The sequence below is a fragment of the Chanodichthys erythropterus genome, chromosome 11 (assembly GCF_024489055.1).
Source record: "Chanodichthys erythropterus isolate Z2021 chromosome 11, ASM2448905v1, whole genome shotgun sequence".
In the NCBI taxonomy this organism is placed as follows: Eukaryota; Metazoa; Chordata; class Actinopteri; order Cypriniformes; family Xenocyprididae; genus Chanodichthys; species Chanodichthys erythropterus.
In genome coordinates this window covers 30,481,656-30,553,744 of record NC_090231.1, presented here as the reverse complement: position 1 = coordinate 30,553,744, position 72,089 = coordinate 30,481,656, and the positions used below count along the sequence as shown (strand labels likewise).

The 72,089-nt window shown below is 39.1% G+C and overlaps 2 protein-coding genes across 5 annotated transcripts; both read left to right on the top strand.

Annotated features, from left to right (window-relative positions):
- Positions 1-39,510: 39,510 nt before the first annotated feature.
- Positions 39,511-54,854, top strand: zdhhc1 (zinc finger DHHC-type containing 1). 2 transcript variants are annotated; one of them, XM_067402314.1, is made up of 11 exons: positions 39,511-40,087; positions 41,779-42,023; positions 42,195-42,370; positions 42,849-42,950; positions 43,554-43,681; positions 43,825-43,980; positions 45,422-45,543; positions 47,780-47,868; positions 50,107-50,221; positions 50,373-50,472; positions 52,269-54,854. In XM_067402314.1, exons 2-11 carry the CDS (start codon positions 41,805-41,807, stop codon positions 52,817-52,819), a joined length of 1,758 nt encoding a protein of 585 aa, XP_067258415.1. In that variant the 5' UTR covers positions 39,511-40,087; positions 41,779-41,804; the 3' UTR covers positions 52,820-54,854. The 2 variants fall into 2 exon arrangements, with proteins under 2 accessions (XP_067258415.1, XP_067258414.1); XM_067402313.1 differs by having other exon boundaries at positions 47,777-47,868.
- Positions 54,855-63,217: 8,363 nt separating this feature from the next.
- On the top strand, positions 63,218-68,803 carry tppp3 (tubulin polymerization-promoting protein family member 3). Of its 3 annotated transcripts, none has more exons than XM_067400748.1 (4): positions 63,218-63,314; positions 66,084-66,281; positions 66,530-66,683; positions 67,676-68,803. In XM_067400748.1, the coding sequence occupies exons 2-4, from the start codon at positions 66,094-66,096 to the stop codon at positions 67,865-67,867; spliced, it is 534 nt and encodes a 177-aa protein (XP_067256849.1). In that variant the 5' UTR covers positions 63,218-63,314; positions 66,084-66,093; the 3' UTR covers positions 67,868-68,803. The 3 variants fall into 3 exon arrangements, with proteins under 3 accessions (XP_067256849.1, XP_067256848.1, XP_067256847.1); XM_067400747.1 differs by having other exon boundaries at positions 63,222-63,314; positions 66,081-66,281; XM_067400746.1 differs by lacking the exon at positions 63,218-63,314 and adding an exon at positions 64,140-64,279 and having other exon boundaries at positions 66,081-66,281.
- Positions 68,804-72,089: the final 3,286 nt, after the last annotated feature.

Sequence of the window (72,089 nt, the reverse complement as noted above, 5' to 3'; positions counted from 1 at the left end):
GTCTGTGGGAACTGCCACCATCAAAGCAGAGTCAAGCTCAACCCCAAATCTACCACCCGAATACACAGACCTCATCGAAGCCTTCAGCAAATCCAAAGCCACACAGTTACCCCCTCATCGAACCTACGACTGCGCCATCAACCTTTTACCAAACACAACCCCACCACGAGGAATAATTTTTCTATTATCAGAAGCAGAAACCAAAGTTATGGAAGCATACAAGAGCTGGCCAAGGGTTTTATCAGACCATCCAGCCCCGGCAGGCTTTTTTTTTTTTGTGGGTAAGAAAGATGCCGGCCTACGCCCCTGCATTGACTATCAGGCTCTCAATGACATAACTGTAAAATTCAAATATCTACTACCCTTAGTCCTTGCAACACTCAAACAATGGAGGACAGCTAAAATGTACACAACTTGACCTCTGCTGCGCATACAACCTCATCTGCTTTCTCCACTACAAATATCTTATCATGCCTTTTGGGCTGGCCAATAGTCCCTCTGTGTCCCAGTCATTCATCAATGATGTGTTCAGAGACATGTTGAACCGATGTTTGATTGTTTACAATGATGATATTTTGATTTACTCAGATTCCTCGGAAGAACATGTTAACCAGTGGCCCTGAGACATCTAATTAAGCACCAACTGTATGCCAAGGCTGAGAAGTGTGAATTCCATCAGACATCCATCTCTTTCCTCAGTTACATCATCAGTTCTGAAGGAGTGGGTAAGGTGGATGATACCCCATCTTACATCATCTTGACCCCAATACCCCATTCGTGGTTGAAGTGGATGCTTCAGACACCAGAATTGGAGCTGTCCTCTCCCAGCGCCAAGGTAACCCTCCCAAGTTATAACCCTATGCTTTTTACTCTCGCAAATTCTATCCTTCCGAACAGAATTATGATGTGGGAAACCGGGAATTTCTGGCCATGAAGGCTGCCTTTGAAGATTGGCGTCATTGGCTCGAGGGGGCAAGACATCCGTTTCTTGGGTTTAACTGATCACAGAAACCTGGGCTCAGCCAAAAGATTAGGTCCCAGGCAGGCCAGGTGGGCACTATTTTTTTTTTACTCAATTTGACTTTACTATTTACTACCCGCCGGGCACTAAGAACATGATGGCCAAATCATTATCTCCCCAGCACGACCGCAGCCCTCAGAATCTCTCACCAGAAACAATCATTCCCACTTCACTAATCTTAGCCCTGATTCAGTGGGATGTTATGACTGAAATCACTCAGGCCCATTCACAACACCCACCCCCCTCCAGTGTGCCCTCCTAACTTTACATATGTACCGCCAGGACTTTGTGAAAAGGTCATTCACTGCTTCCACTCATCCCTAAGCTCTGGTCTCCCTGGCATTACTGTTACAGTACAATTATTACGTAACCGCTTTTGGTGGGAGTCCTTGCAAGCTGATACTATTACTTACGTAAATAACTGTCATGTCTGTGCCACTACCAAGCCTTCCAGACAATTTCTGGCTGGCCTGCTACAATCTTTACCCATCCCCTGTCGACCCTGGTCTCACATTGCCCTTGACTTTGTATCTGATCTCCCGGTCTCTCAAGGCAATACCACTATTCTAACAGCAAGCTCTCAATGGCTTTTTAACAGCACTATTCTAACCCAAGCTCCCAAAAGCTTGGGTTAGAATAGTGTGTATGTATGTATGTATGTATGTCTGGTGTTTAAGTTAGAGCCTGTCATAACTTGTCTCTTTTGTTATTCGGCGTGAATTCAACATTTGCCTTTGTACTATGTGAAATGTTGAGGGTTAAGAGTAACTTACTACCTTTTGGGGAAACAGAACAGGTAAGCAGGTCGTGCGACATACTGTCATGATCACCAGTTGGAGTGCCCTAGTTAGCCACCAGAGGGCACTCCAACCCCGACTGTTCCTCACCACACCCGTGAACTCCATTTCCCCGGACTCATTATCTTGGTTCATTGCACCCAGCTGTTTTTGTGTTTCCTTGTGCCTTGTGCTCACTTGTCTATTGTCCGGACCCCGCCCATCTTGTTATCTGTTCATTGATTAATTTGCCCCACCTGTTCCACATCATTACCTGCCTTGTTTGTTCCCTACTTATTCTCCTTGTGGTTGCAGTCCTGTGTTGGTTCGTTGTTGTATATTCGGTCGTTGTGTTTTTCCATGTGTGTTCCCTCTTTGTCAATTCCTAGTCTAGTCCTAGTCAAGTTAGTTGAAGTGTATTCTAGTCTGTTTTCCCCCTCGGGGTAGTTTTTGTTGTGTTTTGTTTTATTTTTATTGTTTAATAAAGACCCATCCTCATCCTGCATTTGAGTCCTCGTTCCTTCCAAAACCCTGACAGAACGAACCAACCAACAAGAGGACTCAGCAGAGATGGGTATCTTCCTCTTTCCATCTCCTAATTTCAGGGGCATAGAGGATCAAAAAGAGCCAACAAGGGTACTCAGCAGAGAAGGGACTCACACCATCTGCCAAGTTCTACTGCCTGCAACCCCATCTACCAGCGCATGCTCCAGGTGACTGCATTAAGATCCCTCCGTCAGCAGGGGACTGTTCTGAAGGAGTTTGCCCAGAAGTTCAGGAGGGTAGCTGAGGGGCTGGAGTACAACGACTCTGCTCTTTTTAATAATGCTCTTGATGAGCCCATATGCGGGTGGAGAATGTTCGGCAAGGAACATCTGTCTTTTGAGGGGTGGGTGGATTTCCTTGTAGAGCACGCTGCAGGCCCGGAGGCCTTCCCAGAGCACGCTGCAGGCCCGGAGGCCTTCCCAGAGCGCGCTGCAGGCCCGGAGGCCTTCCCAGAGCGCGCTGCAGGCCAGGAGGCCTTCCCAGAGCGCGCTGCAGGCCAGGAGGCCTTTCCAGAGCGCGCTGCAGGCCCGGAGGCCATCCAAGAGTGCGCTGCAGGCCCGGAGGCCTTCCCAGAGCACTCTGCAGGCCCGGAGGCCTTCCCAGAGCACACTGTTGGTCCGGAGGCCACCCCAGAGGTTTTAGAGTCGAATGCCTCCCTGGTGAGTCCTGACATGGCCAAGAAGACTGTCTTTGTCTTTTATGTCTTGACAGTTTTGCGGGCTTGGAGAACGCACGTAGGGTCTGGCAACCATGGCCCGGAGCAGTCCAGGCCCGCTGCAGTCCCAGAGCAGCCTGCCGTCGTTCCAGAGCAGCCCGAGCCCGCTGGCGTCCCGGAGCAGCCCGAGCCCGCTGGCGTCCCGGAGCAGCCCGAGCCCGCTGGCGTCCCGGAGCAGCCCGAGCCCGCTGGCGTCCCGGAGCAGCCCGAGCCCGCTGGCGTCCCGGAGCAGCCCGAGCCCGCTGGTGTCCCGGAGCAGCCCGAGCCCCCTGATATGGCCACGGAGGCTGTCACCGAGCTGCCCGCTCTCCCTGATACGGCCACGGAAGCCGTCACCGAGATGCCCGCTCTCCCTGATACGGCCACGGAAGCCGTCACCGAGCTGCCCGCTCTCCCTGATACGGCCACGGAGGCCGTCACCGAGCTGCCCGCTCGCCCTGATATGGCCACGAAGCACCCTTGGCTAGTCCTGCCGCCGCTGTCCAAGCCTTCTGCCCTGCCGCCGCTGTCCAAGCCTTCTGCCCTGCCGCCACTGCCCAGGCTACCTGAACCGTTGAGACTCCCCTGGTCTGTTCCTCCAGCGCCACCCTGGCAGTCAACCAGGACTCCAGACCTGCCGGAACCCGCCTGGTCAGTTCCTCCAGCACCACCCTGGCTCTCAGCCATGACTCCGACCTTCATGGAGTCCCCATGGTCTGTTCCTCCAGCTCCCCCCTGGCCTTCAGTCAGGGACTCTGGACCTGACCCACCATCCCTCCCCCTGATCCTCCTCCAGTCCACCTCCCTCCTGAGATTGTTTTATTTTTTGTTTTGTTGTCTGGTGGAGCGTCTGGTAGCCGCTCCGTAGGGAGGGGGTTATGTCATGATCACCAGTTGGAGTGCCCTAGTTAGCCACCAGAGGGCACTCCAACCCGGACTGTTCCTCACCACACCCGTGAACTCCATTTCCCCGGACTCATTATCTTGGTTCATTGCACCCAGCTGTTTTTGTGTTTCCTTGTGCCTTGTGCTCACTTGTCTATTGTCCGGACCCCGCCCATCTTGTTATCTGTTCATTGATTAATTTGCCCCACCTGTTCCACATCATTACCTGCCTTGTTTGTTCCATACTTATTCTCCTTGTGGTTGCAGTCCTGTGTTGGTTCATTGTTGTATATTCGGTCGTCGTGTTTTTCCATGTGTGTTCCCTCTTTGTCAATTCCTAGTCTAGTCCTAGTCAAGTTAGTTCAAGTGTATTCTAGTCTGTTTTCCCCCTCGGGGTAGTTTTTGTTGTGTTTTGTTTTATTTTTATTGTTTAATAAAGACCCATCCTCATCCTGCATTTGAGTCCTCGCTCCTTCCAAAACCCTGACACATACAATACATACTGTCCGTAGAGATTTAATGTTATATACAACAGGTAAGAGGTGAGCGCCCTTTCTGTATTTCTGTTCTTTATTTAGAGTAGTTTCAGTTAAGGTGTCGGATGCGCCGAAGATTTCGGTTTTGCTTTCTGTATTTTTCTTTGGTTAGCCAGTTTAGAGGATTTTGGGGACTTAGTTTATGAATTATTTTGTTTTATTTTTTTTTCTTTAATTTGGCACCACCATAGTTCTTTTCCCCATTAGTTTATTGTATTTTCCTTTCTTTATATTTCCTTCCAAACTACATAGCGCACTCACATGTTGTCTATTGGCTTCGGCTTTTTGAAATAATAAATCCATTGATCATAAATGCTTTTGGTGTCTGGTCTTTTCTGCTGCCCGCTCCGTTACAGTAATATAATATCTAAATGTTACGTTCTAACCCAAGACCTTTTTTAAAGGTTCGTAACATTTAATAGGGGCTCGTCCGGGATCATATTTCCTGTGATTAAATATTGCTGGAGTGGGAAGTAGAATGGCCAAGGCTCTTTCGTAATTTGTTTGTAGTGCGTGACTGGTTAACCGGGTTTGTTTCGGCGTGGCAATGGCCGATTTTGACTTAGAGAATTTCGTTAAAACGCTGTCTGTTGAACAGCTTAACAAGTGCAGAAAAGATGATTTGCTATGTATCGTTGCCCATTATAAAATTGCGGTTATGAAGCAACAGCTTAAGAGAGATATAAAGAGCATTATCATACAAAGGTTGGTGGAACTGTGTGTTTTGGTTTTGCCTGCTGGAACAGAGGATTCTCTTGGCACCGACGTTCACTCACATGTGTCTGGTGATGAGGAGCAGGGTGGAATGGCTGAGGTGGAGGGGTCTGAGACCAAGGCTGTTCTGCTGCCCTTTGAACCTTTTTCTCCAATCTCTGTTGGGTCTGGAGGTGATGCCCAGTTGAAAGTTCGCTTGGCGCGTGTTCAAATGGAAGCGCAGGAACAGGCAGAGAGTCGTCGGGCTGAGATGAATTTACGTCTTGAAGTTCACAGGTTAGAAATTGAAGCGGATAAGCAGATTAAACTGCGTGAACTTGAGCTGAACGCAGCTAAAAATTCACCTGACATTCACCATTGACATGACTTCCAAGTTGCTCTTTGTAGAAATGAAGTTTTATTTACGGCCGGGAGATCACTGGTCACAACAACCAAGTGAGTCTCAATGAATAGAAAGATACATGCACATTTTAGTCTTACAGTTGAGTAAAAATCAATGTCTTCATCACTGTGATTTGTTCTGGTGATTGGTTTGTAATGATCTAAGTAGGGCTGCAACAACGAATCGATAAAATCAATAAAATTCGATTATTAAAAGAGTTGGCAACGAATTTCATTATCGATTCGTTGTGTCGCGCGACTATTACGCCTCTCAATCAGACGCGGAGATGTTTGAGTATAAAAAAGCGCGGTTGGGCGCGAAGCAGAGCGGAGCAAAAATAAATAAATAAATAAATAGCAGAGCGGAGGTAGAGGAAAGACCATCGGAGAGACCCGTAACGTTGTTCTGAACAGGCGCGCGGTTGGCACGGGGGACGGGGGAGTCAGGACCCCCGCAGTTTTGAAAAGACAGAAATCGACCCCCGCACTTTTGATACGGGCTGCTTCAATCAGTCACACTATCTCTTGGCTTTGGATATTTTCTTTCAAATGAGACCATTTTCACGTTTCTGTGAGCTTTCGTTCATAAATAATCAACTGTTTTGTCGCGGATGTGAACAGGAAATGCACTCGCAAACGAGAAACACGCGATCTCCAAACAATCGATCAAAGCGTGCTAACGTTTTAGGACAGGTCGATGGTATACAACTCATGCCCGAACGTTAGCGTTTGTCAATCAAGCCAAACCGTCCATTCAGAAACCGAGAATTTGACCACTTGACAAGGTAAGGAGGCTGATCTCTCAGGTTGACGCGCGAGCTTGACTGAAGTTTTCGTGAGGATTTAAGGTTTATGGACTGTTTTGATTTTGGTAATTACATCTAGAAAGATAAAAGCATTGATGGCATCTGAAAGCGAAACGAAACAACTTGTCCAGTGAGGAGGACGCACGAGACGAGACCTGCGCATTTAATTGGTATGTACTGTAATACTGCATTTACAATGCTTGATCGCGAAAGTGAAAATCCAAAAGACTATGACTAAAACTAAATCAAAATTTGCTGTCAAAATTAACACTGATCTGTTGTCATGTATTTATTCTGTGCTTTGTCCATATCGGTTATTGTTGACAAATATATTTTTGTTTGTACTTAAAATTAAATTTTAAAGTTTTTTTATAGCACTTGGTCATCTTAAGCTAAACAAAAATATACATCTTTTTTGCACTTTATTTAAAAAAAAAACTATATATCTGGCAGATGTAAAGCATACATGTGTATGTTATTTGTGTTAGTCCATTTGTTTTTTTGGTTTTTATTGCTTTAACAACTCAGGGATGTTAAAAGAGCAACCTGTTTTTGCACGTTCTGAGGATTTTTTGCACTGTGAATTTGCAGTCATTTCTGTTTTTCAATAAAAGGTTGGAAATTAACCTTTACCCCCCCACCCGATTCATCGATTAATCGTAAAAATAATCGACAGATTAATCGATTATTGAAATAATCGTTAGTTGCAGCCCTAGATCGAAGCTAATCATGTGACTGGTCTTTGACCTGAGCATAGTCTGCATTTTCTATACATTTCATGTTGACATAAAATATTTCCATCACATTCCCCCCTATGATCATTTTTACACGATCACATTCTCAAATCCGGTTGCATTATCTCATAAAATGACCTGCTTTTTACCTTCATCTTCCCATACAGTTTCTTTCTAAAATCCTCTGATTTACAGCTCTCTCTATTCTCCAAGTATCAAAAACATTTCCCTCCAATTTAATAATTTGTACATACAGTCCTTCCCGCTCTCCTAATACTTCTTGAATTAACTTTTTCATTAATGCATTAATACATTTAGCAGTACATAAAATTGCAAGTGCTATGATAAGCAGAATAAGTAATAAAAGCATGAAACAAACTTTGTAATTGATCCTAAAAATTGAGATAACATTATTAATGGAATTGTTATTGCACAAAATCAGAACTATTTGCTGGCCCAAAGTTGATCCCAGACTCCATGCTTGTCTGGTTGGCCCCACAGATTTTCAACATTTTCATTTCAGAGATGTTGCGACATCTTTTCAGCAGATGTAGTTCCTCAGCTCTGTTTACGTGTTGTCAGGTTAGTGAGGTTTGCAGTCCGACACGTGAATCCAGGTACTGGCAAAGCAGCTTTCACCTGCGAGTAGATAGATTTGATAGCTTTAGTTAAAGACATCATACTTTCTCAATTGTTCATCAGTCGCCGCAAGTCCCTCCTGGGAGGAGGATTTCCACTCGCATAGGCCAACCTGTAAGAATTTAATGTGGGCTGAGGGCTGTCCTGGTCCCTTTTCAAGCTCTCATGGCCATCAAGACTTTTGGAAAGGCTTGAACCCATGTCATACATGTTTCTGCCATAATTTTACACAATTTAGGTTTTTACAGTCTGATTTGTCCTTTCCAGTGTGCCACCATTTTGGAGTTTGTCAAATTTATTCTCAATTAGTTTGCCAATTCTGTGATCTCAATATCACTGATCAATCTTTCTGGTACTCCCCACCTTGGGATAACTTCTCTTATTTAGAGCTTTTGCTACAGTTGTAGCATCAGCTTTTCTACTTGGAAAACACTAAACCCACTTTGAAAACATATCAACAATGTCAGCTCAAAGAAGTCCATCATGAGGTGCTGAAAAGGAAGTTCTGGTGTGGGGTGGGTGGAGTAAGTTTGTGGCTTACTTCGTCTTCCCACATTATTCGCTGCACAGATATAACAGTTCTGACAGAATTTTTCTGCCACAACTGTAAATCCTGGGTCCTCCCAGGAAGTTCCAATTAGAATATTCATTGCCAATTTTGAGGTGTGGTCTGTCCCGTTAGACCACTTTGCAAAATTTAGATACAATTGTTTTGGTAGGAAAGGTTTTTTTTTTTTTTTTTCCATCTTTCCCCATCTTTGCATTTTGCACCCCCCTCCGACCAACATTTTCTCTCCTTGTTGCCACATTTTGAATTTCGATCAATGTTATTTGGAACTGAATATTTTTTAAACTGAGTCATTTATGACTGCATCAGCAGAGTGTGCATTGCATGTGGAATAAACACAGTTAAAAGGTGGAATGCCACCATATCTGAGCACGCTAAAACAACTTCAGTAGCGGCGGCTACCAAACGAAGGCGCTGTGGTATTCCACGTACGACAGTGTCTAATCGTTTGAGGTAATATGCAATCGGTCGACGGCGATCACGGTGGGGTTGTGTTAAAACAATGGACATGAACCCCATTGTTTTTGGAAACAAAGAGCTCTTTTTTTTTTTTTTTTTTGAATAGTCAGACATGGTGCATTTGAGAGAGCCAATTTCAATTTTTCAAATGCAACCTGTCATTCCTCTGTCCATACCAATTTATCAGTTAGAACTTTATGCTCATGAGCTGCTGTTAGTAAAGGATTTGAAATTTCTGCTTTATCTTGGATCCATGGCCTACAATATCCCATAACTCCCAGAAATTATGTAATTTGTTATTTTGTGACAGGTTCCGGAATTTTCTGAACTGTCTCAATTCGTTCAAATCCTAGCGCGCAACCTTTTGCTAAAATGAGGTGACCAAGGTAACTAACTTCCTGCTGTAATAACTGTATTTTTGATTTTGACACTTTGTGTCCATTCTCTGCTAAAACTCCAGTAATGCACGCATATTGATCTCACAGGTGTTTCGGTTGGGAGAACACAGCATCAAATCATCTATATTCTCAATTAGGGTACTTCCCCTCGGGGGAAAGAATCTTTCCAGATTTCTAGAAAATTCCCCAGAAAACACACTTGGTGATTCTTTTGAGATCAAATTTGGGTTTGTTCTCCTTGCTACACAGCCTGTGAACCTCGATTGCCTGCATTACGGATCTGCTTTTACCCCTTTTTGGTTGATGTAGTGTTTCCTACAACTATCCCAAGTCCAGTTCCCAGTTTTTAACTGGGTAGTGAGCCAAACTATCATATTTGCCCATGAACCTTCTTTCTTTTCCACAGAGATGTGGGCTGAACCGGTGTCTGATAGAAAAAGAGCAGATTGAGCAGGTATTAGTATAATAGGGAATGCAGAGTACTGCTGGGATACCAATAAAAAGCAAGATACATTTTTTTTTTAATGCATTCCACCTCATATACATTGTTCCTATCTTGGCCTATAATCCATGAGGTACAATGTAGATGAGGTGTTTTTTGCTAAATCTGGCAGCATTTGTTGATAAGCCGAGTATGGATTAAAGGAAGGCATTATAAAGCCCGATTATAATACCAGTTTGGTGTAATTTTCATAAAAGCACCCCTTTAATTGAACACTTCCATAGCATTGCTTGAAATGAAAATGATCAATTCCAATTTGGACAATAAATCTCTAGCCAATTAATTTACAGGGCATGTAGCAGAAACCAGGAAAGAATGGGTCACCTGTTTCAGCTTGTTTGTTACCCTCAAAGTCAACTTATCAACCAATGGTATGCCAGATAATATGTCCCCATTATTTGAGTTTTGCCAGAATAAGCTAAATTTGGAATTTTTAGAGCGGTCTCTGCAGTGATCATAGAAAATGTGGCACCTATGTCCACCAAAAAAAATAATGAATGTCCTTCATTTTGAATAGTCATTATTGGATTTGGACTTGGGTTGTCAGTTTTTTGTTTTTTGTTTTGCAATAGTTGTTCCCTTTCAAAGGCTACACTCTAAGCTGCGCTTTATTTAGCGCTATGGGAACGTCTTTAGTCGTGACCAGCTGTGAATATATGTGTAAAACAACGTCAATGACATTGACCTATATTTATAGCCTTGCGTGACGTCATTGGAATGCGTCGTAGCGAGGCTATAATTAGATGATCCACCTGTGCATCAGCAGGTCTTTTGTCTTCAGAGACCATACTGTGAAGTGCGTGTGTGAAGCAGCTCTGCTCAAACTCTTTCTTTCCTTCATTACCTTGTTAGGAGTTAGATTTGGCAGGCAGTGCGCAGAACTTTCTCTCCCTTTGTTCCTTTTCAACTCTGTCTGACAAGTGAAAGTGAACACACATATATGATATATTATATATTTGAGAGAAATTCATCGCTGAACAAAGCAAACGGCGTGTGTCTCCGTGTTCGCGGTCCATCTCCGAATCGGACACACGGCAATATTGTTTTGTTTGTTTGGGGAGAGCACGCTGCCGTTGCGTTGTAACGGGGCGAGTGCGAGCATTGTGAATGTTCACAGTTAAAGTGCTTCGCGTTCGCTTTGCTTATTTAAGGGGCAGCACCCACAATGTGATCGTGGGGCTCGCGCGATCTGGCTGAGGAGCGAGAGACGGGGTTATACTTATTGCTCTCACTTTCTCTTCGGATCGCAATGTCTTTTACCGAGACCGAAGCGTGCTCCGGCGCTTCTTCGGCTCGGGCAGAGGACGATTAAGTGTTTTCCATTGGAATGGAATATGAGTTTGTCCGTCTCTGAGCGTTCCTCCTGTGATAAAGTGAACTGCTCTGGACTGTCATTCAAGCAGTGACACAAGCAGACCCCAAACATTTCTAATATAAATGTGTTTTGTACCCGTGACGTCGACCCGATCGACTATCGCGGGTGCAAAGGCACGCGTTTATACGATGCTGCCTCAGATCGGAGAGACGCTTGCATGCTATCTCTCCCCTGGGGGCGCATCATCAGAGGCGTTTCACAACGAGTCAGGCTGTTACTGCGCTGTACACAATGGCTGTGTTTCAGGCATATCAGACTGATCTATGGAAGTTTGAAGCACAGCCTTTTATTCAGACCGTGTTTACTTGTCTGGTAATTGGCTGCATTTAATTCTGAGGAATTTATTAAGTGAAATGGCCTTTATAATATATGTTTATATTTATATATTTAATTATATGATATATATATGCATATATAAGCAAAATAAATAGGTTCTCCATGACGTTAACTCGTTATGGGGAAACCTTATTTTTCTTGTGCCTTCAATGTCAACTTATTTGACTATCGTGGGTGCAAGGGCGTGTGATTTAAACAATGATGCTCCAGTTTGAGCAGACGCTTGCGAGCTATCTCTTCTCTGGAGCTCGTAGTCACTTAAAGAGACAGCACTCCCCACCAAGCTATGCATATTAACATCCATACTGGTGGGAAGGTGATGGTTTTGATCCGTGTATCAGACTGGTACTGCTGCACACTATGGCAGTGTTGCAGGTGGACCAGGCTGACCTGCTAAGAAGGCGATTTGTGCTTCCCCTTATAAATCTAGGGACCAGCTCGTCATGTTCAGCAGCCTCATATATCTAACACCCGCCCCTTCTCAATATCTTCACATAAACCCTCCTTCCCCGCCACCTCTGGAGCAGCGGGGGGCAGCGTTTTTCAGTGACATGTTAGGTGTTCCATTGATTTCTGTAACATATCAGGACGTGGAACATCTAACATCCCCTCAACGGAAGTATCAAAATTAGTGCCCATTTCAGAGAACCTGGCAGCGTGGAAACTACTGCCAGGGGTGTCTGTGTGGGTTCTAAAGACAGTAGAATTAGGATACAGAATCCAATTTATTTGTCGTCCTCCGCGTTTCAACGGTGTGGTCTCCACTACCGTGAAGCCGGAGCAAGCGACTTTACTGTCATAAGACTGCAATCTCTGCTGGAGAAAGGGGCCATAGAGCATGTTCCCCCTCTAGAGAAAGAGTCAAGTTACTACAGCAGATACTTCTTAGTTCCCAAGAAGGACGGGGTGCTGCGTCCAATCTTAGATCTTCGAGGCTTAACCTTTCAGTCAAAGCTCTCGAGTTCAAGATGTTAACCAGAAAAATGATCGTGTCGTAAATCCAACATGACGATTGGTTTGTCACGATCGATCACAAGGACGCATATTTTCACATAGAAATATTGCCACAACACAGGAGGTTCCTGAGGTTCGCTTTCGGGGCAAAGCTTACCAATATCGGGTTCTTCCATTTGGCCTAGCCTTTGAACTACATAGACGACTGACTAATACTAGCACAGTCACAAGAGATGGTGTTACAACACAGGTGTTGTACTAGCCCATCTAGTTTCTCTAGGGTTGAGATTAATGAGAGGAAGTGTCTCTGTCCTACCCAGAGAACGACATATTTAGGGGTCATATGGGATTCGACCATGATGCGGGCACGATTGTCTCCCGCTCGAGTCGAGACCATTCTAACCACCCTGAACAATGTCAGGCTAGGCCAAGATTGCACTGTTCTGCAGTATCAAGAAATGTTAAGTCTCACGGCATCAGCGTCCTCGGTGATTCCTATGGGCCTCTTGCACATGAGACGTTTCAGTTGTGGCTCAGAGCCGAGAGGTATTGTCTAGGCAATGCTCTACGGTAAATAAGGGCAAGGGCACGAGCTGAGTTCTTCGTGCCCTTTCTAAAATCCATGTTTATGGTAAGTCACGCGCTAATGCTTCGTGCACTTTCTAAAATCCACGTTTATGGTAAGGGTTACGCGCTGCGGCTTCGTTCCCTTTCTATGTGGCTCAGACCTCGGTTCTTCACCCTGGGTCCCACTCTAGGTGCGTTGATGTTGCAAGATGCCAACAACAGACGCTCCCTGTACGGGCTGGGGAGCGGTCTTAGGTGGCTGTGGGGGTGGACATTACTGCGGTAGCCTCTAATATGAATCACCAGGGTGTCCTGCGTTGCAACGTCTAGACAGGCTGGTGCAGCGCATTCTGCTCTGGGCTCAGGACAAGTTCCTGTCCCTCATGGCGATTTATATCCCCAGATATCTGTCCAGACAGAGCATACCGACGGGGGAGTAGAAACTCCACCCGAGGTAGTCAAATCTGGTAAAGATTTTATGAAACAGATGGACCTCTTCGCCCCAATAGGCAGCGCAATGTCCACTCTATTTCTTTTGGAGTCACCCAGCTTCCCCTGGGTCTGGATGTGATGAGCAAATGTGGCCTAGAATGTGCCTGTATGCGTTTACTCCAGTTTCTGTGCTCCCAGGAGTTCTAGCTAAATTTCGCCAACAAGTGACTTGCCTCTTTCTGATAGCACCACGTTGGCTGAATTGAATATGGTTCTCAGAGATAATACCTCTCCTCGACGGCTCGCCTTGGGCGATTCCGAGCAGGAGGGACCTTCTGTCTCAGGCGCAGGGGACAATATTTCATCCCCGGCCAGAGATGTGGAATCTTCATGTTTGGCCCTGAGGGGAACCAACTGAGGGACACAGGGCTTTCACCTGAAGTTATCGAGACTATTTTAAATGCTAGAGCTCCCTCTACTAGAGCAAGTTATGCCAACAAATGGGGTGTCTTTGAAAGATGGTGTATTGCACACAATGCAGATCCAGTAAACTGCCAAGTTGCTACAGTTCTGGACTTCCTGCAGGAAAAGTTATCGACAGGTACATGCCCCGCCACTCTCAGGGTTTATGTGGCCGCTCTCTCGGCTTGCCACGCTCTGATCGACGGGGTGCCTTTGGGCAAGCATGTCCTGCTCTCTCTCGCTTCGTTCGAGGAGCTAGGCGGCTTAAGCCCCCTTCTAGAACCAGGATCCCTTCATGGGACCTAGCAGTAGTCCTAGAGGGCCTGGTTGAGACCCCCTTTGAACCATTAGAGTCAGTTTCTGACAAACTGTTAACTCTGAAAATGGTCTTTCTTATGGCTATAACTTCTTTGAAAAGAATTGGGGATCTGCAGGCTCTGTCCATTGTGCCATCCTGCTTAGACTTTGCCCCAGGTATGGTGAAAGCTATTTTGCATCCTCATCCTGACTATCTACCTGAAGTTCCTTTCTCGAACTTGCATCCGGTCACCCTTGAAGCCTTCTGCCCTCCGCCGTTCACAACGCCGGATCAGGAGAGATTTCACAGACTGTGTCCAGTCCTTGCTCTTCAGACTTATGTCCACCGCACCAGCCAGTGGCGTAAGTCAGAGCAACTGTTTGTTTGTCATGGCGGCCATAACAGGGGTGCGGCCGCCACGAAACAGACCATGTCACATTGGGTGAGAGATGCTATTGCCCTTGCCTATGAGGCGCGTGGTCATACTTCGCCAACGGGCATCAGGGCTCATTCCACCAGGGGGGTTGCCTCTTCTAGAGCTTTGGCGGGGGGCGCCCCTTACAAAATGTTTGTGATGCAGCAGGTTGGTCCTCTCCGCACACATTCATAAGGTTTTATAGTTTGGATGTTCATGTCACTCCGGGCTCTCATGTCCTTGAGTCTACATCACAAGCTAGTGTCTGAGACTCTCTGTGCTTGTGACACACTTCACAGCCAGGGGGTCCGGACACACAGTGCGGCGGCGTGGGTATTCTCGTTCCCATAGTGCTAAATAAAGCGCAGCTTAGAGTGTAGCCTTTGAAAGGGAACGCCCCGGGTTACTTCACTGTAACCCTGTTCCCTGAAAAGGCGGGAACGAGAAGCTGCGCTTCTTTGCCGCACTGAGATGTCCCTGGACTGCTCTTCAGACAAAATATCTGCTGATGCACAGGTGGATCATCTAATTATAGCCTCGCTACGACGCATTCCAATGACGTCACGCAAGGCTATAAATATAGGTCAATGTCATTGACGTTGTTTTACACATATATTCATAGCTGGTCACGACTAAAGACGTTCCCATAGCGCTAAATAAAGCGCAGCTTCTCGTTCCCGCCTTTTCAGGGAACAGGGTTACAGTGAAGTAACCCGGGGCGTTTTGGTTGAGTGTTTCCCACCTTATCCGCTTCATTGTCTCTCACATTTGATGATGGAAACCAAGGGGAGGGAGGAGATGGTTCATGTGTGAGATGTTGTTTGCTCTTTGGCAATCCTTGGCCCAATGTCCTCTTTCATCACAGACTCAGCAGCAGCAGCAGTTTTCCACTGAAATGATGGACCTTGGTGGTTTCTTGGAGATGGCATATTCTTGTGGTCTTCTTGACTCCCTTCAGCTGCTTTGTGATTGCACCCCAGTCAAGACGTGTGGGGTATGCCAACCTCATTCTGGCAGTCATCCTGTTCCAAGCAGTCTGCTTCCTCTGCACCTGCACCAGCATCATTCTTACAGTGCTTGCATGGGTTAAAAGCATCTTCACCAGTTCCACATACTTCAGTCCATTTCAAAGCCAACTTGTTGCTGAAGATAGCTGCCCAGTCTCAGCCTGTGGGTCTGTACGTGGCATCAATGTTCTCCTCTGCTCTGATAAACTGCTCCACACCCTTTTCTAGGTGCAGCAGCCACATTTGAAAGTTACTCTAAGTTCCAAGAGTTCTAAGTTCGCTCCACCCATTTAGGCTCTCCTTCTCCAGGAAAGGACAAGGCCTTCTCCACGCTTCTCGACTCCCCAGTCTGGCCTTGGATCTTGTTGTTATGTTTCTCATCAATTTTTTTTTTTTGAAAGGAAGTTATGAAGCAAAAGTTCCTTTGAATATTCTCTCTTGCAATTTTTTTTTTTTTTTTTTACCACCTCCTGTAGCAATGCCAGTGGCTCTGTGTCACTGTCATCAGTTTTAATCTTTTCCTTATCATTGATTGGGGCAGAAGGGACCTTTGCTTCCTCTGTTGCAGCTGCCTGGACACTTTGATCAGTCAAGAGTCTGTAGAGAGGGGGACAATGGCTTACGCATTCCACATCCATATCTTCCTTTTCCGGATTCTGCTTTTTGGTTTGCAATGCGTTAAGGGCTGCTGGTTCTGTGGCAGATTTTCTTTGCTGTTTCTGTTGCTCCGCCTCTCTCTCCAACTTGTTGAACAGCATCCAGTCTTCCCGCTTCTGCTTCTTCTAGAATTGAAACACTCAGAGTACCGCATGAGTCAAAATACCCTTTTATTAATTTTGGCCACCATTGTATCTGTTAAATTATTTCCATTACTCAAATTTCATTTTTTTTGTTTTTTTTTGTTTGAAGGGTCCCTTCAATTCAGGGACCACATCTGGTTTACCACAGCAATTCCCCATTCTATTTAAGCAATTCTTCTTTTCAGAAAGAAAAAATAGAAAAATATCACTTTTTTTTCAAGTGTGAAGACAAGTAAATTCTGTTTTTGCTAGAAAATCTAGAAAAAGTCGTGCTGACATGCTAATCTAGAAAAACAGTAGCAATAGCGATATTGCTACTTTTTTAGATCATGAAAACAAGCAAGTTATGCTTTGCAAAACTGATATGAAAAGCAAGCAAGTTCTTCTTTGCAAGATGCAGAAAAACAGTAGTGATAGTGATATTATTATTTTTTTAGTGCCTCAATGTATTTCTACAATTCTCCTGATTCCTGTTTGAGTAAGAATATAGTTTCTGTACAAAAGTGTCATATTTCAAAAACATTTTGTCAAAATGTCTTTTTTTTTTCTTTTTTTTTTTTTTTTTTTTATCTTGGTCACCCAACTTCAGACATTCAATGCAGTATCATACTTGGTGATGCATCAATATCAAACTATAATTTTTATAATATTTTCTTAGGATATGGGATATTTCTCAATCTATTTCATTCATATAATTCTATACCTGAGATCTCAGTTCTGATATTTCAGAATTGTTGTTAGTGTTATTATTATTATTATTATTTTTATTATAATTATTATTTAATTCAAACAAAGAGCAAGTTGTAGTCTGTCTTACCTTACAAGTTCTTTGAGGCCGTGAAAGGATTTGTTCCCCTCCTCCGACGGGTTTTGGTCAATTTGAAATATGAGGAAAATGTCTCCTCTTGTGCTTTCCTTTTCCCGCCGGTGAAGGGAGAAGATCCTTAGGCCTCCTGGCTGGCTCGCCAAAACTGTCGTGGAAATTCTTAATACAAATCTGACTTCACCACTGACAATTTAAACAACTCCTAGTTGTTAATAAAATTCTACAGTATCTCATGGTAATTCCCTGAATTCCTGAATACTTACAATACAATCCAATACTTCCCTGAAGTATGGTGACGGCGTCCCGTCAAGAAGCTACTATCACTACCTCAATCACACTTGGCTGTTACATTTGTTGTCTTTTGAGCATAGAATCTTTAGTACTTCTATTCCTCACTACCTCAATCACACTTAAGCTGTTACTTTTGTTGTCTTTTGAACGTAGGATCTTCTATTTCTCAGCTGCGCAGCATATACCTGACATGACTTCCAAGTTGCTCTTTGTAGAAATGAAGTTTTATTTACGGCTGGGAGATCATTGGTCACAACAACCAAGTGAATCTCAATGAATAGAAAGATACATGCACATTTAAGTCTTACAGTTGAGTAAAAATCAATGTCTTCATCACTGTGATTTGTTCCGGCTAATCATGTGACTGGTCTTTGACCTGAGCATCCTTAGTCTGCATTTTCTGTACATTTCATGTTGACAAAAAATATTTCCTTCACAGCAGCAACCACCTTTGACGTGAGTAAGCATATCTCTCTCGTACCGCAATTTCGAGAAGCAGAAGTCGACTCATATTTTGGTGTGTTTGAGCGTATTGCTTCTGCACTAAATTGGTCTAGGGAAGTGTGGCCTTTACTGTTGCAGTGCAAATTAACTGGTAAGGCTCAGGAGGTGTGTGCAACTCTATCTTTAGAAGACAGTTTAAATTACGACATGATGAAAGCTGCAATCCTGCGTACTTATGAGTTGATACCAGAAGCTTATAGGCAGCGGTTCAGAGGCCACAAAAAAAATTCCAGTCAATCGTTTGTTGAATTCACCAGAGAGAAAGGTGTTTTATTTGACAAGTGGTGTGTGTCAAGTAAAGTCACAGATTTTAAGACACTACTAGAACTTATACTTTTAGAAGAATTAAAGAACTGTATTCCTGAACGTGTCATTGTTTACTTAAATGAACAAAAGGTGACCGCCTCATCTCAAGCTTCTGTCTTTGCAGATGAAGTCGTGCTGACATATAAGAACGTATTTACCACAGTCCATTCTGATAAACCCACGTCCGTTCCTCCGAATAACCAGTCACGACCGAAAACAAGTGCTCCGAAGCCAAAGGAAGATCGAGAATGTTTTTATTGACATAAGTCTGGTCATTTAGTTGCTGACTCGAATGGAAGTTTCCGCTGCAGCTGACGTTCCAGCTTCTGTTCCAGCTCCTGTAGCTATAGCCTGTGGTGGAATGACTGCTGCTCGTGATGTTGATGTTGAGGATGATGGCATAGGGTCCCGTCATACATATCAACAATGTGCCAGACTCAAAAATTCTGAGGTATTAGGTGAATTACCATCTCACTTGCATCATTTATCTGAAGAACAACGAAGTGATATTATGCATCTGATTAACGATTTCCCTTTTCTGTTTGACGATGTTCCTTCTTGCACTACAGTTCTGCAGCATGATATTAATGTGGGCGATGCTACTCCGTTAAAGCAGCATGCGTACCGTGTGATGCTACGAAGAGAGCTGTCATGCGACATAAGGTTGACTACTTGTTGAAGCATGGACTTGCTAAGTTCAGTTGTAGCCCTTGGAGATCACCATGCCTGTTAGTCCCGAAGAGTGATGGCACCGCACGATTTTGTACTGACTATCGGAAGGTAAATGCAGTTACCATTCCAGACTGTTTTCCCAGCCTGTCAGTTTCGGTGGTCTGACGAATGTCAGCATGCTTTTACGTCGATTAAATCTCTTTTGTGTAGCGCTCCTGTTTTGATGGCTCCTAATCTTGCTTCTGAGTTTAAATTGGAGGTGGATGCCAGTGCGGTTGGTGCCGGAGCCGTGCTGTTGCAGGAGGATGCGGATGGGATTGACCATCCTGTCTGCTACTTCTCGTGTAAGTTTAACAAACACCAACTTAACTATTCGACGATCGAGAAGGAGATGTTAGCACTGCTCATGGCCCTTCAACATTTCGACGTGTACGTTGGATCTAACTGTCCAGTTATTGTATTTACGGATCATAACCCTCTGGTATTTTTGTCGCGTATGTACAATCAGAATCAACGCTTAATGCGTTGGTCCCTAATTGTACAGAGTTACAATTTGGTCATAAAGCACAAGAGAGATACGGAGAACGTGTTCGCTGATGCCCTCTCTAGGGTGTAATTGTGCTACCTGTTTATTGCTGAAATAACAAATATATGCAATTTCATATAGTTTGTTCTTGTGGGCGGGAGTGTTACGTGCTGCGCGTGTTTTGGATGTTTTTTTTCCCTGCCTCTGCTTTCTGTCCTCTGTGCTGTCTTGCTCTCAGGTCTCCGCTGATTGGAGTAGGCGACTGTCACTCTCTATCAAGAGGTCGTAGCTGCAGCCAATCAAGTGCCGCCTTGGTGTTTAAAAGTCTTCCGGCATGTACTGATCAGGAGTGCATTGTGTGTGTGTATGTATGTATGTATGTATGTCAGGCGTCAGGCGTTTAAGTTAGAGCCTGTCATAACTTGTCTCTTTCGTTATTCGGCGTGAATTCAACATTTGCCTTTGTACTATGTGAAATGTTGAGGGTTAAGAGTAACTTACTACCTTTTGGGGAAACAGAACAGGTAAGCAGGTCGCGTGACATACATACTGTCCGTAGAGATTTAATGTTATATACAACAGGTAAGAGGTGAACGCCCTTTCTGTATTTCTGTTCTTTATTTAGAGTAGTTTCAGTTAAGGCGTCGGATGCGCCGAAGATTTCGGTTTTGCTTTCTGTATTTTTCTTTGGTTAGCCAGTTTAGAGGATTTTGGGGACTTAGTTTATGAATTATTTTGTTTTCTTTTTTTTCTTTAATTTGGCGCCACCATAGTTCTTTTCCTCATTAGTTAATTGTATTTTCCTTTCTTTATATTTCCTTCCAAACTACATTGTAAAATAGCGCACTCACATGTTGTCTATTGGCTTCGGCTTTTTGAAATAATAAATCCATTGATCATAAATGCTTTTGGTGTCTGGTCTTTTCTGCTGCCCGCTCCATTACAGCAATATAATATCTAAATGTTGCGTTCTAACCTTATGTTTTTTCATTTTATGGTTTACCTGAAGACATTGTTTCTGACAGGGGTCCCCAGTTTACGTCCTGCTTGTGGTCAGCTTTCTTCCGTCAGCTCAGTGTGAATGTGAGCCTCACCTCGGGCTATCACCCTCAATCTAATGGCCAAATTGAATGCTTAAAATAAGAGCTCACAAGGTTTCTAAGAACGTACTGTCAACAAAGCCAATCAGACTGGAGCTGCTTCTTCCCCTGGGCGGAATATGCTCGAAAATCTCTTCAAAAGCCCGCCAAAGGTATGACCGACCCACTTCCAGTGTGTTTTAGGATTCTAACTTCCTTTGTTTCCATGGTCTGGGCAACCCTCTGATGTACCGGCTGTTGATGACTGGATCCATTTGCAGCAAGCAGTAAACAGCAAAAGAGGCAAGCAGATCGTCACCATCGTCCCAACCCTAATAATGCTGCAGGACATTGGGTCTGGCTTTTAACTCCTGATCTTCATCTCCGGCTCCCCAGCAAAAAGTTATTGGACAGCAAAAAAAAGTTATTGGGGTTGGACAGCAAAAAGACCCAGATATGTGGGTCCTTTTAAGATTCTAAGGCAAATAACTCCTGTATCTTTCCGTCTCCAACTACCTACTAATTTTCGCATTTCTCCCACTTTTCTTGTTTTTCTCCTGAAACCTGCCAGTGGTCAAATATCGCAGCGTCTGTGACTACTTAAGACTAGTCTCAGGCTCAGCCTTAGACATCACACCCATGGGCCGTTGGTTGAATGTCTGATGCATATGGCATACTTAACTGGAAACACTTCAGGATTTTCATAGTCGTCATCTGGTTGGTCGGATGTCTGGGAGATGTGTGTGTCGCATTTTTTAATGGTCCACCTGGAAACAAATGCCGTGACGCAAAACACCCTTGTGGAAGAAGAACGTCATCGTGTTTACAACCAGGATCATCTAAATGATGGATTTTCAAAAGTGTGTGAAGTTTGTGGCTCCATTCTTGCAGTAAATTTACACAACGTTCTTGAATGAATCATTTATTAGATGCACACCGGTCTGTTATTGTAGGGACATCGACTTTACATTTTCACACCCCTAAACATGACGTGGAACAAAATAAACTGTGCTTGGTTGTGTTACATGTCAGTCTAACGTCTGTTTAGGCGGTCCTTGGCCAATGAAACTGTAATAGAGTCTAGAGTCAGACCTTCTGTCGTCAGTCTGAAAGTCTGGCGATGTAAGACTAAACTCAAGACCTGCTCAGATCACGTCGCTGGCATGCTCATATTTGATGAGCATCAGCGACTGCAACAAGAACGGATTTGACGCTGATTTGGGGGTTTTGCCACAGACCTCGGAAAGCTGTGACAGCAAAAAAAGTCATGTAATGTGAGAATGCCTTTAGTGGTCGCGAGATTGAGGCCGTTTTCTATATATGAATGCCCACTGCTATGATTAGTCAACATCTTTGCATATGAAATAAGCATTACATGTAGAACTCTCTCTAAAATATTTTTACTATTACAGCTGTTGAGATTAACTAGCGATGAGCATTGTAGTCTATGACAGATATCTCGTCATTGCAACTTTTCTGCACACTCACGAATGCTTTCATCAAGTAACACTGTGTAAATAAGAGATTCATTGTGCAGTATAGACAGCGTCATTATAACTGGAGTTTTGGTGAGACTCCAGAACAGAAAAATCGTGCTGTGTGATTTACAGCTCCAGCTATTATAAAGGGAGGGTTCTTTGATAATTTTCTGTATATAATTTAATCACACTATTTAATCATGCTACTAAGGGAAACAATGTGAAATTAATTAATTAATTAAGTCACTGACTTGATTTACAAATGCATAAACAGCAATAAACAATTTTGAGACAAAGAACATGATCAGAAATCTGTATTTTCTAGAAGCTTTTTTCAAGGTAAATTAAAAACACCTTTTCTTTTTCATAATTCACAATACAGATTTGACTCACTTTTGGAGCCTGTCTCTAGTAGCCAGTCGATGATTTGCCGTTTAAGTCACTTCCGTGTTGGCTTCAAGAGGAGGTTGCTGCTTGGTTTAGCTTCAAAGAGCGTATTCAACGACGGTATTGTATGAAAATGAAGACTATTTTTTTTGCATTCCGATTCTGACATCCAAGGCACAACAAAACATTTTTCTGTTATTCTGTGGATTTTGACCATTTTCTTCCAATTGTTACCACTATTTTTCTGCCAACACTATGCACACACAGCTGCAAGTGACGTAACTGTGATATCTGCTCCAAATTTGTCTATTGCATTTTGGGGGCGGAGCCATGAAAGGAGGGGTGTGTTTGTTTGGACTGATTTCACATATCAACTTGTTCAACAACGGTTTTGAGAAATCGCATACTGCACCTTTAAGTCTGCTTCCGTTGGTTAAGTATGTTTCTGTTATTAAAAAGAGAAGTGTACAAATCTGAGAAAACAAAAAGCACATAGTTGCTGAATGGAACTTTCTGTGAGACAATACAATGTGTTTTCTTAACTTTCTGAATCTTGCCAAGTGGTAAAAAAAAAAAAAAAAAAAAAAAACACTATTCAATTTGAATGAAACATTGAAATTTATTTTACAACAGGGAACAGTGTAACATAACATGTAAATATATTTTTCACACACATGGGGAAAACTGTGAATCATATTTTCCTAGGCATTCATTTATTGCCATGAAAATGTGATAGACAAACCAGTGACTGAAATTCCGTGACTGTCTCTGTTTTGCTTGCACAGGGACAAGCAGCCTATCCTTCCTTCCGTGTCGTATTTTTTTCAGCTCAAACATATTGCAGAGTGCATTTTAGAATGGGACTGCAATATGAATGGCTGATTTTTACATAATTATCACATGAACTTCAAGGACACTGATCTGGGATCAGCTTTGCACAGTGTAGCTATTTGTAACTCCAGCACCTGCCTCTGTAGTTCAAAGAGATGTGTTTAATTTTGGTTGTTCTGGTTTTTGGCTATGACTTTGAAGACGTTCTATCAAAGATATGATGATTTATGTCATTTGAGATTTCATTTGTTGTATTAACCGTCAAATTTTGTGTCCTTGGCATGTTTAAAGTGTTAGTTCATCTAAAAATGAAATTTCTGTCATTAATTACTCACCCTTATGTTGTTCCTAATCCGCAAGACCTTTGTTCATCTTCAGAACACAAATTAAGATGTTTTTGATGAAATCCCAGAGGTTTTTATCTCCCATAGAAAGCAACGAAATTACCACATTCAAGGTCCAGAGTAGTAAAAAAATCTTTAAAATAGTCAACATGACTACAGTGTTATGAATAAGTGACGAGAATACTTCTTCTGCACAAAAACAAAACAAAAATAACAACTTTATTCAAAATTTTTTCCTCCTTCCTGTCATTGTCCTACACAGTTGCACAATGCAGAGCTCTGCGTTTATGTACGAACGCCGGCTCAGTATTGGTCGACGCTGTTCACGTGAGCACCATGACGTATGCATGTGATGCTGATGCAGGAGCCGGCCAATACTGAGCCGGTGTTCGAATGTAAACACGGGAGCGCTGAACTGCATTCACTGTGTCAGCTGTGTATGAGACTGTCAGGGTAGAGAAGAAATTGTTAAATAAAGTCATTGTTTTTGTTTTGTTTGCACAAAAAGTATTCTCGTCGCTTCACAAAATTATGGTTGAACCTCTACAGTCACGTTGACTATTTGAACTATGTCTTTAAAGGTGCCCTCGAATGAAAAAATTGAATTTGTCTTGGCATAGTCAAATAACAAGAGTTCAGTACATGGAAATGACATACAGTGAGTCTCAAACTCCATTGTTTCCTCCTTCTTATATAAATCTCATTTGATTAAAAGACCTCCGAAGAACAGGCGAATCTCAACATAACACCGACTGTTACGTAACAGTCGGGGTGTGCGCCCCAATATTTGCATATGCCAGCCCATGTTCCCAACATTATGAAAGGCATTAGACAAGGGCAGCCAGTAACGTCTGGATCTGCACAGGTGAATCAACAGACTAGGTAAGTAAGCAAGAACAATAGCAAAAAATGGCAGATGGACCAATAATAACTGACATGATCCATGATATCATGATATTTTTAGTGATATTTGTAAATTGTCTTTCTAAATGTTTCATTATCATGTTGCAAATGTACTGTTAAATGTGGTTAAAGTTACCATCATTTCTTACTGTATTCATGGAGACAAGAACCGTCGCTATTTTCATTATTAAACACTTGCAGTCTGTATAATTCATAAACACAAATTCATTCTTTATAAATCTCTCCAACAGTGTAGCATTAGCCGTTAGCCACGGAGCATAGCCTCAAACTATTTCAGAATCAAATGTAAACAATATATATTAGTATAAGTATACAATACTCACATAATCCGACACATGCATACTGCATGCATGAAGTACACTTTGTAAAGATCCATTTGAGGGTTATATTAGCTGTGTGAACTTTGTTTATGCACTGCTTAAGGCAAGCGCGAGCTCCCTGGGCGGGGAGCACGAGAATTAAAGGGCCAGTAGCCCTGAATCGGCTCATTTATAATGATGCCCCAAAATAGGCAGTTAAAAAAATGAATTAAAAAAAATCTATGGGGTATTTTGAGCTGAAACTTCACAGACACATTCAGGGGACACCTTAGACTTATATTACATCTTTTTAAAAAAAGTTCTAGGGCACCTTTAATACCTTTCTGGACCTTGAATGACGGTAATTATGAGATAAAAAAACTTAGATTTCATCAAAAACATCTTAATTTGTGTTCTGAAGATGAACAAAGGTCTTACGTGTTTTTAATGACATGAGGGTTAGTACTTGACATAAATTTCATTTCTGGGAGAACTAACCTTTTAATGTTACTGCAATCAGAACTAGTGCTTTACCCTTGCACCTTCGCTTTTTTGTGTTCATGAACTGATGAAGAACGATATTTGGGAAAAAAAGAGAAGGTTTTCCATGGCTATGAATAAGATGCATCTCTATTCACCGATCATCTTTCTGTTCTGCTCATATTCAGCTGAAACTGTGAGACCACTGCTGGCAGCTTGTGCTAGGGCTCATTTCCCTGTCACACTGCCATAAAATGTATTTCCAAGTATTGTGTGTGTCCTCTGTTTCAGAGAAGACAGCAACAAAGCTAGATAGCCTCTAATGTGATGACTGCCCAGACTCATGGTTCTGAAAGCTGCAACCACTTAGACATTTCTCAATCCTTGCAGCTTTCCCCAGACACATACTCTAATTTCTATACTTTTATTCTCTGATATCACCCATAAACTGTGCTTTATCTGTACATATATTTGTTATTAAATAACCTCTTTTATTTAGCCATGCAAATGTAAAGTACAGTTCAGTCATGACAACTCTCAGAGTGAATAGATTTCAACCAGCATTTAGGGGCATGGAATGTACATAGGCTTGATTTTGGCAGACGAGATCTGCTAAGCAAATACATACTTTGTTGAGCTTAGTCAAAAAAACAACAAAGAAAAGACTGCTGCAAGATGGTAGAACCCCCCATTGCAGATCTCTTCAGGTGGCGCTGGGGAGGAGGTGGGATGATAGAAGTTCTCATATCACGCAGCGTGCTGATTGCAGCTAGGATACAATATAAATAAAGCTACGTGGATTAGGAAAGACCTCTGATTGGTCAGCAATTCTTAGAGTTTCCTGCCTAAACTATATATGGACCCACTTTATATTAAGTGGCCTTAACTACTGTGTACTTACATTTAAATTAACAATTTGATACAATGCACTTATTGTGTACATACATGTTTTTACATTGTACTTATATTTTAAAAACACCTGCATGTAATTACATCTGTAATTAATTTCTGTAATTACATTTATAATTACACTGTTGACCCATCCCTTACACCTTACCTACCCATACCACCAAAGCTTCCCCTAACCTTACCCGTATCCCACCTCAATAGCAGCACAAGTGTTTTGCAATTCAATATGAACCCAATAAGTACATTGTACTGTTTTTGATGTAAGTACATAGTAGTTAAGGCCACTTAATATAAAGTGGGACCCTATATATTAATTCTAACTTCAAAATTAGGTGAAAATCAGGTGTCTCTTAGATTAAGAGTTTTCAAACTTTTTAATGCCGCTATGATGACCCTTAAATATAAATGATGTTGTATTTATTATCTAGAAAATAATTACTTTTAGTTAAAAGTAAAGAGTGTAGCTTTTTTCCACAAAAAAAAAAAAAAATGCATCTACCCAAAATAAAAATATTAGAGAACCTTTTAATTTCAAAGCAGAAATAATGACATACAACCAGCAGGAAAGCTAAAATTGACAGTATTGATGAAAAACTTGACCAAAAAAAATATTAATAATAATGATTTTATAATAAATAATGCAGTTGTACAGTTTTTTGTATCATTTTTTATAGCATATCCTGTCTATATTTCTGTCATGACAACTCTCTATTTTTTTTTAGCATTTTAGCATAAATGTATTGTCAAGCAACAAAATGAGATGCCAGCTGTTCATCTGAATTTGTCTCTGGCCAGGGCACAGTTCTTATACAGTTTTCTTATCTGTTATTTTGCAACAAAGTGATATAATTCTCTAGTAAGATTCACCCCTCCGGTTTTCCCACAACTAAGTTCTACATCTTTTGCCTTACTCCCTAATTGTGGAATTCTGCCAATTGATGGTGCACCCTTTTTTCTCATAGGAAAAGTGTAACATTGTAACAAGAACAATCAACACTCCCCAGAGGCAAGAAGCCTCCAAGTGACATTTTTATTTCACACCTCTAAATAATGGTCTTGGTCTTTCACAGCCATCTGTTGTTTAGTGGAAAACCCCTGACTTAGCAAAAAACTGCTCAATAGGCCACAAGACTTCCTCAGATGCATCTGACTTTTGTAATCACAGTCACGTAGGCCATGGCCTCAAAACACCTCTGGCTTTTATAGTAAAAAAACTGATTCTGCAATTGTTTTTTATAGGATAAATAAAATATTTCATCATAACTAGTTGGCATGTCTGACATGTTCTTCCTATGTGGAGTAGTGTATCAAATTAATGAAAGTGTAAATCTTTTGGTTTAAACATACTTATATAAATAGCCTTGCACAGTATTTCTGTTGTGTGTGCTTAATTTTTTTAGAAAATACATGACTTTCTTTTCATCACTGGAATTCCTCCACAAACAATCAAAAGGCTGCAACTCAATTTGAAGGCCGATTGTCAGCGGCGTGATGAAAGCTGTCTCAGTTCATCCCAATTCATTTAACAACGCTCGTTCCAACCTTTGTGGCCTTTAATGGTGTGTCCTTTGAAGTCAGCATCCTTCGAAGGATGCAGCCTCTGAATTCGGACGCAGCTAATGTGTTGCCATGTTTTCTACGGCAGTAAAAGCAGAAACTGAGGATAATGTGGACATGATGCCATTGACAGGCAACAATGAGGAGGGATGTTACACTGGTTACAATTGTGAATTTCTCTGGATTTAAACATTGTTGGAAACATTTGAGATAATGTAAGTACACAAGTGAAAAAAAAAATATCACACTGTGCAAGTGTTTTTTGGATATTTTAATGCAAAAATCGTACATAATATTGTGCCTTCAATATTCAATAAAAAAAAAACATTTTTCTTTGAAGATAAGTATTGCACACTTGTTGGCTTCAGATAAAAAATGCTGCCGCGTCTGTTATGTTGTTCTATTCTCCCAGTATGTCAACCAATGTCATAGTCCTGGGTGGGCAGGCATACACAATGCTGCAAATGCCTGAGGGGTGGGGGGTTGGTGGGTTGCAAGGAGCTTTCTGCAAACATTAAAAGGCTATGACTGTTCTTTTTTGTGACGCTATTGTTTCTTTGCTCTAGATTCCCTTATCTGGTGCGCCACCTCCCTCTGAGTCCACTTCCCTAGACACAGCAAGGGCTAAATCTCCCTTTGTGGTGGAGAGGAAGAGCGTGCTACACCAAGAGCAATCCCAGGAGACTCCTGTTGAGGGCCTGGCAACAGAAGTAAAGGATCCCCCTGACTGTCCCCATGTACCCCAAAAAAACATCCACTACACTCAACCCCTGCTGCCATAATCATTGTTTCTGTCATGCGAGGTACAGAGAGAGCTGGGAAGTGGCAAGAGGTGGAATGAAGAGGCACAATCACCCTTTCTGTATGGAAACCTTTGTTACAGAGAGAGTGAAGGGGGGTCAGGGAGGTATGCCCCAACATCAATTATCAAGAGAAAGTGATAAGAATTGCTTGTCAAAGCACAGACAGAGATGATTCCAAGGTCAGATTCCCAGAGAGCATGCCTCTCACCTTTTTTATTCATTCCTTTGAAATGGCAAAGCTGTTGATTCTGTACGTTCAGTTTTCAAATTGAGTCCAGTGCAGACGTTGCCAAGAACAGGGTTCTCTCTCTGTACAGCCATAATTGGAGAATTTAGAACAAATGACTCATTCTGTCTGATGATTGCAGAATAGGCTTCAGCTAAAGTAACAGCAGTTACCCTTACAAAAAATAAATGTATTCAAGTGTGCTATTAGTATACTTCTTTTAAACTAAAAATAACAAAGTTTCAGTCTACTTTTTGTGTACTTCTCAGAAATATACATAAAATTGCATGTAAGTATACTTGACATACTGAATGAAAAGTCTAAGTATATTTGACCTATTGCAAGTCTCAACACTAAGGATTTTTTCTACTGGCCCGGTTGGGCCAGTGGTTCAAATTTGTACTTGCCCCACCAAAATTTTTACTTGCCCCACAGCAAAAAATTTAAAAAAAGTAACAGAAAAGAAAATTGGCCTATAAAATAAGCCAAGTTACTGTTTTCGTTGTTTTTGATACATCTAACCTTAGTAAATAAGGTTATGAAACCAAAAGCTACTAGATTAATTCACTAAAATTTTAAATATATTTTTTTAGATAAACAGCAAGTAATAAAATAGTAATAAATAATCAAATTACGAGTACTAGCACAAGTGAATACAACAGAACAAACATATAAATTAAATAAACAATGCTCTTCAAGTTTTTCATGTAGGTTTAAACTGGATTTTCAGGTACAGAAACAGTAATATGTAACTATATATAGATATATAATATAACTATAGATTAAACTTTATTAATCGGTCAAGAGCAGTTACAGATGCATAAATAATGTTTTGAAATGTTGAAAATATAAAACGTTAAATACTGTTATTTGAAATTATTTTAAAAATGAAAAGACACTTTAAACCTGAAATTAAACCCGCCAGTAAGTGGCAGCAAGTCCCTGCTAATGAGCGAGCCATTGGGATTCAACCGGATTCAACCGATTCATTCAAATGGCTGATTCATTCAGGAAGTGTTGCTCAGAGACGCAAAACAATTCTGTGGACTTTGTTTGGAATAATTTTCGTTGGCGAACGCACACCCTACAGCACTGGCCCGATTAGGCAAGTGAACGTTCCGTCTACTGTCCCGAGCGTCGTTCACACTGGCCCCGGGCCATCGGGCAGTCCTTATTGTCGAGCCCTGCCTATTGTATTCTTGTACTTTTGATCAAGCTATACTTAAAAGTACAAACCCGATTCCAAAAAAGTTGGGACACTATACTAATTGTGAATAAAAAAGGAATGCAATAATTTACAAATCTCATAAACTTATATTTTATTTACAATAGATAACATATTAAATGTTGAAAGTGAGACATTTTGAAATGTCATGCCAAATATTGGCTCATTTTGGATTTCATGAGAGCTACACATTCCAATAAAGTTAGGACAGGTAGCAATAAGAGGCTGGAAAATAAATGTACATATAAGGAACAGCTGGAGGACCAATTTGCAACATCATCTACAGTGCATAATATCATCCAAAGATTCAGAGAATCTGGAACAATCTCTGTGCGTAAGGGTCAAGGCCGGAAAACCATACTGGATGCCCGTGATCTACACTGCATCACATACAGGAATGCTACTGTAATGGAAATCACAACATGGGCTCAGGAATACTTCCAGAAAACATTGTCGGTGAACACAATCCACCGTGCCATTCGCCATTGCCGGCTGAAACTCTATAGGTCAAAAAAGAAGCCATATCTAAACATGATCCAGAAGCACAGGTGTTTTCTCTGGGCCAAGGCTCATTTAAAATGGACTGTGGCAAAGTGGAAAACTGTTCTGTGGTCAGACGAATCAAAATTTGAAGTTCTTTTTGGAAAAATGGGACGCCATGTCATCCGTACTAAAGAGGACAAGGACAACCCAAGTTGTTATCAGTGCTCAGTTCAGAAGCCTGCATCTCTGATGGTATGGGGTTGCATGAGTGCGTGTGGCATGGGCAGTTTACACATCTGGAAAGGCACCATCAATGCTGAAAGATATATCCAAGTTCTAGAACAACATATGCTCCCATCCAGACGTCGTCTCTTTCAGGGAAGACCTTGCATTTACCAACATGACAATGCCAGACCACATACTGCATCAATTACAACATCATGGCTGCGTAGAAGAAGGATCCGGGTACTGAAATGGTCAGCCTGCAGGCCAGATCTTTCACCCATAGAAAACATTTGGCGCATCATAAAGAGGAAGATGCAACAAAGAAGACCTAAGACAGTTGAGCAACTAGAAGCCTGTATTAGACAAGAATGGGACAACATTCCTATTCCTAAACTTGAGCAACTTGTCTCCTCAGTCCCCAGACATTTGCAGACTGTTATAAAAAGAAGAGGGGATGCCACACAGTGATAAACATGGCCTTGTCCCAACTTTTTTGAGATGTGTTGATGCCATGAAATTTAAAATCAACTTATTTTTCCCTTAAAATGATACATTTTCTCAGTTTAAACATTTGATATGTCATCTATGTTGTATTTTGAATAAAATATTGAAATTTGAAACGTCCACATCACTGCATTCTTTTTTTATTCACAATTTGTACAGTGTCCCAACTTTTTTGGAATCGGGTTTGTATATTTAAGTATTCTAAGTATAAAGGATATGTGATTCCTGGGAACCAAACCCATGAGCTTGGTGTTCAGCACCATGCTCAACTAGCTTAGCTACAGGAGCCAGTGATAGGGATTGGACAACTAAACTGGGATACTCTAGCATTAACCTCTCACTCAGAGGAAGATTAGCACAGATGCTACAGACAGCAAAAGTCAGACTCTTCACACTAACCCCTGAAAACCATGCTCCAGGTGAGGCTCAAACTCAGGACCTTGGCATTGCGTGCTGCTTTATAAGTACCACACACAAACCGACTGCACCACTGGAGCTACTTAATGAAAATAATATTAGCATAATGGAGCATCACACTTCTACAACTATATCAAGTCTTCTAAATACATTTAAAATGTTGATTCAGGGATTCTTTTCTACACATTATTAAAATATAAGATGCTCTATATTGCCAAAAGTATTGGGACACCCCTCCAAATCATTGAATTCAGGTGTTCCAATCACTTCCATGGCCACAGGTGTATAAAATCAAGCACCTAGGCATGCAGACTGCTTCTACAAACATTTGTGAAAGAATGGGTCGCTCTCAGGAGCTCAGTGAATTCAAGCGTGGTACTGTCCCACCTGTGCAATAAGTCCATTCGTGAAATTTCCTCACTACTAAATATTCCATGATCAACTGTTAGTGGTAACAAAATTGAAGCAATTGGGAACAACAGCAACTCAGCCACAAAGTGGTAGGCCACGTAAAATCACAGAGCGGGGTCAGCTCATGCTGAGGCGCACAGTGCGCAGAAGTCGCAGAGTCAATAGCTACTGACCTCCAAACTTCATGTGGCCTTCAGATTAGCTCAAGAACAGTGCGTAGAGAGCTTCATGGAATGGGTTTCCATGGCCGAGCAGCTGCATCCAAGCCTTACATCTCCAAGTGCAATGTAAAGCGTCAGATGGTGTGGTGTAAAGCAGTGGTTCCCAACCACATTCCTGGAGTACCCCCAACACTGCACATTTTGCATGTCTCCTTGATCAAGCACACCTGAATCAAGTCATCAATTCATTAGCAGAGACTCCAAGACCAGAAATGGGTGTGTCAGACAAAGGAGACATGGAAAATGTGCAGTGTTGGGGGTACTCCAGGAATGTGGTTGGGAACCACTGGTGTGAGCCTTTCCTGTAGCTCAGTGGTTAGAGCGTGGCACTAGCAATGCCAAGGTCATGGGTTCGATCCCAGGGATTGCACATACTCGGATACAAATGTATAGTATAATGCAATGTAAGTCGCTTTGGATAAAAGCGTCTGCCAAATGCATAAATGTAAATGTAAATGTAAATGTAAAGCACGCCGCCACTGGAGACGTGTTCTCTGGAGTGAACGAATCATGCTTCTCTGTCTGGCAATCTGATGGACGAATCTGGGTTTGGCTGTTGCCAGGAGAACGGTACTTGCCTGACTGCATTGTGCCAAGTGTAAAGTTTAGTGGAGGGGGAATTATGGTGTTGGGTTGTTTTTCAGGGGTTGGGCTTGGCCCCTTATTTCCAGTGAAAGGAACTCTTAATGCTTCAGCATACCAAGACATTTTGGACAATTTCATGCTCCCAACTTTGTGGGAACAGTTTGGGGATGTCCCCTTTCTGTTCCAACATGACTGTGCACCAGTGCACAAAGCAAGGTCCATAAAGACACAGATGAGCGAGTTTGGTGTGGAGGAACTTGACTGGCCTACACAGAGTCCTGACCTCTACCCGATAGAACACCTTTGGGATGAATTAGAGCGGAGACTGCAAGCCAGGCCTTCTCATCCAACATCACTGCCTGATCTCACAAATATGTTTCTAGAAGAATGGTAAAAAATTCCCATAAACACACTCCTAAACCTTGTGGAAAGCTTTCCCAGAAGAGTTGAAGCTGTAATAGCAGCAAAGGGTGGGCCAACTTCATATTAAACCCTACAGATTAAGAATGGGATGTCATTAAAGTTCATGTGCGCGTAAAGGCAGGCATCCCAAAACTTTTGGCAATATAGTGTATATAGAGATATAAGGTGCTTCAGAACTGAGTAAGGCAAATAGACCAAAAATCATGTGTAATTAGATTAAACCAGGGATTTTAGTGCCCATCTCTATTAACCTTTTGCGCAGTACGGCCCCGCATATGAAATTTAGAATGTTTAGTGACGTCACATAACAGTCAGATTCAAACTCTGCTTTTGTGCTTTGGCTGGTGCTGAGCCAGAGACAGACGTGCTCAGTAGAACTTGTCATTTATCACAACTATGCAGTGTTTTCAACAACATAATGGTTTTTTTTTAGGTTTCAGACATTTAAATATACATAAGTACTAATAAAACAATAAATTTAGAGTTTGTAAAATACACACTGATGCACTTTAGTTGTCCAGAAGTAGTGCTGAGGTCAAGCTAAAGATATACGCAAGTATATTTGATTGTGCTAAAATGGAACTATTGCAAGTATACTTTAGGTAAACTTTAAATATCTTGCATTTAAATACTGATGCTATACAGTGATCATACTATCCTTATTAATAGTGGTATTAAAACATATTGGGCCCTATTGTAATGATTTAAGTTTATGGTCTTGTGCACGGCACAAGTGTGCTTAGGGCTTGTCCGAATCCACTTTTGCTAGTTTAAGGATGGGAAAAATGGTTGAAGCGCCCAGCACATGGTCCAAAAAGGTTGTCCCTATTCTCTTAATGAGTAATAGGTGTGTTTTGGAGCATAATGTTCAATGAACCAATCAGAGTCTCATCTCCCATTCCCTTTAAAAGCCAGTTGCACTCACGCCACGACAGATTCGCTATATTACATAGCAGAATTTGCAAGTGGAAGAACTGAATGCTTCTCTAGCGAAGAAACAGATCTGCTTGTGCATGAGGTTAAAGCATTGTATGGGTCAAAATGATTGATTTTTAAATTTTTTTTAATGCCAAAAATCATTAGGATATTAAGTAAAGATCATGTTCCATGAAGATATTTTATAAATTTCCTACTGTCAAAAATGTATTTGTGTGAGTGGATATGCTTTGCTAAGGACTTCATTTGGACAACTTTAAAGCGATTTTCTCAATATTTTAATTCTTTTGCACCCCCAATTCCAGATTTTCAAGTAGATGTATCTCAGCCAAACATTCCTAACAAATCATACATCAATGGAAAGCTTATTTATTCAAAATCTTATTTATATTATGATGTATAAATGACCTTTATGACTGGTGGATTTGTAGTATACTTAGTATGAATTAATGCATTTTAATTACATTTTGGTATAGATTAGTTTTTCACTAGGGTTTCAAAAAAATGTTCTGGTATGTACCTTTATTTCATTCTCTTGTTTTGTATTATGATGATATAATTTACACTCCCTAAAAACAGCACTGCACAGAGAAGAAAATGCAATTACGTAAACCATCATGTGAATTGAAAAAGACCATGTGTCATGAGCAGTGAGGCAGACTAAATGCTTAAAAAGACGGCCCTCAAGCCACTCTGTCAATGAGCTGAGTAAATTTGCATGGTGTGTGGTTACAGGCCAAATGCAGTCAATCAGAATTCAGGGGTCCCCTTTTCTTTTGATTAACAAGACCATAAACCTGTCTGTCAAATTCAATTTCTGAGAAACTTGTGCAGAGCACTTCACGTTTTGTTCTGCTTCCTGATTCTAATTTTATATCAGGCAAGGGATGTAGTGTGCCAAAGCCAGAGCACAGGGTTCATGTGTGTGTGTGTTTGTTGTTACTGCCAGATTCTCTTTCCACTCTTCACTCTCTTCCACTTGGCCTGGGCCTCTCAAAGACTACAGTGCTTTCTTCGGTCTGTACAGTTCTTGTCAGGTCAAATCTCAACCTAAGCCAAGAAATGTATGTGCCAGGGCATAATGAATTAATTCTTAACAGTGTTACCTTATTTGAAAAGGGCAATGATACCAGACATTCAAGTGAACAAATGGTCTTTGTTGCTGTTTAACACAGGTGCAAGTCTTTGCACAGTGTGTAAAGGGGCGTTCACCCCAAGGACGATAACTATAAAGTTTTAATACTCGTTCTGATTCTACTCTGCTGAAAAATCCAGCATTGCTGAAAAACCTTGGGAGAAACCAGGCTTATAGTCGGGGGGGCCAGTTCTCCTCTGGCGAACAGTGCTTTGTTACGAGTCAGGTTGCTACCATAAGTCCGATTGGATCGCAACATTCAAAGTATTTATTTCAGTTCCATCCAGATGAGGATCGTATTCATCATGCCGGTATGGACGGTTTGTTGAGGATCTGTGCCACTGGTTGTTGTGTTGATGAGGCCATCACAGTGGATGAGTTGACTCAATATCTTCTGATACTTCAGGGCTGCATTGTGGTCATGTCAAGGTGCAGGTCCTTGGTCTCACCTGGATATGGCCTGGATAAACAGAAAGACTAATATTAGCATAGATGCCATTCTTCTTCTGATGTAACGAGTACATCTGGTGTTATAGGAAGTGTTCCCGGTTCCGGCTGACCTAATTTATGCAGCCTAATAATCCTTTAACGGATTTGAAAATATAAATTGATAATGTGTTATGTGTATGCCAGGTTAAAGAGATGCGTTTTTAGTCTAGATTTAAACTGACAGAGTGTGTCTGCTTCCCGAACAATGCTAGGAAGATTGTTCCAGAGTTTAGGTGCCAAATAGGATAAGGATCTACCACCTGTTGATTTTGATATTCTAGGTATTATCAGCTGGCCTGAATTCTGAGATCGCAATAGACGTGAAGGACTATAATACTTTAATAGCTTGCTCAGGTACTGGGGAACTAAACCCATTTAGTGCTTTGTAGGTGATTAGCAAGATTTTAAAATCTGTTTGATGTTTAATGTGAGTCAATGCAGTGTTGACAGAACTCGGCTAATATGGTCATACTTCCTAGTTCTAGTAAGAACTCTAACTGCTGCATTTTGTACAAGCTGTAGTTTATTTATCAGGCGAGCAGAACAACCACCCAGTAGAGCGTTACAGTAATCTAGCCTTGAGGTCATGAACGCATGAACTAACTGTTCTGCATTTTTCATTGAGAGCATATGTCGTAGTTTAGATATATTTTTAAGATGGAAGAATGTGGTTTTACAGATGCTAGTAACATGGCCTTCAAATGAAAGATTGGTATAAGGTATATTTTGCATGCTGGGACCAGGTATGCTGGTTGCTGGTCACCGGCAAGTGAAGCGGGAGTGCTGTGGTGGACCAGCTACACCAGCTCAGTTTTGCTTAAGAACAGCATGACTATGCTGGTCCACCAGTTAGAGCACTATACCTATACACTATATTTAACCAGGATAAACCAGCATGTCCAGGCGCAGAAAACGCCCATCACAAGATATTGTTGAAAAGTCGTTATTTTGGGGTTTTTTTTGGCACACAAAAAGTATTCTTGTCACTATATTATATTAAGATTGAACCACTGAACTCACATGAACTGTTTCAAATATGTTTTTAGTACCTTTTTGTACCTTGAGAGTTTGAATGGCTTTGCTCTCAATGGAGGCCTCACTGAGCCAACGGATTTCATCAACAATATCTTAATTTGTGTTCCGAAGATGAACGAAGGTCTTACGGGTGGAACGACTTGAGGCTGAGTAATAAATGAAATTATTTTCATTTTTGGGTAAACTAACCCTTTAAATGGATACAACAAACAGAATGTTATCATCTTAAGGGTATCGCTATCTTAGTTATTGTTTTTATAGTTATCGTTTTTTATTGTGAATGAGACTTAAGGCTTGTTAGTTGGACTACAGAAGTTTAAGGGATCCCTTTCTCCAAAGGACTACTGATGGAAGTCAAAGCTCAGATATTTAAGTTTTATATGTGGGAGAGTGTGTGTGTGGGTCATCCCCACCCCAGCTAAACTCAGTGACCTCTGCTTTATTCTCTATTACGGACTCACATTATTGCCAAGAAAGAGACCGCCCAAACATTGTTTAGCTTTTACTGCCTGGGCCACATCAGCTCCATGCTCAGCCAAAACTAAAGCTAAACCTTGTGACGTGCACGTCCTCTTGAATGGTGAACTGGGATAGAAATAGAGCTCATTGTTCAGCAGATCCTGCAGAGGAAGTTCAAATTATTATGGAGCATGATCCTTGCAGCATTCCAATATTACGTAATATATCATAGCTAGTTTATAGACATTCTCAGAATGGCATTACCCCTTCAGTCTCACCTCATTTGACACCCTCTGGGGGACCATCGGGGTTAGAACAGGTGCATCACTAAATAATGCAGTAGACTCATTGCATTGAATGCAGACACACCAAAAATGTTCCTTGAGGAATTTAATTGGTTAGCTAGAATGTTCCAGAGCTCCAGATGTGCTCATTCCCTTACAGGAGCCATCCCACCACAGGTCAAGCTGGACATCATTGGTATATCCAATTTGGTGTCGCATTCCCCGCACCCTCCCTACCAAAGCAGAGAACAGACAGCACTTGAGTTCTTTTCTGAGTTACAACCCTTGTGGGGCCCGCGCAGATGCTGGGAGGGGGGGTTTATTGGTCAGTCTTTGCACACAGTATGGTATTTCACACAAAGGAGAAATAAGACTTTTGGATACTGGGGATCCATAGCGGGCTAGTTATGAATGATGGGTTTCTAATGGATTGTTTCCACTCATCCACTGAATAATTCTGAGCCACTTGAGAATATGAGTGGTCTTCATCAGGCCTCATCACTTAAAGCACAGCCTGCCCTGGAGTGCAGAGAAATAATGGTGACTGAAAACACATGCCACCAGAGATTACTGGAAAATTACATTCTATTACTGTTTTCTGTCTATCTATGTACTGTAAAATCAACTGTTAAGGAAATTTAAATCAAACCGTCTAATTCAGATTCAATGCTGGAAAGCCAGCTGGCATGCAGATGTTAAAATATGTTATGCTTTGTGGCAGCTAAGACACAAAAAAACATACCTCTTTGGTTCAGTTCACACATTCAAAGAAGAACAAACTTTATCACCACAAACCATGCATACAAACAATAACATGTTCTCAATCTGTGGCCTTACTATAGAGATAATCTTGATTCTTACTCAAGAATCATATCTGTTAAGTAACCATAGTGATTTTTGTTAGGATATTGTTTAGGACAAAAGACTTAAGAGATGAGATTTTCTCTGTCTCTGTGTTCTGGAAGGAGATGTTCATATGCCACACAGGAATGTTTTTTTTTTTTTTTTTTTTTTTAAATAATGCTTATATAACGACTAAAACAAATACTAAGTGCACCTACAAGACGCTTCAGTTCATATAGCAGATAAAATGGTAATGAATCCTTTATAATATCTTTAAAGCATCAATGAACAGAATTGTTTGATTTTCTTGACATGTGGCAACAATAAGGTTGTCAGACTAACTTCTGGGTGTTAGAACAAGCCTAGAAACATTTTTATGTGGAATATCTTTGGACATTTGTCATGAATGTAACTGTTATGAATGAAATGGCAGACACTTATTTTTTTCATACAACAATTTGGAGTGAAAATTTGATGTCCAGTAGGCTATATCTAGATGTTTGTGTGAGTGGCACTAACAATTACAGTGTGTAGCTTCTCCAGGAAATAATAATATTTAAATAAATAAATAAATCATGCAAAAACTGCGTGATGTTCTTTCTTCTGTGGAACACTTCTTTTTAAAGATAATAATAATATTAGACACAAGAAAGAATAGCCTACATGTTTGGAATGCCACGAGGGTAAATGACGAAAGAATTTTCAGTTTGCATAAACTAGCCATAAGATAATAATGGTAACAAAAAATACTTGTGAAAATATACAAAAAATTGCATGTGCTTAACGGTTTTCATATAGTTTTAAAATATTTTATGCTGCCATCTAGTGTAAAACTGCCTATAGCGCAACACTGAAAAGCTTGTGATGCTGTAAAACAGAAACAAATATATCAGCACAAAGTATCTGCATTCAACGAAATAACTAAAAAAAAATAAGCTTAGTATTTGCCTCTCTCTTAGAGTTCATTTTATAAATAAAAATATCAATTTATAATCATAAGAGTATTTTACAAGTAAATTATATTTACATTCGTATTTATTGGTAAAGACTTTTAATTTGAAATAGAAGTATAGCTGTTTTCCCGGATGTAACGTTAGGTGCGTCGGGCAGCTATTAGTACACAAATTGTCATTATATGCCGACAATATTGGATTCAGTGTCTCTGCTCTATTATAAAACCTTTACTTGTTGGTATGTGTGTAGTCTTTTAAGCAGCCTGGATAGATTAGTTTGATGAAACGCTTTGGATATTGATCGAGATGTGCGCGTTACTGTAAAATGTGATTTGTTTGCAAAATGATTAGTTAACGGTACAGTTAGTCGTGTTCTCCACGCACAACAAGCGGTTAATATTAGGTCAGTTTCAAGTATCTTATTGGTTTGGTGCACTATTGCAAGTTAATTACTATCTAGACGGGATTAGTTTACCCATAGCATGAGAACGTGGTGAGAGATTTGGGTTACTGAGATGCCCGCTCCGCTTTCAGGCTATAGATACGGTAAATGAGTAAAGCTAGAGCTAGCCGACGGTGCTGTGGATGAGTAAAGCTCAAAGATGTGTCACGTTAGTGGTAGTTTTCGTGTAAAGAAAAAACAGTGCAGGTAATGTTGGCTGATTCAGATATGGCGGAGCAGCCCAGAGTCCTGTCATCAGTAACTGAGCAGGTGAGTTTCATGGTTTATAGTGCATTGTTTCATGATCTATAATAGGTCAATGACCTATAAGAATATCAGAGTTAATAAAAAGGAAACTAGTTTAAAACACACTTCTAGAAATATAATTTTTGCACTCATGTGGTGTCAAACATTTTGAAGAAAAAAAAAAAAATACAATTGTTTAAACAAATTTCTACAAAAACTTTGTTTGAATGTCTCTAAAATGACAAGTGGTGTAGCTATCAAATTTTTATTTCATTCTGGATGAAATAATTTAGAAATACAAAATTGTGATTAGTGTCTTAAACATTGTTCACTTTTTTTTCACATTTATTTGTATAGCGCTTTACACAATACATATGGTATCAAAGCAGCTTTCCAGAAAATGCATGTCAACATTACAATTTAGAGTAATCTGTTATCAGAGGTGACTGTGTCTACATTATGTAATTTCAGAAATGTACATACAAATCACACAGTTAGCTAACAATGTATTAACTTAAGCAATGTATTAATTTAAGGCAGAAACAATGAACACTGAAGTAATGAATACATGTTAACAATGATAAGGATATATAGCAAAATTTGGAATGGTGCATGATGATCCAGAGTTTTTGATATAATTTTAAAGGGATAGTTCATCCCCAAAAATGAAAATTCTGTCATCATGTTCTCACCCTCATGTTGTTTAAAATCTGTATGACTTACTTTCTTCTGTGCAACATAAAAGAAGATATTTTGAAGAATGTTGGTAACCAAACAGTTTTGATTATCTTTGACTTAGTTGTATGGACAAAAAAACCCCCACTTCACCATTTCTCAAAATATCCTCTTATGTTTAAAAAAAAGGGAGCAATACAGGCTTGGTATGACTTTAGGATGTAAATGATGAAAGAATTTTCATTTTTGGGCGAACCATCCCTTTTAAAGGTGCAATGTGTAAATTTTAGGAGGCTCTATTGACAGAAATTATGCAATATAATATACATATATTTTCAGTGTTGTATAAAGACCTTACATAGTGAACCGTTATATTTTTATTACTTTGGAATGAGCTATATCTATCTACATAACACCACGGGTCCCCCTACATGTTAAGTCGCCATTTAACATGTAGCACTAAATGGACAAACTGCTCTACAGAGCACGTTTGCTTGACTGGCTTCTCTCTGCTGTCTCAGAAGATGACATCTTTGTCCTGTGTTGGCCACCGTAACTTCTCTAAATTGCAATTTGCAACCTCACCACTAGATGCCACTAAAATGTACACACTGCACCTTTAAAGGAACACTCCACTAAACTCAAGTTGTGGTAATCTTTTCCTCCCTATTGTGACGATAAGCCAAATTAAATGGCTTCTTGAACGAGAAAAAATGTAAGGTGGGATTTGATTTTGTCCATTGCAAATTTGCATGGTTGTGGTTTGCTATTGCTGCAATCTCATCTGAGTGACAGGTTTTCCCGCTCTCACGCCAGTAAACGCGTCATCAGATAAGAGAAGAAATGTTGCTTCAAGTAGGAGGGGAAGTTATTTTGATTAAAGATTACTAGGGCACATAAATTAAAAAAAAAGAAAAAAGATGATGATGTGCATGGAAAATCATAATAAATGCTGCAATATTCAATAAAAATTAAGAATTGTCCATTTTGATTTCATGGTGACTTTAAACGTAAAACCTACTGCAATATTTTAATGGCAGGAGTGACAGAAGGAGGATCCCCTCTCATGGATGTCTGCAGTAAGAACTCCAACCGCACAGCCCCAGTGAGCGAGGGGGGACCCAGGAGAGCTGATGTGCCCCTATGCTCTCGGACCAATGGTTGGAGCTGGCCCCCGCACCCTTTCCAGCTCCTGGCCTGGCTGCTTTATCTCTACTTTGCTGTTACTGGCTTTGGCGTATTTGTGCCTCTGCTCCCCACACACTGGATCCCAGCCGGATATATTGTATCCTTGTTTTAGAGTTTGTCATGTGGCCTGCAAAGAAGCTGCATGTTGTTATTATTGTACAGGTCCGTTTATCTGTACCCTCCCTTGGAAGTTGGAACCTTGTACAGCTCTGTGTGAATTACATACAGCCAGTCTGCTCAAGTTATCAGTCTTTAACTCAGAGCTCAGTGTACAGCAATTACATTTGTCTGTCACCTTTTCATGCACCTGATGGCCGTCTCCATCGACCCTGCAGATTATAATGTCCGAGCTAAAAGTTATAAGGGACCCATGCCGGTGTTTGACCGCACCAAACACGCACACGTCATCGAGAACTGTCACTGCTACCTCTGTGAAGTAGATGTGTAAGTACAGACATGCTGCTGTCTATTTCTCTCTTGTCATGCTTTTATTCAACCTTATTTCTTTATTAATATGGCTGCAATAGCAATATAAGAACAAGACTGAAAATTACAATTATTGTCGTCTTGTAAGTTTTAAATTGGAAATTACTAAACTACTGATTGCGGCACTTTCTAATGCTGAAAGACTGCACATATACTGTCATTAATTTGACAGCTGCAGTTTCATCTGCAACTTGACGCTAACTGACAGATAACTACTTTGCATCTGACAGACTGAGTAATGGTTGTTTTCAAGTGATTTTCTGAGTTTACATTGTTCTTTATCATCTCCTGAAGTAATGCTCTTTGGTGGATCCTGACATAGCGTTTGCAAATTTCACTGGATTCGATATCTGTTCTGCCCAGTGCTCTACCTAAAAATGAATTTTCAAGCAGCTCTTCTATTCTGTCCCACAACCTGTACATTTGTACTTTCCAGGGGCCCTAAATCAAAACACTGTAGTGCGTGTAATAAGTGTGTGGCAAGCTTTGACCACCACTGTCGATGGCTGAACAATTGTGTGGGCAGCAGAAACTACTGGTGAGTCGTTTTCACGTCCTCTTCCTCTTGTTTGTTTTCAACGTTCTGCTGTTTCCATGGATAGATATTTTAACTGTGTGGGTCTTCAAGGTAGATCCTGTGTCAAACTATTCAGAAAAAAAGATGTAACATTCAGATATAGCATTTTATTGTGTATTTCACCATATCCAGTATGCTGACATGACACATTTCATTTGATTTTATGACATATGTAATGTTTTCTCAAATGGAAGTCATAAAGCAATCATGAGATCAAGTGCTGTTGCTTAGCATCACATACAAACACTCTTTTCGTTTGTAAGTTTTATTTTCACTGGCAGACCTTTGGGATGCTTACCAATGAATCAGTCATGTGTTTCTTTACCTTGTAGTGTAGCACATGTCTTTTCATTAAATTAAAATATGAATATATGTGCAGTCAGTGTGAATAAAGTACTTATGACATAACTTATGTAACATTATGTACAAGCAGCATGACATCCACAAATTCACCTTTATACACATACATAAAATAGCATTTAGTCTAAAAAAAATCTCTTTGAAGCCCTGAAAATCAATGAGTTTTTAATTATTTCTCTTTCTATCTTTTTCTATTTGTGACAGGCTTTTTCTCAATAGTGTGATTTCTGCTCTCCTGGGGATTGTTTTGGTTGTAGTTATGGCTAGTTATGTTTTTATAGAGTTCTTTTTGGACCCATCAAAGCTTCGATCTGACAAGCATTTTCAACAGGGTAAGAGGTGTTTTTTGTGTGTTTTGAATGTACTGAAGTTGGTCCTTTTACACACGACAACATATAATACAGTACATGTGATATTTCTGTCCGTGTTTCAAGGCTCTCATCCTCTTTAATTCTCTTTGTCTTCCTGTCTGCAGTAAGGAATGAATCTGTGATGTGGTTTGTGTTCCTGCCAGTGGCTCCAATTACCACAGCAGGTCCAGCTATTCCCGCTCTAGCAGGAGTCACCATTGCTCTGGGCCTACTGTCTGCACTTTTGCTGGGCCACTTACTCTGCTTCCACATATACCTCAGTGAGTACACTCATGTATGTTTTTGAAAGAAAGCTGTTACGTTCACCATTGCAATTTAAAATAACATGTTTTCTAATTTTATATGCTTTAAAAAGTCATTTATTCCTGTGTTGGCAAAGCTCAATTTTCATGATCCATTATTCCAATCTTAGGGTGATACAAGATCATTCAAAAATAATTGTAATATCCCAATTTTGTGCTCATTGAACATTTCTTATAATTATCAATGTTGAAAATAGTTGTGCTGTTTAATATTTTTGTGGAAAGTATGATACAGAATTCTTTGATGAATAGAATACTCAAGACCAACATTCATTTTGAAATAGATTTTTTTTGTAACAATGTAAAAGTCATTACTGTCACTTTTGATCAATAATCCAATTCATCCTTGCTGAATAGAGTATTCATTTCTCTAAACACAAATCTTACGAACTCCAAACTTTTGAACAGTAGTGTGAGAGAACACTCCCCAGCAATGCTCACTTCTGCCTTCAATACTAACCAAAGATTAAATTTCTGTTCTTAATGACTTGCCTGCTTAAATAAAGGTTAAATGAAAATGAAACTGCTACTAGGCTTATAGTGCACTCACATTCTTAACTGAACTGAATGCATTAAAAGTCAATGCAGCACAACTGAAAAGAAATATATATTTGCATATGTCGTTACAAATGTATCTTTAAAGCGTTGTTTACTGCAACTAAATATTAACTACCTGCTCCTTTTGAACTGTGCCAAGAGGTGAGGGTGTATTTCCTTGATGTCTGGAATAAACAGGAAGCTCAGATGAAATCTTAATTCTTCTGCGTATAGAGACCGCAGTTTGATTACCACTAAACTGTTTTGGTCACTCACTGCCTACCTTCATCTCAGGCAGATCTGTGTGGCTTAGAGCCGGCCTTGGTAACCATAACAACAAAACACCACAGGCAAGATCAGTTAATTTTCTGAAGCCTCACCGACAAACAGTCAACCGGTAATCAGTCTTTGGTTCTAAGGTTATTTGATGTCTTGTTGCTCTGATTGTTATTATAATTAAACATTTTCCTCTGTGGGTTTGTCTGCTTGCAGTAGAGATGCTTCTGGCTGAACCGAATCAAATTAACAATAGAAGAAACATAAATGTAAAAAAAATAAAAAATTTAAAAATTTAAAAAATGACATCTCACTGTGTGCCACAAGGGGGCATTCTTAGGAAATCCAGTGGCAGTAGAACTTGGTTCATATCTTTCTTTCAAACCTATTTTTGAGATCAAATAAGAAATAAACATCCACATCTACGCTTAGTAGATTTCAGGTTTTGCCTAATTATATGTATAATATGTAGATATGGTTCCTATTCTGAACGATAAAATAAATGTGATGTGTATGGGTGATATGGCAGTTGACATTTTGTGTCAGATTCTCTGTCTCATTCTCTCCATCTCATTCTCTTCTTCAGTGTGGAACAGACTTAGCACATATGAGTATATTGTGCGACAGCGGCATCGGCAAGAGGCCAGAGATTCTAGAAAGCCTCCTCCAGAAAATGAATCTGGGATTCCCAAGATGAATCTTATCAAGGTACTTTACGCTGCACAGCGGTGATTTTACATTTTGATGCACAGTGTCTACACAATTTCTTTTTGTGTAAAAGTAAAAAATGTGATAAATTAATATTTGTTTCCACCCACATTCCTGAGAATGAAAAAAGGAATCCTGAAAAAATGCATCGCAGTTTCAACAAAAATATTAAACGGCACAACGGTTTTCAACAATGATGATGATAATAATAAGAAAAGTTTTTGAGCACTAAATCAACATACTACTATAATAGTAGTTCACTATGTGGATTTAAAAATATATTAAAATAGAAAACAGAGCAATAGTAATGTGTTTTTCTTATAATTTTTGATCAAATAAAGGTGAGAATAAGACTTCTAAAGACTTTCTAAGTCTTTAGAAGTCTTAATAAGACTTTCTAAATCATTAAAAATCTTACTGACCCCAAACTTTTGAACTGTACTGAATGTATTGCCACAGCTCCACACTTCCTAAACAACATTCCATAGTGGTTTAGTTTTTTGAGTTTTTGAAGTATCTGTTCACAAATCTATCAGATTCCCTTGTAGGCTTGTGTACTGAATTTGAATACTGAAAACAGAGCTGTGTTGCCCACATATGTAATCATCAGGGTGGATAGCTCATGGCAACCTAATTGTTGTAACAACCAGGTTGTTAAAACAACCTAGTGTGGGGACGAAATCATCTGCACAGTTGCTTCTCAGAGCAATTAACACATTCCCAGGAAAACTACTCCAACATGCTACTGCCAAATCCGCACAGGGGCGGCACATTGAGCTCACACTAAACTATAGGAAATGAGCACAGACCATGAGTTCACTTCCTGCCACAGAGCACATGATGTGTATTCTGAGCACAGTGTGATCCTGCCTTGATAGACATTGGCACTGCACTTTTAAATACAATGCTATAAGCAGGCATTACAGTAACGTTGCTCTTTGACAGTACAACTCAATTTTCCCCATTATGGAATTTATGTACTGCTCCAGGGGCTTAATTAATTGTGATAATTTTTACAATATTGTAGCGTGTGCTTTCCGGAAGGGTTATGTAAGCTGACCTCAGCCTTAAAGGGTTTATTCACCCAAAAATGAAATTTCTGTCATTAATTACTCACCCTCATGTGTTTCCACACCCGTAAGATCTTCAACAAAAATGATGACTTTATTCAACAATATCATCTCTTCTGTGTCATTAGCTTACACTGTTTTACATTCACCGCTTCCAGGTTCTACGTCAGAACGGCAAGTCATTATTGGCCGGCTCCTGCATCAGCATCACGTGCTGCTCACGTGAACAGCGTTGGCCAATACTGGGCCGTTCTGATGTACAACCTGGAAGCGTTGGACGTAAACAGTGCAGGAGAATGACACGGAAGAGAAGATATTGTTGAATAAAGTCATTATTTTTGTTTCTTTTTTTTCTTTTTTTTTCCTTTTTTTGGCACAAAAAGTATTCTCGTCGCTTCATAAAATTAAAATAAAACTATTTTAACAATGTCTTTAGTACCTTTCTGGAACTTGAAAGTTAAATCTCTGTCTACTGAGGAGTCATATACCTCTCGGATTTCATCAAAATATCTTAATTTGGTTCCAAAGATGAACTAAGGTCCTATGGGTGTGGAACGACACGAGGGTGAGTATTTAATGACAGAATTTTCATTTTGGGTGAACTAACCCTTTAAATGAAGTGTGCATGTGACTTCACTGTTCCTTAAGAACTGTTTGCTTTTTGCTCCTTATGTAAATTGTTGTGTTGGGCCACATACACAAGCACAGATGTGCCATCGTTGTCCCACACCCATAAGACACACAAACTTGCACGCACATACTCTTAGATTCTACACTCCTCAAAATGAAAAGGAAAAAAAAAAATCATCCGTATCAACGCTTATGCAAATGTAACTATTGTTGTGAGTTTATTGGTTGAGAGGTTGTGTTGCTATGATGATAAAAAAAAAATGAGGCTTTAGATTCAGCTAGTATGAGCAAATATAGATATGGTGTTCATCTTTTTTTCTCCTCAAGGTTGTGCATCTTGAATGTCGATGCTAAATTACATCTTAATCATATGATGATTTTTTTTTTTTTTTTTTTTTTGTGTAGTAACTAATGTTTCATGTGGGACAACTACTCCTTTTCAAAGCAATAGTGATTAGTAATGTATCTCTGTCTCTGATATGCCTGTTTTCTCTCACCATGATTTTATTTCCATCATTGTTTTGCTGCTGCAGCAGCAGGTCGGTTATAGTGGGACACTCGGCTACACCAACCCTGAGATGGAGGTAGAGAATCCAACCGCCATGTGTTCCCAAGAAGGAACAGCGTAAGTTTTTCCAGCTAGATTAATAAAATGTGATTACATGCTTAAAAATAATAACCTAAAAGTTTAACCTAATAATCTATCTTTGTAAAATACTTCGGGTGGTGAGACTGTGATGCTTTACATTAATTGCATTTAATGGTACATTAAAATAATACTAATGACATGGCCAGTGACTCAAGAGCTAATGTTACGTACCCTACCTTTTAAAAGTTTGGGGTAATTTTTTTATTTCATTTATTTTTTACTGTATTTGAACAAATAAATACAGCCTTGGTGAGCATAAGAGACTTCTTTCAAAAAAGAACTTCCAAACTTTTGAACCAACGTGTATTTTATGAGACAAGTGTTAAAATGTGGCCAGACAGCTCATTGTTGAAGCAAGTGAGTAAATGCCACTGACTTACTAAACACCGTGAAGAAATAATTGAATAGAAAAACAGTCTCCTGTTCACACAAGACTTGGCTTTCTATCCCCTTTAGCATTGCCCGCATTAATGTCTACAGTCAGCCAAATCGACGTTACTCTGCACTTTTTGTTCTAATAGTGGCTTAGGGGGATGATTGATTCCTTTAACAGTGAAAATAGAAATAATCTCATTTATTTTATTGGCCAATTATGCTATCATGTCAGTCCTCTGAGAACTCAGCTGGAAAGGAATGAAGGATATTAATGCTTTTGTGGAGCAGTTAAAATGTGAGCTAGAGGATCAGTTGTAGATTAAAGAAGTTTTGCTTATTTGTTCTTTATATCTGGATGGACTAATCCATAGGTTCCTTATACATCTGAATGCTTTATTCAATAATCCTTATTTTGATAAGCTTTTTGCTTAATTGAGAAAGCCCTGTGAACTGAGTGTTTGTTAGATATTAAACTTCTCAGGCTCCTAACTGGCCCAGTTACTTGGGTCTGTTTTACTCATGTGTCATATTGCATAATAAGAAGCAGTCACCATTAACGGTATTTCATAATGCTTATTACAAAACAAGCATTGACATTGTTGTCATAGTGGCAAAGTTGTTTCCCATGACATTTTAAACCCTTAGGTTATTATACATTAAAGGCTTCACAGTTAAATGGTAATCTCTATTCACTAACAGTTGTTGTTAGTCAGTCTGCTGTAACTGTAAATAATGTAAAATATTACTGTTGGACATTAAATGGTGCTCTTGAGCCATGAAGTTACACCTATTCTGATGCAAACCTTGTTAGCTGGAGTGTCTGGAAGAGGTAGCAATGACATAGAGCGAAAGAAAAGTGTGGATATGTGATTGCATGTGGCAAAACAGAACTGTGATCTTACAGGGCGACAGCCGTGCTGAGTGATCAGTGATTCCATAGAATTTGGAAACAGTTTGTCATTGCATTTTGTCATTTGGCTCTTGGCTCTTTCCACTTTTAGAAATAATAACACATGATCATAGGGAACAGTGGACACATTAGCCCCTTTCTCACATATGGTTTTTACTGGTAAATTACTGATCAAGAGACCCTTTTCAAAAATATCGGTAAATCGGTTCTGACAATTTACCAGTAAGGGAAGTTGTAACAATACTGGTAAATAACCGGTATGATGCTGTGTGTGAACACAGAATAAAGATTACCGGTATGAGCACATACGAAGTCAGAACGCCCTGACGTAAGAAATCTGAATGACGCAAGAAAGATGTGAATACTCTGTGATGTTTACACTAAGCTCTGCTGCTTTTAATAGTTTTTCTATGTAAATATGAGCTAGATGGATGGACATCTTTGACCGTTGCACCACGTTTCACAGCTTTTTCAACCTGCCTTCTTTTTTCATTCATTAACACTGCGGCTCGGCAGTTGGAAACTATTATGCACATCTTGTGTTTTTAAGAACAAAAACGTATTCTGTTTGATCATCCCCTTATGCCTGTCACTCAGACATGAAAAATGTTGTCAAAATAAAAGTGTTGTCGAATATTATTGAAACTAAAATGCTTTTTACTCATGTAGGCAAATGAATGGTGCACTGACATCTTAGAATTTACCGGTATTTTGATGCTGATGCTGTGTAAATGGTCTCGGTAAAAAGCCATAACACTGTTTCTTGTGTGAACAGCATATTTGTGTATTTACTGGTAAAGTCATTCTGGTAATTTTACAGTAATTTTATCTGGATTGCTGTGTGAAAGGGGCTATTGTCTGTGGTATTACATTTGAAGTAAAAAAAAAAAAAAAGTCACTGTAGAAATGTTCTTTTGTCATTTGTGCAGGCATTACGGCAACGGCCGGATCAGGGCCTCGTCTGAGCACATGGGTGAAGAAGAGCTCCTCCCTGCTGTCTTAACCGAGCACAAAGCATCACCTCACCCTCACAAACCCACACAGGTGTGACACGCCACAATGACCAGGCACACAAAATCAATTTTTATATTAATTTCAGGGTCTAATTACACAACCAATGTCCTGTACACTCTACTGAAGTTGTAACATTCTTCTGCCCCAATATGTACTAAAACAATTTCATTTATTTCCATAGAAAAAAAAGAGGAAAGTGCGCAAACTTGCAGCTGAGGTAAACAGTGACAGGTCCATTGACACCAGCACCAACAGAGGCATGCCAAAGTCTGCTGAGCAGGGTAAGACAAACATACACAATCAGCTGATGACTATAATATCTCATTGATTTACACTACCTTTCAAAAGATTGGGGTCGGTATGATATTTTTATGTTTTTTAAAAAAAGTCAAAGGAGGACATGAGAAGTGTAATATGTGATACCAAGATCAGAGGAGTACAGGTCAGAACAGAGATGAGAGTAAGAAATAGTGAAAGTAAGTGGTAAAGGTTTGGGAAAGTTTAGCCTGGTATATAACATTAATATTATACGTTTATTCACTTATGTTTATTATGCAATTATTAAAGGATATGTTTTATATATTAACATTTTATAGTAATTTATATATTAACATTATATAAAGTGCTGCAACATATTAGCAGCATATCACATATTGAACATCAAAACTAAGATAGGATCTTGACTAATCCTAACAGTGCGTCACTAGATTAGGAGACTTGTAAGTTATGGAAGACGTTGCTATTATATAATATTAAAGATCTGCATCACTGAACAACACCCTGTTTGCTTTAGGCTGGAGTATTGTACTAAGAAGATAAAACTATAATATAAAAGTTGAAACCTGTTAATAGTTGTCTTCACCTGATGTATAACTTTATTTATCTTCCAGTGCATTGTTCACTTGTATTTACAGTGTTTGAATTGTTCTGTGGTCTTAACTGCCTGTGTGCCTTATTCAAATGTTTGATATAGTGTTTATTGAAGCCTATTTCTGCCACATAAGAAAAAAATAAGAATTATGACACAAACAGACAGCTTTGACTTGTGTCAAATATATGACGTACCAACTAATATAATATATATAACTATGTTTTCAGTGGTGTATAAACACCTTTCATAATGAACCGTTATGTTTTTATTACCTTAGAATGAACCATTTCTATCTACATACACCGCGGGTCCCCTTACATGTTAAGTCGCCATCATGCGCAGGCATGTTTCTACAGCAGCCCTAAACGGACAAACTGCTCTACAGAGCACGTTTCATCACTGTGTTGTTGTTCTTCTAAATCGTCCATGCTTTTAGAGGCAGCTTGCATCGTCACTACGTTGAATACACACAAATTAGTAGTAGTAGTCATCTGGTTTATTAGAAACAGACTGTTCTTTGTTAGAAGTAAGAAGAAACTTCATTGCTTCACTGGCTACTCTGCATCTTTGTCTTGTGTCGGACAGATGGCCACCGTAGCTTCTGAGAAAGGCAGGGCTGAGCGCCATTGGTTGCAGTTCGCAATCTCATTGCTAGATGGCACTAAAATTTACACATTGCACCTTTTAATCATCAGGATTTATATCATAATTGACTTTATCTCACAAATTCATTTTATGTCATTATTTATGATTTTTTTCCTTATGTGGTGGAAATGGGCTTCCATAAATAAGCTGTTTTTATTTACACAGGTTTAATCCTTTAGTGTAGCATGTAGTTTCCCATTATAATCTTGTTAAAATGGCCATTAATTGAATAGATTAGGTCAGAGGGCTTCAGCCCTGCTCCTGGAGGCCCCTGTCCTGCAGAGTTTAGCACCAACCCTAATCAAACACATCTGAAGCAGCTAATAAGCTCTACAAGATTGTTTGAAAATCACAAACTGAAGCAGGGCTGATATAAACTTTGCAGTGAGATGGGCCTCTAGGAGCAGGGTTGAAGACCTGTAGATTAGGTAATAATTGTAGCAAATGCTACTTTTTCATACTTAAAAAAATCTATATGGTGTTTTTCAGTGGTCTTAATATTGGTGAAACAGTGTGTGAGTAGTTACCTTTGTGATCTGTGTCTGTGCTTTACACAAATAGAGTCCTCAGTAGCTGCTGCCACTGTGTCCTCCTCTCTTGGTCAACGCTTACCCTTCCCAGCATTTCCCTTGCGGGCCTCCCTCCCACCTCTTGCACCTGTTCAAGCCGCCGGCCCCCCTGCTGAGTATCATTCTGACTCTGCAGAATCTCTGGAGGAGATCCCTGTAGCAATGGCACGGCTTGGCAGCGCTGCCCTGGCTGGAGCTCCGACCCCCACCTGTGCTACTACTGCTGCTGCTGTTTCTGCCACCACCTATTCCTCTTCTCTCCAGTGTGCTTTGCCTTCCTCAGCAGCTGGACAAGCTTTACCCTCCCCTCAGCCCAGGACCAAGAGGAAAGCGGCCGTTCATAAAGCTGCAGAGCAGAGCTTTGAGATGGTGTCCCATAATCCATCTATGTTCGTGAGTCGAGAAAGCGGGGAACCTGCCATGCCCCAAGAGGGCATTATCAAAGAAGAAAGTCCCCGTGTGGCGAAACGCAAACAGACAGGTAAAAAGAGAAATATGGAGGGCACAAAGCTCAACTCCAGATTAGGAACCCCAATGGTGTAGAGATTACATTACAGAGACGCATCACTACTCATTGGCACTTGGTCGGTCTTGTTTTTCTATTAAAAAAACAAGCTGCTTTGGTGCAATCACATAAAAACTGATGTAGCACTCAGAACCTGATGCAACCTATGCAAACACCACTGAATGTCAGCAATGTGGTTTTTGTTGTCTGACCTTTTGCTGGACAAAACATCTAATGCTGGTTGTCATTTGGTCATTCTAAACACCTCATATTGCATAAAGTTGCAAATAGACATATTTGACTGTGGGTTATAAGGTCCAGTCTTAGATCAAAATCACTTATATAAATATTTATTCATGAAATTATGGTAAAAGTTGTTTATGGATTGAAGCCTTGGACTTGGGCCCTCAACTTAATGAATCTTTTAAGGAAACCAAGACACTATATACATCTATTTAGCCTTTCATTAATTCCAGTACAGTTCACTACAACTTTGCTGTAGCATTGCACAAATATGTTTTTTAAATACTTAATGCAGTGCTGCCATTTTAAACTATTTATTTATATATGTAAAATGCCAAAGTTTTAGTTTTCTATGATGAAATGCACGTGACCACTGACTTTCATTTTTTTGCCTGTGTACATTATTGTACATTTAAGTTACCTAATTTTTAAATTATTATTGTTGTTGTTAACTGTTGCATTTCCTTTTTATTGTTTTTATAAGCGTTTTATATGTCTGGTTGTTTGAATCCGATCCAGTTGTGTTTGAGTGAACTTGAGTTATGTACTACCTAGTGTACTTCTAGTGGTATTTAAATCTAATGTCATTAATGTTTTCTGTTATTACACCTTTAGTACTTACTCGAGTACTTTTGTCACTTTCTAAATGAACATCATGTCACATGATGTCAGCCCTCATGAGTGTAATCCACTCCCTCCATCTCAAATGCTGCTCAAACAACCCATTTACACATTAATGTTCAATCTGTGAATGGAAACATTCTTGGTACATGATGTTTTGGATAGAGGGAGTGGCTGAGTGATGGTGTGATGGGGAAGCAATATGATTTTTTTATTTTTTTTATTTATTTAAAACAAATAAAATCAGTTTCTCTTTAACTGTTTTCCTAGACACTTTTTGTTTAGAGTTATCAATGATTTTTAATATCATCTGTTAATTTCATTTATTTACATGTTATATCAAATTTAACAATTTGGTGATTGTATTTTCGTAAAATTTGACTCAAAACATTTGGATAGGATAGTAGAAAGGTCCACAAGATGGGACTCAAGCTTAAAGCATAATTGCGCTATGTCAGAGTGCTGCCTGACTCAAAATATCTTGTAATAAACATTTACACTGCAAAAGACCCCTGCAATATTAGGATTAATAAAAGGGTATAAATCTAGTCACACTCATTCTTTGATGAAGATGATAAACAGGTAATGACTCTCAGACTCAGGCTATGTTTTACTGAATCCAGTTTAAAACGTGAAATAGAAGTATGATCGAGATGTTAAAAATAATAGTTGAATAGTTTCTGGAAGGTCAAGAAGTCAAATGTGTAGCTACTGTATCCCACGGTGTGTTCCACACACAGTGCCCTGCATGTATTGCACATTTCGTAGATTATCTGGATATTTCAGGCATGTGGAAAATTTGCAAATGGTGTTCCATCTATATACTGCAGAATTAGTACTAATAGTACGATAGTATGCCATTCTGAACATAGCCACAGTTATCATTATTCCTGAACCTTTTACCTTTTTTACCTCAATTTCTACTGCTCAGTAAAATCTGCACATGTAGCCTCGCATGATTGTTGTCCTGAATCCATAATATAATTTTTTTTCAAGAGGACATTTATTTTTAAGGCTCCACAATTTATGTATGCACATGTCCATACAGAGTAAATCCAAAGCCGCCATGCTGGGAGCGGGATTCATTGGGGTTCTGTATATTCTTGGCTTGATTTTAAAGAATACTTTTATGCCAAAAAAAGATCTATATAAAGAAAAATGTCTTACATTATTGCATAATACTTTCATACAGGTTATTTCATTTCAATGTTTACGAGCTGTTAATTAATAAAAATTGATCAAAATTAAGAATCTTTTCTTCTAGTGATATAGCAATATTGGGTAACACAAATACATGACAAGATGATGGCAGACTTTCTTGAGACAAGATAAAAAAAAAGATCCAAATATCCAGAATTAAAATCAAACTACACTACTTAGAGGCTGTGTAATTGTGTAAAATTGTATTGAGAAAGAGCATTCTATATGTAGCATAGACCTCAACAGGACCTGCACACAATCATGTCCCAAACACCTGCTGTAGCTCCTGGTATATTTTAACACTACATGTTCATAGGCTTATCAGTTGAGAACACTACTACTTTTCTCTGCCAGGTCAGAAAGTTGTCAAGGCCGTAACATAGGTGAATAGAATTTTAGCTAATGGTCACACATGGAGTTGGAGAAAAATCTTTCTTTATAGCCTACTTCAAATTGAGATTTTTTTTTTTTTTTTTATCAAAATCTAGCTGCTTGGAGACATGTAATAGAATTCATGACATCCACTGAATAAGAGTGTGGTTAACCACTTAAGTTTATTTACCAACAGCTGAAGTATGATATCATTGGCAGATATGCTTGTGATTTCCTTGCCTTGAGAATGGGACTATTGTTTTGGTTAGAAAATAACACCGGCAAGATAGATCCTGTTCCTGAACCAGCTGTATAAAATCATTCAGACTCTCCTTCCTCTCCTGCTTGAAGCTCAATATCATGTTCTGCTCCTACATCTATTTAATGTCAAACTACTATAAAAATGGCTACTTATTCTGCTTTTAAAGATTTTTCATAGGTATATTATATTTTTTACAAGCATTTAAAATGTTTTAAAAATGCCTCTCTAAAAAAAGCCAATTGCACATTCTCAGACACTGTACTTCTGAAAGCCAGGTGGCTGTTTTGGAGTAGTGTGTACCCAGAGTAACCATGGCATCAGGATACTATAACACTGTAACACTGACAGTCAGTTCCTCTGGTGAAGAGAGGCATGCAGCAGAACTTGTGACAGGACTCACAATGACAGCAGCAGCATTACTGGCAGAAACCTTTTGGCTGGAGCCAGCGGTACATGGCACGCAATTATTTAACAGAGATGTAGAGCTCAGTTTTCACAATTCACCTTGGTTGATTTATTATGTGGTCAAATCATTGTCATTGGAACAGATTTATAGACTCTGCTGATCATCATAGTCAAACAAAGGCCTTATTATGACTTGCATTATGACTTCTCATGAATTATACGGTGTGCACTGAAGGGAATTTAGTATTGTCAGTATGTGATAGTGAGATTAAGGGATTTTATGTCCAAAGCTCCTCCCATGTTAGTTTTACTCTGTTTTTTTTCTTTCACTCACCATCCCCACTTTTTCTTTTTAATGTCTAAATTCTGTTCAATATAATTTAGAGGTCTAAATTAAGTTTTCTATTAATATTTTGTAAGATGCCTTATTAAAGTTGTCCTAGAGTTGAAAATTGAATTTACCTCGGCATAGTTAAATAATTAGATTTCAGTGCATGGAAATGACATACAGTGAGTCTCAAAAACCATTGTTTCCTCCTTCTTATGTAAATTTGATTTGTGCAAAAGACCTCTGAAAAACAGGCGAATCTCAACATAACACCAACTGTGACGCAACAGTCGGGATCATTAATATGTACGCCCCCAACTCTTGCATATGCCAGCCCATGTTCAAGGCATTAGACAAGCCATATTAATGTCTGGAGCAGCACAGCTGGATCAACAGACTTTATGCAGGTAAGCAAGCAAGGACAATAGTGAAAAATGGCAGATGGAGCAATAATAACTGACATGATCCATGATATGATATTTTTAGTGATATTTGTAAATTGTCTTTCTAAATGTTTTGTTAGCATGTTGCTAATGTACTGTTAAATGTGGTTAAAAATATTATGAAACTCATTCAGAAATGTAAACATCCAAATAAATACCATACTTACATGATCTGATGCATGCATGACGAACATTTTGAAAAGATTCATTTTGAGGGTTATATTAGCTGTGTGAACTTTGTTTATGCAATCTATTATAGAGTTGCCAGCTTGGGGGGCGGAGAGCACGAGCATTTAAAGGGGACGCGCTCTGAATCGGCGCATTTTTAATTATGCCCCAAAATAGGCAGTTAAAAAATTGAATAATAAAAAATCTATGGGGTATTTTGAGCTGAAACTTCACAGACACATTCAGGGGACACCTTAGACTTATATTACATCTTGTGAAAAAGGGTTCTAGGGCACCTTTTAGCAAACATTTGTGATTTTGTTTTTTTGGAAACTGTTTTTTGGTGACTGTATATTACATGAGAGGGATTTTCCTTTTATAGAAAAACAGTTCAGTAAACCCATTTTATTGAACAAAACCTTACAGGTATAATAATCTTCAATATCACTGCATAAATTAATAACCCCAACCTACAGCTACTATATTCAACTTTGCCCACATACACTCATGTACAGATATGGTATATAACAAATTTCAGCTGAATGATTGTTTATATTGTTACAAAACATAAACTATATTATCACCTATTATATATTTCAAGCTGGATTTGGATATATAGTAAATCCAACTATACTCATGTAAAGTAATATAAATCTGTAGATGTAAACCAGAACAGCATGTCACCATGTAATGCTGCAAATATCAGTTACATCCTCTACCTTTGCTCGGAACAGGTTCCATTCAATTCAGTCCATATAGCAGATAAATAATAAGCAAAAGCCTACTCATGCAGCTGAGGTAAGGCTGACAGGGAAAGAGTGGTTAAACAGAACTGTGTGTCCTTTCACTTATCAATGTCTCTCAATCTGTTTCATTCATTTCCAACGGTGACCTCACCATCTATAGTCCTTAACCAGAAAAAAAGGAAAGAAAATAAGCTCTTCTCGCAGCAATCATCTCTATGACAACAGTTAAAACAAAAGCTGAAATATGAAGTGTGTTGGATGCCATTAGATTGACCCTCCAGTGGCTCCCCCACATCTCTCTAATTTTCCCACAGCTTTTGTTCATTAAATTACAGCATTGTTGTGGACATCAGTGGTCATTGTTGAACAGATGCAGTAGGCTACTTTATTTTCTAATGGTCACACATACATGCAGGTGTCGAAAACACAGTACACCCTTCATATACTGTCTTGCAAAAACAAGCTGCCTTAATGAATGGTGATTGGTGGAATAAGAGTTGATTCTTTTCATCATACATTAAACACACAAAGACACACATGCAGAATGCCACAGACCTTTTGTTCTGAGGTGCACATCTGTTTCCTGTTGGCTATGGGTTTCTCTGCTTTCGCTGCGCTAAATGAGCTGAAAATGGACAGACATTAGTTTACAAAGAAAAGCAGCTAAGTAAATTAATCAAATGAGAAAAGGGAGAAGAAAGAGTAGGTTTTATGATATTTTTGGACTGCAGCAGCCCAACAATCCTCCATCTGCTTACCACTTCCTTGCATGCACATTGATTCATGCAACAAAAGAGTAAAGATGATAAAATATTCCAAATTGTTGATGCATACTGCATTAAAACTAACTCTGACTGGTTAGTCTTGAGAAAAGCTGAAAACAACTTTCCTGTTTTCAATTTGTATGTGTGTACCTATAAAATGTATTTGTTATGTGTATAAATAATAACTGCTCTTTTTATTGGTGATAAAGAGGTGCTGAGAATGAGGGTAAAAGTAAAACAATTATGTGGTAAATGCATGCCGTGTCTCATCTGATGCGTTGAAATGCTGTAGTGCAAAAGTGTCACACTATGGCAGATACTGGACTGTTCACTTTCTGCACACCATGAAGTTTGATGTCACAACAAAGTGTTTCCATGACAACTTGCATACACCCACTAAATGTGTCAATCATCAAAAGGTCATACAGATTTTGAGATTTACAGTGTGTCTTAGCCGCTCAATGTGTAACAGACATCACTCAACACTTTATTGAAACATAAAAGTTCAGTTAATAGGGCTACGAGTGCATATCACACATCTGTAGGTTGGAAATCATTGTTTTTACAGAAATAATCCAATCCAGCATGTTTCCATATTAAATGATAATGTCTATAACAGAGTGTGCACCCAAGATTATTTATTTATATATTTCAGGATGTGAATGGTTTTCGTGGTCAGAAAAGCGTAGGATGGACAGGTGTTTATTGGCTATATTGGCATTTTAAGCTCATGCTGTGGATGAGCTCTTATTCTGAAAGCCAAAACACAAGCATAATGTGTGTCATTCTCATAAATGTGATGTGAATGCAGTGGCTTTCCGCTTTCAAAGGGGGGCGCCACCAAAAAAGCGTCTGCTAAATCAGTGGTTCTCAGCTTTTTTGACTTGAAAGCACCCTATAATGGTTAAGATATTTCCTCTGGTATTTCTGCTGTAATTATTTGAATGCCGCTTACTGGTGTGCTTATATATTAAAGGGTTAGTTCACCCAAAAATGAAAATTCTGCCATTAATTAATTACTCTGCCTCATGCATGTTGTTTCAAACCTGTAAGACTTTTGTTCATCTTTGAAACACAAATGAAGGTCTTTTTAATTAAATTTGAGAGCTTTCTGTCCCTCCATTGACAGCCTACACAACTACCACTTTCAAGGCAAAAAGGTATCAAAGACGTGTTCACGAGAGCACCACGACGCATGCATGTTGTGTTTACGTGAAGGCAGACTTTGTTGCGTGAATGTGCTCTGGAGATGAATATTTTGTAAATAAAATGGTAAATTATGTTTTTTTGCGCAAACATAGCACCCGAGTCGCTTTATAAAATTGAGGTTAAACCACAGTCACATGGGTTATGTTTATGATGTCTTTACAACCTTTCTGGGGCTTGAAAGTGATAGTTGCAAAGGCTGTCTATGTAGGGACAGAAAGCACTCAGATTTCATTAAAAAGATCTTCATTTGTGTTCTGAAGCTGAACAAAAGTCTTACTGGTTTAGAATGACATGGGTGAGTAATTAATGACAGAATTTTCATTTTTTGGGTGAACTAACCCTTTAAAATAATTACCCATGGTTCATTTTGTGATTACAGAAGATTCAAGATTCTGTCTTCTGTTTTCCTTCATACAGGAGACTTTGTAAAATGGAAATACAATGGAGACTTTCAATATTTTAACCCTGACAAAGATATTCTCAGTTTTCAATGGCTTTGATTCCAGTCATAATCTGAACACGTCTTCCCTTTCTCTTACAATGCTATGTATTGTCATGGTATGCAGTTTTCCTTTCTCATAACAAGCCTCAATGCTGTTTCTGGTGGAGGCAACTGTAATGTAATCTGGTCAAGTGAGTGATGAAAGATCATTATTTGGAATGGCAACACTCCAAAGTTCCTTCAGAGATCTTATTAGAGTACACACACACACACACACACACACATGCATAAACACTCAAAATATTTGCATAATCACACCATGTATTTGCTGAACCTAGGAAACAGCACACAGGACCCAACTGAACCACCAAGACAAGAGGTTAAATGCTGTGCTGTCGAGCTGTGAAAAAACACAACCGAATAAAGTTCATCATTCTAGTTTTGGATGCTAATTGGATTGTCATAGTGAGAAACAAACAAACAAACAAAAAAAACACCCAAAATAAATAACTATACCAAAATTATAAATATTTGAATGATTTATTTATTTATATTAAATCTTTTTAAAATATTTTATATATATTTAAATATTTTAGAATATTATAACTATGGAAGCCGTTACTATGGAAGCCCGTTTCCACCACAAAAAAAAAAAAAAAAAAAAAAATCGCAATTGCGTGATAAAAAGTCAGAATTCTGAGATATAAAGTCGCAATTCATCTTTTTTTTGTGACTTTTTTTCTGATGTTTTTTTTAGTGGCGGAAACGGGCTTCCATATATAACTGATTTGTATTTTGTAATTTTGTATTTTTAATTGTTTGTTTATAAATAATTTAGCATCTAGCATATTTATTGAGATGATTGTATTACATTGTAAAAAAAACAAAGAAAAAATAGCAGCTGTGTGCATCGATGAGATGCCAGGACCTCATGTCGTTCCAAACCCATAAGACGTTTGTTCATCTTCAGTGGCACAGCTGTGGAAAGATGAATGTAACGCAGTTTAAACAAACTTCTCTGTGCAGAAATCAGAATGTAAAGCTAATCATAGAGTAAAGTAAATCTTTCAGCACCATGATTCAGCAAATGAACAAAAGTGCTCTTTGTATGTATAAGGAGTTAATGTCAACGTTAAGCAAACAGTTGGGGCAATTTGATCGGTCTAATGTACCTGGCAAGGCAAATGCTTCATCAAATTCCTGTATATATGAGCCTGACTTATTCAGTTCATTTAAATTATGTATGTTATTGGTGTGAAAATTTACATGCTTCAAATATTTATGTTGATCAGTGGTACTAACTGTTTTAAAGGTTCAAATATATTCTGGTCCTGCATAATGCATCACTCAAAAAAAGTGATTCCAAATGGTAAAAATGGTTTAAATAACAAAATTAAAAATACATTTCTCAGTGAAATCAGGCTCCACTGCAACACATTTGGCCCCAGGCTGTTGCTGAATCGTGATTCTGTTTTTATATGTCCTGTTCTTCGGACAAAAAAGAGGAAAGAGACAGACTACGAGGGCAACTATGGAAAATATTAACTCAGTGGATGAAGGAGAGGAGCCAAACTATAAAGAAAGACAGAAAGAGAAGAGCAGGGAGAGAGAGAGACAGAATTAGAAAAAAGACCTGTCCGCCCACCTTCAGAATGGCCCTTCTGCAGATTCATCTGCACCTGAGAGACACTATGGAAGGGATAATAGAGTCAGTTATTGTAAATGAACCCCAACAGGCCGATCAGGGTCTCATATATTATTTTGAAATAATGGCCATTTGATTGTACATTATTCCACTTATTACATAACTACCTACATAAATAAATACTCTGACATAAAATATTGATCTGAGCAGAAATGATTTTATTAGCTTAATTAAAGACAGAACATGAGCACATGGGTTTCCCAGATGACCAACGGAACAATGGTAATTATTTAAAAATATTTGAATGATGAATGATGCAATTGACCAATCAGAATAAATTATTAAAGAGCATTGTGTTAAAGTAGGCTTGAAATGAAAATTCACTTATTCATCTTCATCTTTTTTTTCTGAAAGCTTGCTATTGATGTTACTGTAAACAATTTTTCTCTGCATCTCTGGTTAAACGTCGGACTTCTCTCTGGTAACAAATGCTGGAATTCTCCAATCATTAAGTCCTCTTAAACCCGCCCATTTTTACAATCGACTGCAAGTATTGCAAATCTTCCTCCATCCAATAAACAACCGATGGATAGAAACAAGTCCCCACCCTATATTTTTTCTTTTTCAACAGTCTGTTAGACTGAGATATACGCCACAATACAAAAGAAAAGATATGCCACTATTTCTGTTTCATCGTAACTTTTAAAAGGTTTACTTCTTTTAAATAATTTTATGTTTCTGAATGTCCCTAAATAGAGGTTTTGTCAGATTTGGCTTGAGCACTTCTGGGGACAAATCTGGTGTGTGTTAGTGTAGCTAAGTATGGATACACACACACGTTGGGTTTTCATGTTGTATGGGGACTCTCCATTGACATAATGACTGTACAAATCTATACTGTATTTTTATATATATATATAGATATATATATATATATATATATATATATATATATTTATATATATATATATATATATACTGTTTTTTTATACTCTATCCCCTAACCCGACCCCTAAACTCTTTTGGATATTGCCATCTTTGTGGGGAAATTTGGTTCCCATAACGTAGGGTTTACCAGGACCACACACACACACACACACACACACACACAAACAAACACACAGGCAGTATTGGATAAACATTCTCACATACGCACACTACCACATGCATGTCACGCTGGATGAGTCGCATTTCTTACTCTCTTCTTACACACTCACACTGTTGAATGAGTAGCATTTACATACAAACACAACACAGCAAAACAGAGGATAAACACAAACCACAAATAAAACACAAAGTCTTTTTCTGGTTTCTCTATGTTGCTATGCTCAAGCCTCCTGTTCACCCTGACTGATAAATGACCCTGGTCACTACAACTTGAGTAGGCTCTCTTTCTCTCTCTCTCTCTCTCTCTTTCACACACACACACACACACACACACGCACACACACACACTCTCCCTCTCTCTCTTTTATAGCCATCCCTTGATGTTAAACAGGACGTCTCCATGGATACAGGAATAAACAGATGATAACAAGCCCTCAGCCTTTTAAAGCCCATTTCAGAAGGGAGTAACAGGACAGACAGAGAAAGAGAGAGAGAGCAAGACAGGACAGAAGTTGTGCAGATCTGGGAGTGTGTGTGCATGTGTGTGGATTGCCAGCAGCTGGAAATCAGTAGCACAGGTAAGAGTGATTTCACTGCTACTAATGTGATAGAATGATCTTCATAAGCAAATGCACTCCACACCTGTGAACATGCATACAGTATGTGCACTCGTCTTATACAATATATGAATGCACACCCATAATATGCAATGCACTGGTACACAGCATCTGTGGCTTACATATTGAAACTGGTAATGCTGTATATGAGTATTGCTGCACAATAGAGTGTAAATTCAGCGAGTAAGTTGAGATAAACACAAAGTGGAATTATTTCAAGACATTTTTTATGCCCTTGAGCAAACATACATTTTTTTTAATGTTACTATTTTGTTCTCTCCTACTGGTCATATATCAGACAAGTGTAACATTGTGTAAACATGTTTTAAATGAAATAATAATAATAATAATAAAATCTATTTGTTTCAACGAACAGTAAGTAATGTTCGAAACTGCAACATCTGCAGTGTGACTAAGGGCCGTCAAGTGCCAGAAGATGAAATCATGTTCATTTTGGATAATTACAATTGTCACTGACTAAAATGATTTAGATTGCAATTATATATAGGCTATATAAACTGCATGATGTTTCCCAGTGGCAAACTGGCACAAAGGGATGCTATTCATACAACTGTTGAACAAAACACTGCTGACATCACAGGTTAATTATAGAGTTGCTGTCTGTATGATCAGAAAGTAAACACCCATTAAGTGGCCTATATCATTTATATTTCACATATATCAGTTTTATGGTTTATGAAGTGATTATCACATATTACATCTATTTATACGTCAATATGAAATACACAACAAGTGTGAAGAAACATGATGTGTATCTTGCGGGCAGGACCACAAAGAAGGATTAGCTGTAAAACCCTAGGGCTGAAGAGGAGAAAGATTGTAATCTGCACATAAAATCTTCAGGACATGCCTTTGTTATTTTGATGTGTCCACTGTTTGTTTGTGTGTTTTGTCTGGATGGGTGGGTAAGTGTGTCTCAGTTTCCCTTTTTAATACAATGGTTTCCATGGACACTTCCACAAAGTCTTGTTCTGAGTGAGGGGATCTCTTGGGAGGTGGGCAGTGTGTGTTTATGTGGACGGCTGCCTTTGCATGTGTGTTAGAAGGGTGAGGCTCATACTCACAATGATGTCTTTATTCGGCCGCATGTGTGGGAATAACCTCAGCAGCAGCTCGCACACGATTCCTCGCACTACTAGGGAAATACTCAGCGCACATGTGCAACATGTTAAGCATGACAACTTATAAAATGCAATGACTTTGATTGTTCAATGACTGAAGAATTGTTTGACAACCCAGTGATGATTACAACATATTAATGGCTGCTGAAAATTGAAATTTTTCATCAAATGAATAAATCACATTTTAAATTATATTAATATAAAAAAATATATTTTAAATGGTAACAATATTTCACAATATCACTGTTTTTACTGTATTTTTGATCAAATAAATTCAGTCTTGATGAGCATAAGAGAGTATTTGATGCAACACATAAGTCATATGTGTGAGCTGAAGGAGTTGAAGTTGAAGCCAGGGCAAGCCCACCCACCCCTGCTGTACACTCATCACCTCTCCATGAGGCCATCAGCTGCCAAACTTCTGACATCCATCTGAAACATTCCACAATAACTCCAAGACACATCAGACCATCCACACACCTACTCTCGCAATCCATTGACAATGGCTGGATTGTGTAGACAAACCTAGAAAGTCTGGAATCGGCCTCACTCATGATACTGCACTCGAAAGAAAGAAAATAGAAATAGAGTATTATGAAGGAAGGAAAGAGGCTGTATGAAAATGTCTAAGAAAATTCAGTGTTTTTTGTGTGTTGAATGAATAATTAGCAGTCTGCTGAGTGCTCACCTCATTAGCTCAATCCTTATGGCCCTTAAATTTTACATCAGGCTCGGACGTTCCACAGACACCTAAGTGTTACTTTTGGCTGGTGCTTTATTTGGTATTTTATTCATTCAAAGCCATTCAAAACGCAATGGAAAAGAGAGTGACCCGCTGAAGAAGTTTGCCAAAACTCTGCAATAAGAAGACCATTAGTAAAATATCTCAAAGCTAAAATTACAGGACAGTTTAGATAATGCAGATAATTTAGATAATTTAGAATGGCAAAATCAGAGTTTAAGGTTCTTTATTGTCTGGGCTCAACCTCATCTGTAGAGACTGAGACTGTGGATGTTATTAGTATATACTACACATCTGAGATTACTATAATATGATAATACAGTGCAACATTTACTTTTTTGTGTACCACAGTAATCTGCCCTCTCTTTCATCTTTTTTTTTTTTTTTTTTTTTTTTTTTAAATTAAAGGGATAGTTCACCCAAAAACGAAACTTCTGTCATCATTTACTCACCTTCAAGTTGTTCCAAACCTGTATGAATTTCTAACACAAAAGAAGATCTTTTGAAGAATGCCGGTAACCAAACAGTTGATCGGCCCCATTGACTTCCAAAGTATTTTTTTTCCCATATTATGGAAGTCAATGGAGCCCATCAACTGTCTGATTACCCATAGTCTTCAAAATATCTTTGTGTTCACCTAAAGAAAGAAACTCATATAGGTTTGGTACAACCTGAAGGTGAGTAAATGATGACAGAAGTTTCATTTTTGGGTGAACTATCCCTTTAAGGCTTCTGCAATTGCCTATTTATCATACCTATTGCAGATGATTTATATGGTTGGTTAAAACACCTCTTTTTCTAGAGAAATTGTTCCATTAGGTCATAGTCTTACTATTTGTTTAGCAGAATACCCAATATGGCAGAAAGCACAGACATGGACCAGCTTTTGAGCTCCTTTAAGAAGTTTGCTGTTCATGGTGACACCAAAGCCACTGGGAAGGAGATGAATGGAAAAAACTGGGCTAAGCTGTGCAAAGACTGCAAAGTCACTGATGGCAAGAATGTCACCAGCACTGATGTAGATATTGTCTTCACTAAAGTCAAGTGAGTTTTTCATCTTTTTTTTTTTTTGGGGGGGGGGGGGGGGGGTGTTATTGTTCTGAGACTATTTCAATTTTTAACAAATTGTAATATATGTTTTTGATATTGTGCACACAATGTAACAATATAAAATGTAAATAAAAATGTAAATGTTATAAATATCTTCATAGATTATTATTATTTTTTTTTTAACTGCACTGTTCTGGCAATGTAACAAATATTGAAAAGGCTATGTTTACCATATGATTCAGAGCAAAGACATCTCGGGTTATAACATATGAGGAGTTCCAGAAAGCTCTAGAAGAATTGGCCCCAAAGAAGTTCAAAGGTCAAAGCAAAGAGGAGGCATTGCAGTCTATATATAAGCTAATTGAGGGCAAAGAACCTACCAACGTTGGTGTAACGGTAAGGCAACCATTTAAAAACAATCATTTAAGATATTTTTGGATGAAAACTTGTAAACTGATGCCGACATAAATAAGCGTGACTATACTGCATCCAAAGGCGACATCAAAGTCAATGTTATCAATTCAAAACATCACTGTTATACACAACCTTTAAAAGTTTTTTTTCCTTTTCTAACACATTAAATTGATCAAAAGCAACAGTTAAATGTTACAGATATTCTTATTCAAATAAATGTTCTTTTGATCTTTCTATTCATCAAAGCGTCCTGGGAAAAAAAAAAGTTTTCAACATTGATATCAATAAGAAATCTTTCTTGAGCACCAAATCATCGTGTTAGAATGATTTCTGAAGGATCATGTGACACTGAACACTTGAGCAATGGCTGCTGAATATTCAGCTTTGCCATCACAAGAATAAATTACATTTTAACATATATTCAAAAAACAAAACCAAAACAGTTAACAAGCCTGCCAAGCAGTTGTTGCTCAAGAAGGTCCCTCAACACTGCACATTTTGAATGTCTCCTGTATCAGACACATAATTCAACTCATCATCTCATTTGTAGAGCGCTCCGTGAACTTGACTGGGTGTGTCAAATTAGTGAGACACCTAAAATGAGTAGTGTTGGTGGAGCAAGATTGAGAAACACTAAAAAGGTACTACTACATCATTCCTCAGTAGGTTCAACACTAGAGGGCAGTAACAAATCAAACAACAATAAATCAATTTTGGCAACTAGTTAAAAATTCAAAGGGAGTTGCAGGAAAATGTGATGTATTTTCTGTTGACAGAAAAGGCTCTGCTGGGGCAGGCTGAAACAGACTTGTACAGATCATCTGATAAAATAACAATGTTTGCTAAAGCACGATTTATGTTTAATTTCTAGTTCTATTATTATATTGCTCTCCGACTTTGATTGAGCTTGCCAAAATTTAAAAGCATTATTCATTTCCTTGTTCATTTGTATGTTTCTTTCTTAACCATTCTAGAAAGTGGCAAAAACTGCTGCAGTGGACAGATTAACCGACACAACTAAATATACAGGCTCACACAAGGAGCGCTTTGATGAGAGTGGGAAAGGCAGAGGAAAAGGTGGACGGGAGGAGATTGTGGAGCACACGGGCTACGTAGGGGCCTACAAGAACGCTGGGACTTACGACGAGAAGACGAAGGCCAAGTAAGGCCCCACTGTTTCCATGTCAACGTGTTCAAAGCTCTGATCTCCATCTTCGTCAGCACTTAGGTCTGGACCAAAGCCAAACTTGAACTTTGACCTGTAAAATCACACAGCCACTATGCAGTGTAACACAGGAAGTGTTGTAAATGTTTGTCTTTAAGGATAAAGAACATAGTATTACAGTCAGTTTTCGTTAGAAAATTGACAGAAGGGTAAGAGGAACTGGTCTCACTCCTTTCTTGCAGTTACCAGCCCCTGCTGTAGGATTTCAGGTGGAAAAAATCAGCATAAAGACAGCTCTGCTGGAGGGGAAAAGATAGTGTATTAGTTTCAGTTTTTATGTTGCTGTTTAATAGCTACAAGGAAAGTGCATCTGAACATCACTATACTTTAGAGAGGGAGAAGTGAACACAGGAAGCTCTTTAAGAGATTTTCTTTCTTCTAACATGTGTATAGACCTTAGTTAGTGCCACATTAAATTTTTGACAGGAATGAAAACGAGGCTGTGAGGACAGAATACAGTGCGTTCAATGTCATACCGATTGTTCAGCTGATGAAACATTTTTACAAAAAAAAAAAAAAAAACGTTTTTTTGCAGTAGACAAAACCCATTTTAAAAGTTGTGAGTTGTGAAAATTACGTGATCCAGAACCTTTATATAGTGTGTGCCATTGTAAAGACTGTATGTCTCTCCCACACAGCCTCGTTTTCATCTACGTTAAATCCAATATGGCGTCTAACTTGACTAAGGTCTATTGATGCTCTTAACTGCAGTTATAAACTGTAACAATATTCATTACTAAAATTTAAATGTCATTCAAAGGATATTTCCTGAATTGTGAACCAGCTTTATGTGTATATTATCTACCCTTCTGTTGTTTACTAAAATTATTTCCAAAAATGCAATGTTGTATCTTTGTTTTAGTTAGCTTACTGTGTTACCGAAACTGGAAATTGCCTTTGTATAAACCATTACTAAATTCTTTGGTGTGTTTTTTTTTTTTTTTTTTTGTATACTTTGGTCTATTTTAAATAAGAAATAAAATACTTTTTTTTTTGCAGCAAAACCTTTCTAGCGATGTAAAAGACAATACATAAAATATAGTGTCGATATAATTACTTAATATCGATATCATTACTATAACTACTAGTTTCAAAATAAAGATGGAATAGATTATGGTTTCACATTCTACAGCATGTTCAAGCACATCCATCATGTTAATATCCTGTAAAAAATTTCAACCAGAGGTATAGGCCTATGAATTACGGATCCCCGGAGGCTGCCAATGAAATTATATGCCATGTTTAATTAACATTGTTTAAAAAAAAAATCACACGGGAGCTCTCTGGGTTGGCATCCCTGGTTTTGTAAAGGTTCGGGGCATAAAATAAAGTTATTATCAGTAGCCTACCTGTCTGTTCTTTCTCTCTTAAACCTAACAAAAATGTGCCGCTGTAACCATTTAAACATAATCGTAGTAAATGCAATTATTGTTGAAAAGTTGTGGTAAAAATAAAATAAAATCAGGGTCAAAACGCGACCTTCTGCTGAACGCTTTACTGTCATATTCAGCATTAGGCACAGCGTGTGATCTGAACGGCGGTCCATTTGTCCGAAGTCACCCCTGAGGGACAGGCAGGACGCCGGTCCCTCTGTTGCCGTGGCAACAGTCTGATACACAAACACAACAGCCCGGCTCGGCACCTGGCTCCGGCAGCCTTCCCCTGCCCTCTGTGTGTTTGTAACCAAACACACTCGTTCATGGCAACGTTTGTTTGGTTCATCTCCTTGGAAGCGTTTAATCAAAAACATCTCGCTCCATTCCAGCTCTAGCCTTTGTTGCTCCTGTCACACGTTGATGAATGGCATCGCACAGCAGCGTCGCAATCGCCTATAGTCAACTTCTGTGCTCGCCGCGCGCTGTAATCAACAGGCTGATTAATTGCCTGTTAACATGAATTGCAGACCCAGACAGGCTTGACTGGCGCTGTTGATGTAATATGCGGCACATGCAGGCAGATGACTGCCGCGCGCTTGAGAATGAGCTCGAGTCTCACCGGCGCGCACGGAGTGCCTCTAGGGGGAGGTACGAGACACGATTCTGTAACGTTAAAATACTAAAATATTAGGCTAGATGAATGTAAAATTATACTACATATTAATTGTCCTTTTAATGGCAACATGTTTTATTTCTTATGGTTGATTGATTGCAAATTTAATAAAGCTTTGTGCGTTTAATCACGCGTGCATGTAATGTTACTTGATCTGCAACGTTTAAGGACCAGCGGACTTTGCGCTGGATAGGCCTATCACTAAAGCACCGAGTGGAACACATCATTCAATAATAATGAATTTACTGTGTGACTTCTTAAAGTTAACTTTCTGCAATATTATTTAGTAATATTTACTTTGTTCAGGTGCCACATTTCATATTTCATATATAATTTTACATAGCCTATAAATTTACATTTATATGTAGCTAAATATGTCTTTTCACATATATTATTTTATAAATTATATAACAATTTACGAAGTAACAACATGCTGCAATGATAATCTCATGTGTCATTAGGCTTGCTATATAGTGAAATACTAAAGTATGTGAAAATAAAAGCAAATAAACATGATCCGAACGAATCCCCTAATAAGTCTCTAATCCTTTAATAAGTCTCTGAATGAGACTCATTGTTGACTCGATTGTACCACCTTGTGGCGCTTTGTGGAACATCTCTCTGATAAATGTAAACATTTTATTTCACTTGGTTTATACAATATTTCATGAAGAGTTATGCTACACTAGCGTTCAAAGGATCATTACGAATTTTATTTTTTAAAGAATTAACACATTAAATTGATCTGAAGGTACAGTAAAATATTACATTGTAACAAATTCTGCTTCAAACAAATTTTATTCTTTTGAACTTTCTGTTCTTCAAAGGAACCTGAAAAAAAATCCATAAAAACTATTAAGCAGCACACCTGTTTCAACACTGATAACAAAAAGGAATGTTCCTTCAGCAGCAAATCAGCATATTAGAATGATTTCTGAAGGATCATTTCTGATTGCTGGAGTGCCCTTGATAGCCACCAGAGGGCACTCCACCCGGGCTATTGTCACTACCCACTGCCCGGACTTATCAGTCATGATTGCTTTCAGCTGTTTTCACTCATCTTGTTAGTTTCTGCCTATTTATACCTGGTTGTTACTCTCATTTGTCATCCTGCACTTTTGAGTACTTTCCATGGTTCCTTGTTTTTGCTGGATTTTGTAAGTATTTTGACCCTTTGCCTGGGATTGATGTTGGATTCCCAAATAAAACTGCAATTGGATCTTACTAAAGTCTCAGAGCATTCTGTGACACACTGAAGACTGGAGTAATGATGCTGAAAATTGAACTTTGTCATCACAGGATTAAACTACATCTTAAAATATATTAAAATAGAAAAGTTATTTTAAATTGTAATACTATTATTAATGTTTTTACGGTTTCTTTTCAGTAAATAAATGCAGCCTTGGTGAGCATAAGAGACCTTTTAAAAACAAATGTCTTACCAACCACAAACTTTTGAACAGAGTATTTAATAGTCAGACAATGCATATGCATGGGAAAAGAAAAGCAAGAAAAAGCTCACTGTAAAAATATTTATAAATGTTTATATTTTGCAAATTATAACCGTTTATTTCAAGTGATATCATAACAATAATATACCTAACCACCACAATAATACATTTATTCATTTAGCAGATGCTTTTTAATACAGGTGGCAAAACAGAAAGCCACATGAAAAATCAGAGTTCATAGTTACCGGCATAGACATGTTTATGATATGTCTATGGTTACCGGCCTGTTCATAAAACATGGCTCGTAGACGGTGCACAGTCATACACACAAAGACAAAACATCATCAGAGTAACATGACATTAAAATAATGCAATAAACATTAACTAAATAATATAAAATGTAATGCAAAACACACAAATGTAAGTTTCTGATAACAGAAATGAGAAGAAACAAAATTTATTTTTTATGGTAATTTTATTTGCAAAAACCATAAATTTGACAAATTTACAGTAAAATTATATATGTGATGTCAAACCATTTACAATTTTTCACCATACAGTATATGCTAAGGTAACCTACAGTTGATGAACACATTTTTACTGTATTCTTTACTGTAACACAATACTTAAGGAATACTTTGTATAATCTATATTCATGTTCTT

Excerpts from the sequence above, each read along its gene's own strand:
- tppp3 (XM_067400746.1), top strand. Across the intron at positions 66,282-66,529 it reads ATTGTCTTCACTAAAGTCAA|AGCAAAGACATCTCGGGTTA; the intron begins GTGAGTTTTTCA and ends CATATGATTCAG. Across the intron at positions 66,684-67,675 it reads CTACCAACGTTGGTGTAACG|AAAGTGGCAAAAACTGCTGC; the intron begins GTAAGGCAACCA and ends TAACCATTCTAG.
- zdhhc1 (XM_067402313.1), top strand. The coding sequence starts at position 41,805 with ATGGATGTCTGCAGTAAGAACTCCAACCGCACAGCCCCAGTGAGCGAG. Across the intron at positions 43,981-45,421 it reads CTGCTTCCACATATACCTCA|TGTGGAACAGACTTAGCACA; the intron begins GTGAGTACACTC and ends TCTCTTCTTCAG. Across the intron at positions 47,869-50,106 it reads TGTTCCCAAGAAGGAACAGC|GCATTACGGCAACGGCCGGA; the intron begins GTAAGTTTTTCC and ends TCATTTGTGCAG.